Genomic DNA, 60,378 nt, shown 5'->3' on the forward strand with positions numbered 1-60,378 from the left:
ATCATTTTATGTTTTGTAGCTGATTATAAAAATCAATATTATCCTGTTCTCTTCCTTCTTCTGGGGCATATAAACTAATTATTGTTAAATAGCCTCTATTATTCTTTCATTCCATAATTTATGTTTTAACTGTTTTGAATCCAAATCATGACTCCTGCTTGTGCTCTTTGGTCTCTGAACTCCACTATATATATCACATTAAAATTTTCCTCATAGGTCCTTTCTTTTTTTGTTTCAGTGATTACTGCTATTTAAATTTTTTTTTTCATTTAATAGTTGGTCTAATTCTATTTCTTTATATGCTATTCCTCTTACATTCCAGTTTGCTATGTGTATTAGATTTTGTCGTTTCCATTTTTGTTTTACCTTTTCCATAGACTCAATCCAATTATCTTTTTCTGTCAATTTACAAGTAGAATTAAAATTCTAAGTTATTAGGACTAAATGAACTGCCTAAAACTGAGATATATCTTTTATAGTTATAAATTTTCACAATTGAATAAAAAATGAATTTTCTCCTTTACCCCACCCCCCACAAACTAGGGTTTATAAAAGTACAGTATGCACTATTTTTAACAAAAAAATTACTGCCTCCCCAGCCAAGAGTTGCCAAAGCTAGCCTAATTTTTTCTCAGAAGAAAAGGCTTGTTCATTTGCTTCCCTGACTTTGAAGGAATATCAATCACTACCATAAAATTTAGAACAGTACATATGAAGTCTGAAACCTGTCTGTGGCAAGAGCAAAATTAACTATTTTCATCCTTATGACTACACACATGACCATAAATGAGAGAATAATCTTATTTAATATATAAAGCTTACGTCTTATGCTGAATGGAGAGGATAATGCCTCTCCATCCAGCAAGAGGCACGTGTAGTGCACATGCCTCTCGCTGGATGGCAAGAATTTCTAGATACACTAATACTTAATAGTAAAATAAACAATTAAAAGTGAATTATAAAATTGAGCCAACTCTCAATCATTCTTAGGAATAGCTTGTTATAGTGGAAGACAATTTTTAGGAAGCATTTATATTAATGTGTATAATCAAGTAGTCCAAGAGGCATACCCCAAATGATTGTATGAGTCAAGAACTCTTCAACCACTTTCACATATAATTCTGTAACAGGATATTTCAGAATAATGATAGTATATTATAAATATAAGTTGGAATAAACAATATTTGATAAATTTCAAGCATCAGTGACTTGTGCTTGAAAAATAAATTAAGCTGGGATTTGTTGGCATGTATTGGTGAAAATACTAAAGGAGCCTAAAGAAATAGGTGTTAAATGTTTATTTCAATTCTGAAAAATACAAAAGTTATGATAGAGCACACCTTAAAACAACACTGTTTTTACTAAACAGCTTTTAAAACTTTACAGTAATGGAAATAAAAATTAACACAGGACCTACTGTCTGAAATCTCAATGAAGAAAATGAGCTACAATTAGTATTCTTATACCCAGTTCTATAATGTAAAAGTCTTGGCAGACAATTTTACCTGGAGTGGACAGACAAATCACAGTATCAGGAAACAATGCATAAGTGCAGCAAGTATACAGTCTCTTATCGATTACATGTCCTAGGTAGAATACCTGTACATGTAATAATACTACCAAATACCATTTGATGGTTGCACAGCAGTATCAAACAAGGTATTTAACTCTCCATCCCCCCACCCCCCTTAATAGCATAGAAGCTTTACACAAGTGCAGACACCAGGATGAAGACATGAATTACAGCTCCAACTACAAAGGCAATGAACAAAATGAGCAAGATGATTTTATGCAAGCTTTATAAAGTTCTCTTCTCTGAAACATACAGTGATCTATGTCCATAAAAGGCTGTACACCTTGTTATGTAATACAATACACACAATATTCAACAGACTGTACATCTTCCCTGAATAACATACATCACCTTCTCTAATGGCACATTACCCTAATTTTTGTAGAATATTGTACAATTAACTTTAAGCATAACATCAACATTACTGAAATACCTTTAGCCCACTTCTGATTAAATATAAAGTGTAATCAAAATAATAAGTGAACACAAAATCGTAAAATCCCCCAGAACAAAGTGCCACTAGCAAGGAGGTGATGATTTAAAAAGTGACATGTCTAAGTCTTTGAAGACCTAAAACACAAAGAGGCAACAATACTGACACCACTGCATGTTGCAGAAAAGTTGATACTGTCAAATATCGCACGTGACTAACACGTGTATTGCTACAATGCACATATGTCTAAGTACAAATAAACAGTATGTGATGAAAACCAATGAATGGATGAATTAATGAATGGATGGATGAGTGATTGAATGAACAATGACATGATGCACAGATAACATCCTACTCCAATAACCCCTACATGAAGAACTATAAACAGGGTTCTAAGACAGCAGGTAATTTAGAACGATTCCCTGTGTTTACAAACAGGTGAGCTGTTAACCATTACTCATCATCATCTTCTTCTTCCTCTTCCTCTTCATTATCCTCATTTTCCTCAACTTCTTCCTCCTCCTCCTCCTCTCCAGATTCTTCGTCTTCGGATTCATCCTTTTTCTTGGCTCCTCCAGCTTTAGATGGTGATGGTCCCTTAGCCTTTTTACCTTTATATGCCTTTACTTCCTATAACAAAATTTAATAGAAATATCGGTATAGTTTTACCATGTATAATACATAAACCTAAATATTTCAACATCCACTAACATACAATCAAACTGAAAAAGTCTCACAGCAGACATTTTTATAAAGGTAATATTTTACAGAAATCACATCATGACACGAAATTAAATTTCTGGTTTCTTTCCCATTTTAGTTCCAACAAGCATCTTCAAATTGCACTCAATTATTATAATCAGCATTTCCCAAACTTTTAGTCGCAAAACACTTACTCTTGTTGCTATTTGGAAGAAAAATTTAAAATTTAAGCCAAACTGAAATAAATGGGATTGGTGTTTGTGTCTTTGAATCACAAGTTCATTTAATATTATGCATGATGGAAAGCTTATAAAAATCATGACATGTTCCATCTCACAGAACACAGATTGGGAAATATTGTTGCATATAATGGTCATTTGTTTCCATGACTTGCAAGGTCTTATTAAAACTCATGCACTGATAAATCCAAACTAAAAACAATATACTACCACCCAGAAGCAGTCAAAGTTTTTAACTGCTCAATATTTTGTTATTTATTGCATAATATTTAACTATGCTCTGTGCAGAATTCAAGGGATGAAAAACCATATACTTAAAAAAAAAAAAAAAATACATGGAGAATTCTAAAAACAAAGATTAGCCACAGTACAGCCAAATGCAGTGAAATTACCCATGCCATAGGTCACAAAAGGAGAACAAGGACATGAAACTGAAGTGCAACTCCTATTGGGGTTTCACTTTACTGAAACAAGGGGCTAAATTAAATACAATGTTGTTTCCATCTGGCCTTTCAGTATATTCTATATTGGTCTCTCTGCACAATTCTTCTGAAAACAATGAAGTGGTCATAGTCCATCCAGGGTGACTGGAAAAGAGCTTGATTGCACCGATTTACACACACAAAAATTCTTATGTTGCTCCCACCCATAAGTTATTTGCAAACCTATAGTATATTTGGTATCATGGATGAGATATGGGTCATTTTTCTATTTTTTATCAATTATATATATTTGCATTTTAATCTATTTTTACATAACTCTGCTCTAGAGACCAAACATGGAACTTTTCATGACACTTCAGGTCTCCAATAAGCAGGGCAGTGGTCTTCACCGAGTCACGAAATCTGCTGTGGGCATGAATGTTTGTGATTGTCTTTAGGTGGAAGGTGTATTTTGTGACTTGGTGAAGACCACTGCCCTGCTTATTGGAGACCTGAAGTGTCATGAAAAGTTCCACACAGCCTATTTGGAGAGCAGATATGCTAACCACTTGCCCAACCAGACTGGCAAGTGAGCAAGCATTTGAAAAATGATTTAGATTAAAAAAATCTAGATGCTATTGGCAATGATTTAAATGCTAATTACCCATACAGAATAAGGTATTATATAATCAATAGTAAGAGGAATGCCCATTGACAGCCTCATAAGAAATAGTATTTTGTCACCTGAAGGAAGGCACTGTTGGACAATTTTTTTTTTTAGCCAGAGTAACAGTGCAAACTTACTATGGAAAATATCCAAACAGGAAGCTCTTAAGAGATTAACTAATCACTGGTTTATAAAACAAACAAATTTTGAAAAGGTATATGATAATATTAAGAAAAAAATACGACACGGATGGATGCATTTATAGAACAGTTGATTATATATACAATAATGTAAGCCCTCCAACAACTTAACAGTAATTTTATTTTTGTTCATGTTAGATCTCCGATTGCATTTTAAATGCAATGTTGTATAAAATCTGGAAAACAGATATACAAGTTAACCCAGAACAACACAATAAAGTAATATCTGCCAGAATGGCTAGGCTGGTGATTAACTATTATGAAAGTTTTAAGAGAAACAAAAGAAATCCTTATCTCTGCCCCCTTTCCATACTTTGTCATATTCCACTGCATTTCAAAATAAACACTATCAACTGTCCTGTTTAAAAAAAAAATAGGACAGTTTTAGACAACCTACCTAAAAATGTTATTTATTAAAACTTATTAACTGAACGATTCAAAAGAGAAAGCCATAAGTTTTCTTCTTAAGAGTAATTGAAAGAATTATATAAAAATCAAACAATTTGTCTGAGACTAATAAGTTTTATGCTCAGCTAGTCCTCCCCCGCACACAATACTCTTTCCATAAATCTGTCTAGAGTGAGTTCATGAATTGTACATTACACAGAGCAAGTTTGGCTAACAGACTGTTCAATCATCTTCCAACAGCAAATGATGTTGGCAGAGTTATTCACGAACAAGAAATACACTTAAACGGCTACCATTATTTCTAAAGCCACTTGCTTTAAACTGGATGGAGGACACGTAGACTTTTCAGGAAAGTGTTGTCTTGTTGGTGGCCTCATAAGTCTTGGAATACAGAGAATGTAAATAATCAGAAAACAGTATCCAAGCTTGACATGCGACAGGAAACTGATGACCAATGCAAGAAGCAATGAAGGATTGTAATTTCAACAGGTATCACTGTATAGCATATCTGAATGGACTGTTGTACCTGTACCAAATGAAACAACAGTAGAGAACTCTGTGTATACGACACATGTCAAACATGCCAGGTGTCATTCATGAACAAACGACTGTTTTATGGAGGTATCTAGAGTACTTTTTGTTAGTAATTCACTATGTAAAATAAAAACTGGAAATTGAGTCATTCATATTAATTAATAGGTGGTAGGGTTTATCCTGCTAGAAACTTAAGCATAACAAAGTACGCAAGTCAGCAAGACCACTAGCACTATGTGGATAGCATTAACCACATTTAGAGCATTAATTAGGTTTCAAAGAATCAGAGTTCCTTGATTATGAAAGGCAACTGAGCCTAACATGCAATCCAAAAATGGGAATGAACTGAATAGGCATTGATTACATCAATGGCAGATCAACTTCATGCAAAATTCAGAGAAAAAATCATGGACATCTTATGGTGTAGCTTTCTTTTTGAATGCTACCTCAAATACAATTCAAAGTATTGAGGAATCAAAATCACACCAAGAGTTCACTCAAAACATTAGCCAGTCATCCTCTTGGATTCCTCATATCACATTTATAAACTTAACATTCACAACCTGAACTTTCTGATAATATATTTCTGTATTGAACATTTTTATAATTCAACCAAGGTTTCAGCTTATGAGGTTAATATATATATAAGTAGCCAAAATGCATACTAATATAATCAATAAGAAAAATAGCTAAAAATTTACCTTTTCATATCGTGCTTTATCCTTAGCAGCCAATGCTTCATATTTTTGCTTTACATCATCTGATACTTCATTCCATCTTCTACCTAATTCTTTTGCAACATCTCCTACAGTAGCATCCTGCATTGTTTCTTTTACTTTAGGTCTCTCATCATTGCAAAACCAAAAGAAAGCAGATCTAGAATGAAAGCAAAATTAATATTTCACATACAAAACATTCAATGAAATCAACAGTGATAAGTGCCAAAGATTTATCAACAAATAAATACTACTGGAATATCATTAACTAACAGAAGAACAAGGCATTGGGTTTATCTAACCCAAATCGAGAGCAAAAAGTCAGAAAACCTACAATAAGAGGATTTACTCACGATGTACTGTAAAAATTGTACAGTCCGTGTCATGATCACGACACCTTAAAACATGAATCAGAACGTCTCACAGTTGTGCAATCTACTAAACCTCCATTATGTCGACAACCATCCAAAAATGAACTTCTTTTGCAATATGCCAAATGATGCTCCTCATTAATTTACATTATGAATTAAAAACAAAGTTGATATTTTTTAAAATAAATTATAAGTAAATCCTGTAACTGTAGCTGCTAAGATCCCCCACAAAACTATAATTTCATCAATCCCATTAATTGTAATTTACATTAAGGCAAGATAACTGGTAATGATTGAGTAAGTAATCAGCTTCACATAAAATTAATTTTGTGTGACATAATTTACCATATCCATACAGTCTGTCAAATGCATTTCCCAGCCAGTCTTCCTGTATTGCAGGATGAAAAATGGTGCCACTTGCATATGCAACTAATGCACCTCAGCTGTAAAGCTCTTGCAATGTATGATGGAGATGCAAAGTTCTCAGCAACACTTCATATTAGTGACAATTGTCAAAAAAACATTTTTATACAAAATAATTGAATTTGTTCAAAAACTATTTTTCAGCTCAATTTTAGCTTAGGACAAACCTTAACATTTACATTACAGTAGTTGAAGACCCACACACCTTTTACATATGATAATGCAATAAACTGTTCAGCATAAGTTATGCCATCAACTCCCACTACAGCAGCCCTATGGGGACTAGAGAGAATGTTTATAAGGGTGTTGATACCATACAGACTACAGTCCAAGTCATGGGAAAAAGAAACTGAGAGCTAAAAATACTAGTACAGAGTGGTCCATAAGAGGTTTAATTTAAAAACATTTAATAAAATACAGAACCTGGAGATTTTTTTTTTAATTTGTCATGAAAAACCACTTTTACCCCACCCCCTTGTGACTTATGGGTCACTCTGCATTTGCTATAGAGTACTGTAATAAAATAAAATATTTCCACATCACTTCAAGAATCAACTTACAATGCTCTCTTTGGTGCATTAGGATCCTTGCTGCGCTTTCGCTTCTTACCCTTTTCACCCTTGGCAGGTTTGTAGTTTGCCATTTCAGACTCGTACCTTTTTTTGTCCTTTTCTGCCATCTGATGAAAGCGTTGCTTTTCCTTGTCAGACATAGTCTATAAGAAATGAAATGTGGAAATCAAATGAGATGCAAGTTGGTGAAAGGTTAATTATAATATATTAAGCTTAATAATAAACAATCCATTATTCATAACTTCCAAGTCCGTTTTGCTCAATACTACTTCTCACTCCTGATACTATATAAATTTCAAATCCATCCAAGCTTAAGATAGTGTTTATAGATTTGGAGCTGTGAACCAAAATGCTACCCAGATGCTATTTGGGTTACTGTCAAGAGTAGGAGGTATGGCCGAAAAAAAGTGATCGTGAAGGACATTTCTAGTGTGAAATGTCATGGATTTTATATCTTGAATTTCTCTACGTTAAAATCACTACTGGCATATAACAAACTAAGAATCTGAAACCTCTGGTCTGTGATTTAATGACAATGAATCCCAATCATCTAATCAATGAAGTGGTTGCCAAGAGGCCCACCAGTTTGCATGGATAACATCAAGTAAGATAAATCATGATTGTCCTAAACCAAAGTTTTTTTTGAAGAGATTCTATGCCAGCTTAATAGAGATATGCTTACTTTCATGACTGATTCAATTACACTTTTTTTTATGGGAGTTCTGCAATTTTGTGAAGGTCCCTTGATACCATTACACAAAACTTAATTGAAGCAGAAAGAGAATGAAAATTCTAATGCTTAAGCATGCTCTAGAATTAATGCATAGCAGACAATTCTCTGTCAAAATATATTGGTAATTGACATGAAAGATGACATGTTGCTTAATCTTCCACCAAGTTTTGTAAAAGAAAATTATTTTTAAAGCATTTTTGAAGGTGATAAGTAGTTTCACAAAATGAGGAAAGTGACCCAAGGTTGTCAATATTTTTTTTCTCACGAAATTTGTTTCAAAGTAGATTTCTAAATGCATGCTTTGAAGAAGCAAATAAGGGCAAACTGTGTAGCTCCTCCAAAAATTCTCTTCCACACCTTGCCCACCCAAGGTTTTACAAATTTCATTGTACCTGTAACCTACTTACATAGGGGAAACAGGATGCACCACCCCAATTAGAAAAGATGAACACAAATACCTCCACTATGGTAAAACAGGCCTATCAGACCACGCACTCCAAACATGCCACAGAACTGACTGGAAAGGCACTAAGTTCCTACACCACACTCAAGCCTGGTTTGAAAGAAAATTCATGTTGAGAAAAAGGAAGTGATTACCATTTAGTTTTGAGCAAGAAATTCTGAAACATCATCCAAATCTGAACAAAAATGATGGATTAATTATTCCAAGAATGTGGAGGACTCTTCAACCCATATAACAACCAAAGCAACCAGACAGAAGAAAATCTCAATATGAAAGGACTTAAATTGTTTAATTAGTTCTGTTCCCTCCCTCTCCTCACCAGAGGTCAGACTAGAATAAATAATCAACAAACAAACATTTAGATTCAGTTTACTTTTGTATAGTGCAGCATCATGTTGTAGCTTGTATCTTGTATATATGTACAAGATAACCTCAATATAGAGATCGAAACATTAATTGTTATTTGCTTAATGTTAAGTAATTATTCTAACACTTGTGTTGTTTCCATAAATTCTTCACTATGGCTACGCAATATGAATTATGTCCTCTCCATCTGACTAAATACCACATTTCAGCACTGAAAAAGAAAACTTTGCCGTTCTTTGACACAGTGGTCATCCTAACCACTGAACAGATCCTTATCACTTCACATCCCAGGAGTATGGTGTTATCAAAACCTTCAGCAAATCTTGTAGAAACAGTTGTGCAAATATAAATCAGAGGCTATTTCTAAAATCTGTCACAGGATTATATTTGTGAAATCTGAATAAATTTGGCTTCACTTCAATAATCTGGGAGATGTTGAGAAAAAGTGATTACCATTTAGTTTTGAGCAAGATAAAACTGAATACTGTTTTGTGTACAAAAAAATCAAATTGTAGGTTCAAATACATGAATATTATTCAAGAAGAAAAATGAGTTTCAAAACAAGAACCAAACCTTGGAGACTCAGTGGCAGACGCTGAAGATTGAATCAGCCAGAAAAGTAGTGGCGAAAGGATTTGTCAAGATAGAAAAATTAGAAATCCATTGCAGCCAAAAACAACAAAGCACATCAAAAGTTCCTGGCAAGTCAGTCAGCATATGCTATGAAAGAATAAAAAAAAAAGTAAGAAAGCAAAGCAGTCTATAAAACTAGCTGAACAAAATTCATGGAAGACTTTGATAAGAACATAGAAAATATCAGGAAGGTGGCAAAATATTCTGGCAGTTATTGAAAAAGCTTAGAAATGGATATAAGTATACTGTAAAAAGGAATCTAAGAGGATAAAGGTAACACGAAGACTAAAAGATATTTTAGATGACTGAAATAATTACTTTGAATGACTGCTAAATGAAATGAGTAAATCAGGAGTACATAAATACTTAAGGTACTTATGTACTCCTGAAAAAAGCCATAAAAAATCTGAAATACAGAAAGGAGATTACATTTGACCAGAAATGCTCAAATGTGGTGGTATAGTTTGAGAGTGTCTGCATTGCATGATTCAGAAGGCTAGTCAGAGGATTGAATTCTAGAACAGTGGAAAATATCGCAAGTACTCATTTGTTAAAAAATAAATAAATAAAAACTGAATGTGAGAATTATAGAGTAATTTTCCTTGCATAAAATTCTTGGTAAGATTTTATGCAAGGATACTTGAGAAAAGGCCAAAAAAAAATTGTGAAAGGGAACCTTGAAGAACAAGCAGAGTTCTGGCCAATCATAGTTGGAAATCATGCAAGTTTTGTAAATCTAGAAAAGACAATCAATCTAAAGGCTACAATTATATGGTATAAATGGGACATTGTATTGAGTAATAAATAATCTATTAGAATTAGAACTGCTGGAGGTATACAGGAAGATGGTTTGATGTTAAATTGGGCCTTAGAAAATCTACAACATGAGATTACATCTAGACATAGATGCTAATCTTAAATGATATACGCTGCAATCCTTCTCTAAATTGAACAAGCGGCTTAACAGTAATCAGTGGTGTGTGTAAAGAGAAGAGATTTGTGGGATCCATAAACTTTACTGTAGCATTAAACTTGATATTAGAATCAGAGATATGAAATTTGGATCTGCAGATGATATACTCCAAAACAAAAATCCAGTAGTGTCAGATTCTTTAACTGGTGGTTGTGACAAATTTGGTATGAAAACCATCAGCAAAAAGACCAAACTATTAAAAATTGGTAGAGAGAAAATGAAGAACCTATAAAACGAAGAAAACATTTCATCTACCTAAATGCAAATTTTAATGAAGATTGCAAGCTCATTAGCTGAGTGGACCAGTCTTGTGGTCTGAGAAATCCCGTTATCAGTTGTACCAAGCTGACAGGAGTGTGGAGGTGAGCCGTTAACAGCATAAGCCGATGCCCCGTCATCTCAGTTAAAGGTGGTAGCAGCTCTGATGGTTTGGGGGCGGGGGGGGGGGGGGCTTCTCATGTGATAAATAGCGTCTGGAGGTGTCCTTAAATGGTAAAAGCTACCAGAATGTGTGCTGGTTGATCACTTTAATGGCCTTTGCACATCCTGAAGCCAATGGTCTGTTTCAGCAGGACACTGCTTGTCACCAGGGCCACCACCCAGTCATGCACCAGGAAACACTCATCTGAGTTTGAGACTATCCAGTAGCCCCCATCTTGAAGTACAAAACCTTTCTACTAAAAAAAAAACATGATATATCAACATATTGAATGCCATTTTGACAGCTGCAATCGCAGTCAGCCATCGAAATTCTCACAGTAGCTCAGTCTTGCCTTGTTTTCCTCTTTCATATCTACTAATATACTATACTCATTTCCTTTCATGATATTTCTTCCCAACCAATAAATCATGTCTTCCTGTATTCTGCCTACTTGCATATCTAAGGCTACTCAAGTATCTTTGTTTATGGAAATGCTTTTGCTCGTTACAGCATTTTTCATTCCATGTGGAATTTTCAGAAGCAGTAGTAATAATAGCTTTGCAGTCATTTGGTGTGTGAAGCACAAACATGATTAGGAATTTTAGATATTTAGTGGGATACAGGCTAGAAATACATAAGACAGATGAATCCAAAATGGTCAGTGTGAATTACTATGTGAATTTAGGGTCGCAATCCTTGGTGCAATTAAATGTACACATGTACTTGACAATGCACAGTGAGCATGTGTTATTCCTGTATTAGATCTTGGGGGCGGTTGATTTCCTGGGAGGTACCCCAATGGGTGTACAAAGCAATATGACAATAATAAGATTGAAATAAAATTAATCTGACAAAATGCACTATATACTTTATTTAATGTCCTTTAAGCAATGTATATTGTTAATATCAGTTCTGCCACTCCAAAAAAAAAAAAAAAAACTAGTTAGAAATACAGTCCAACAATACCTTATAAAAAGGTTCTCTGAAAATGCTAGATTTTATTATTCTTGAAATATATACATTGCAAGAATAATGCAAGCCAAATTGCTGGTTGAAAATATTTTGTATCTGTAATGCCACAATTTTGCATCATGCTTTCCTTTGAAAAGGTTAAACACAGGATGAAATAATACCTTTAGTAAAATCATTTGCATCATGAAATTATTATTATGAGACCTACAGGGAGTCAGGGATTCATTGAGGGAGGTCACATACTTGTTCTTGAATTCATTTACACTTCTTGTACACACAACACCATGCACCACTATCAGAGAAAAATCTGAATCTCACCCCATTCCTAGTGGCATTCATTCTCAGCTTCCAAGGATGCCCTCTGGTCCTTTCCCCACCCTCCATAAATTGAAAAATTCCATCAACTGAAATCCTGTATGACCCTTTCAGAAGTTTGTAAGTCTCAATCATATCACACCTCTTTCTCCTGTTTGCAGTCTACAAATTCTCAATTTGTCTTCATAATCAGTATTCCACAATTCTGATATCATTTTAACACTCTCCTTTGCACTCTCTCCAATACACCAGAATCACAACAGAAACCAGGATCTCAGATCTGCACATTAAGTGAAGTCTTATCAAGGCCTTGTAAAGAGGTGAAATGACATCCTTATCTTTACGAGTGAATCTTTGTTTCAGCATTGCAATTACTTTTGAATTGCATCTGCAATCCTTGCTACATGGGTGCTGAACTTCAACTTGCTATCTACTAACACTCCAAGATCCCTAGCATGACCAGTTTCTTCTAGCATAATCCCACCAATATAATACAACATTGGATATCTAATCATGCCAAAGTGAATGACTTTACTGACATTTTCCCATGCCCACAATTCCAGCCTATTCAAATCATTCTGCAAGTACTGCATATTAGCAGCATTCCTGATTACCTTATCTTTCCATCAGCAAATAGCTATAATATCAATATCATTTATGTACAGACTGAATAACAGCAGACCAAGGACTGATCATTGTTGTACACCACTGGTTACCTTAAATCTTGCATACCCATATACCACTTCTTGATGTCAGTCAGCATTCCTCTTATCCATGCAATATTTTATAATCCAAACCCATATTCTCCAATTTATGTAACAGTCTTCTATGCTGCATTCTGTCAAAAGCCTTAGCAAAATCCAAAAGTATTGTGTATCCATTCCTCTTGTCTAGTTTAATGATAATATTATAGAATGTTAGCAAGTTGCTAAAATATGACCTTCCCTTAATAAACCCATGTTGTTCATTACAAAGTAGATTCACTGTCAACCCATTTCTGAATGCAAGCGCAAAAATCTTAACCACCATTCCTGAGATACTGATTGGTCAATAGTTGGATACATCAGTCTTCACACTACCCTTGTGCAATGGGATTAGCATACATTCTTTCCATTCCTAGGACTGATCCTTGTGGTACACCACTAGTTACTGGAAATCTTGAAGACTCAAATCCCCCGTATACCACTTTTTAATATCTGTCAGTCAGCCATCCTCTTATCTACAAGGGGTGGGGGGGGGATATGATAAACAGATAGTTGGATACATCAGTCTTTGCACAACACTTTGTGCAATGGAATTATCATATTATTCTTTCCATTCCTGTGGAATCTTTCCTGTTCTGAGACTCATTAAACAGCCTAGTCAAAGGCTGTCAGTTCAGCTAAACACTTTGAGCACACGTGCTGATATCCCATCAGTTCCTATCGCTGAATTCTTATTCAGTTCGTGCAACAGCTCTACTACCTCGTACTCATACACCTGAGTTTCTTCATCCAGCGAAGAGGTAGCAGTGAGCTCAATGTCGCTTACACAAGGTTTATAGCTTTTAACAAAATGGGCACTCATTAGTTGAACCTCTTCTGCACCTGTAACCCTCATGTCACCTGCATTTAGAAGTTATTCTTTCATATTCATTCTTTCACTTGTAGTATATCGATAGAATTCTTGTGGGTTGTCTTTAGCATGCAAGGCCAGTTTCTTTTCATACTGTTGTTTGAAAAGAAACTGGCTTTGCTTTCACTACAACAGTGGACTATTCTAGACTGCTGCTTATAATTTTCATAACGGACATCATCTTTATGCACACAGTATTCCTTCCACATCATCTTTTTTTCGGAATCTCTTGCTTAATAGAGATTCCGAAAAAAGTATTTTTTTTTTTTTTGGAATCTTTGTTTTTTTCGGAATGGATGTTTGCGATGGTCTGTGGAAACACTAGTGGTAGTGGTCGGCAGTAGATGCCATTGGTGGATTGAGTGGCAGAGAGAGAGAGAGAGAGAGTTGTAGAGTAGGTGCCCTCCCTCGATTAGACTTGACTCCCTGGAGGTGTCGAATAATACCTTGGTTTATAGTTCAATATGCAATTTTTTTTTGAATGGAACATTCATAAACTCAGTCACTTCCCAAGTGAGTACCGCATGATCACTGTCACCAACCAGAGGCGTAAAAACAGTTACGTTTTTAACCGAAACACCCTCTGACACTATAATCAAATCTAACGTTTGGATCTCGAGTTCCTTCTGTCACATGCTGCTTGAGGAAGTTGTCCTGCAGCAGCTCAATAAATTCATTTTCATTACTCTCATGAGATTCTACTGCTACCTAACCAATATTTGGATAATTAAAGTCTCCCATTATGATTACTCTTTTTAAGCTCATCTTTTCTATTTGGTGGTGCATTTCTTCATCACTCCGAAATGATCCAAGAGGTCTCTAACAACATCCCACTATGTATTTGATCTTGTTAGGATTCCACTTCACACCAGATGGCTTCAAACTCACTTCCGCATGAAATACCGTTAGTAGTACTACAACCATAGGTCTCAACTCTAACTGGATTTGTCATCCGATATCATTAGCAGCACACCCTCTCCTCTCTTCTCTATCCTTCTTAAAAATAGTGTACCCATTACACTTTATACCAGTTAGTACGTCTGATTGTGTTAGCCAGGTCTCACTAATACCTACAATCTGAGATCCCAACATATAACTAAGGCAAGAAACTCTACCTCTATGTTTCTGATACTCCTAGCATTCATGTACAGACAATAATCTACATGCATGTTCTTTTCTATACTGTTGTCTGCATGACACAGTTGGACAACTTGCAGATTGTTCTCTAGTGCCTTATACATGTAGATATCTTTGCAACGACTCAAAGGACATGTCAAAAAGCTATCATACACCAAGGACAATGGCAGTTGTGCCTTCTGGTTACATGCACCTCTTGAGAAAATTTTGTCCACCTATGCTTGCTCACCCACATGGCAGTAATGCAACATCACCCAAAGATATAAAGTTGGCCTCCTGGCATCATTTTTCTCATTCAAATCCTGCATAAATGATTAAAGAAAATCATTTCCAATTTTTACTTTCACACAAAACAAACATCCAGCCAGAAAGCTGGCCAATCCAATTTCAGAAATCAGGGGACATACCAAGTGGGAGTTTACTTAACAGGCTTTTGTGCTAGGCCCAGTCAAAAGCCTTGGAGATACTCACCAAAATTAGCAGTGCAAGAATACAGGAGATTGTATCATTGCCCACAGAAAAAGCCTATCAGGATGTAATAATAGTAGAAGCATTTTACATAAAAAAAAATTATAGAAAAACTAAAATTAGTATTTTATATAAAGCAACATTAAGTAGAATCTAGGCCTGAAATTTGTAAGTGCCCATTTGGCAGCAGTGGTTTCAGATGAAATTTTAGTGATACATTTTCATTCACAACAAAATGCAATAAGCCCTACATTGTTTTTCTACTTTCTCAGTGAAGTCTCATTTTTGTATAAAAACAGGCTATTTACAGATTTGTTTAAACAGAATGAAATGAACATAATTCTGAAGAGGTGGGGGGGGGGGGGGGATCTAGCAAAGGTTCTAAATTTTCAATTTTTCCCTTTTCATGCACGCACACACAGCATCTTTAATCAGGAAACACTGCTTTGGATATATAACACATTTTAAGTATTTCAAAATTATTCATACCTTCCACCTTTCTGCACACTTCTTTGAAAATTCAGCAAATACCACATTCTGATTCGGATGTTTGTTCTTATGTTCCTCACGACATGTCTGGACAAAAAATGCATAAGCGGACATCCGTCCACGGGGTTTATTATCTCCTTTACCCATAATTCTCTACTTCTTGAGATCTTTTTATTCAAAATTTGTTCTATAAAAAAAGAAAATTTTGGTTAGTTATACCCTTTATAAGATACTTAGTAACTAGAATAGCCAATTACTTCTAAAATCATACAGGGGACATTTGACCCTATTCTCTCTCTCACACACACAAAAATGTAATCAATGCAGGTAAAGTTTAAAAACAGCAATGTAATTCTATTCTGAACAAGCAAAAAAAAAAAAAAAAAAAAAAGCACATATCACAAATTGAAGTAATAAAGTATTTATTAACGTAACAAAATTTTTAATCAAATGGCATAAATAAAATCGCTATTTGCATAGAAGTCAAATTTTCCTTTTTTTACTTAAAGTGATTGTGCAGAGAATTCCATATCCTTCAGCTAAAGAAAATTAATCCAAGTTTTTAAGATCAGTGGTGAACAGTAATAAGGACAAAAAAGTTGCATTCCGTAATAACATTTCTTGTATATTAACGCCATTTTCGATACAATTTAACCTAGATGTTTGAAGCATATGTAGTTATTTACGCTATTAAAATAATTTAAAATGAAATTAACAAATTTCATTAAATGCCATTAATTTAAAGTTCAAACCATTTTTGAAACTTAAAATTATAGAATGGTAATACTCAACCAATTTATCCATATAATCAATTATACGGATATCAATGATATCTTTCCAGATGCAGTATTTGAAAGTGTTCAGAGCTGATTTTCTGCAGTTCCTGAGAATTATCATATAGCCAACTTAAGTTACTGAGTTGGCTGAGTGGCAATAGTTCAGTAAAAATCCAACAAATGATCAAAATGACATTAGTGCACTAACATTTCAATAAGAAAACACTTGCTTCAACGTTAGACAAGTACATTATATTTCCTTCCTCCAAGTATTAATTGTGTAATACATCCAATTCACAGAATACAAACTCCCTTTTTACCTGTGGGCATAACATTAAGTCAGACTTAGAGGCACATATTACCTGCACCAGCCTTTGTACCTGAATTTTTGAAAAAATTCATTCACACTACTTGCACATGCAGACAGCAATGCATTCCAGTTACACACCACTATGAGAGAAAAATCTACATCTCACCTCTTCTTGATAGCATTCCATTCTCAACTTCAATGGATGCCCTCTCATCCTTTTCCCACCCTCCATATACTGAAAAATTCTATCTATTGGCATCTGGTATAAGTGTTTCAGAAGTCTCAATCATATCCCCTCTTTATCCAGTTTGATAGTGTTGCAGGATACAAATTTTCAATGTCTTCCACAATCCTGATGTCATTGTTAATGCTCCTTTGTATTCTCTCCACTTTATCAGAAGCACAGAAACCAGTAGACTAGACCTGCACACAGAAGTCCAAGCAAAGTCTTAAGAGATAAAATCACTTCCTTATCTTTAAAAGATGCATACGCTGCTTGCAAGAAACCAAAAGTCACTTGGTTTAAGTGTCTTGGTTCTTTAGTTAACCGTGGAAGGTTAACTAAAGAATTCTCTAATCAATATTAGAATTTCCTCTATATATTATCAGGTTAACCACAGTTGTAAAAGATGATTCGTAAAAAAAAAAATGTATCCAAGTAGGAGGTTCAATGTATACAAAAGGCAGTGAGAGAAGTAACATTTCCAACCTATTCACAATGCATGCATTGCTTTTAGAAATGGCCAGGTTGTTTTTTGAAGCATTATGAAGTCTCAAGGATTTTAACAGTTCATCATTGCAGTCTTCTTACTTTGCTGAAATGTGAGTTAAGCTAGTCTTATGAATAACCATACGGAACTGCCATAGACATTTGATTTTATCACCCGAAAGAATACTTGTATAGCATTATACACAATGGCTTCTTTTGTACTAAGGAATAAAGGTTCAATGGTACGTGGATAACTATGTCCATTATTATATAATAAAAAATTACTTATATGAAACTTTTAGCCTTGTATTACCAACATCTTCATATGAAAATAAAGGTGCAAGCATATGATAGGAATTAACAACGTACAAGGAAATCTTAAAGATGTAGTAATAGAAGTATTCAACAATGAACTGGCAACAAGCATTAAGCTACGCACATTCGAAGAATCTATCCACTTCCCCTTTTCAATGATAACTCATCACCATAGTAACATGATCAATGCAGTTTAATCAGTCTGGCTTTCCTTCATAACATAGCAATGAGCCATCACTGTCTGTGCCCCCACCCCCCAAATAACTTATGTACTGAACGTTCTATACCTCTATGGTAGTATTACTGAAAAATTTAAACATTAGTCAAAAAAGCTCAATTAAGTAGTAGTTCTGTAAAAATCCAATACAGAACTAGCAAAGTCTATTAATTTTTAGCTATTCGTTTGAAACAAGAATGAGACCAACATTTGAAATATTTAGAGATAAGAATGCAATGCAAATCCTACACATAAAAAACCTTAAGTTTGCAGCAGCTCTCAGCACCCCACTCTACTCCATACAACAAATCAGTTTATACTTACAAAAAAATCTGAACAAAACTTTGTATGCAAATCTTCAATCCATATTTTGGATATATTAAAAAAAAAAAAAAATTCACCTCATTTTACCAGTAAGAGTAGCATGCACTGTTGTATCTAGACATCAGTTTGATATGGATGCTTCGACAGCACCATTCACAGGAAAGTGTAAGGATAATAATCTGGATACAATATACAAATTAAGAAAATTTATCAATTATAGAGAAATTCAATCTATCTACATATATGACAGAACACAAGCTGTATTAAGACCTGGAATTGCAAAGAAGTGTAAATGCCATCCTACTTCAGTAGAATTAAGGACAACTTTCTTTAATGAAAAATCTGCATTAAATCACAATTGCTTTCACTATCACACTATGAATTCTGTGCTAACTCCTCAAAATCAGAAGACATATCTAACCAGATTGGAAGACCATTTTACTTAACAGTGAGACAATTTAAATTTTCATTATTTTAAGCTTTTATACACAACTAGTTGCAGTTCCTGAAATTAAGCATCTTTCATGTCAGCAAGTTTCCAAGTGTGGTGAATTAAAAGGAGCACAAGTCTGTTAACCCTGTAAAGTGAATGCAATATATCATGTTTTTTTTGGTAATGTGATGCAGAGAAATTCAAATCTGAAGAATGTTGTGTCAACATGTTCATATAATGGCCTATCAGACCATTTTGAGATCTTTAGTAATATTCCATCAATGCACCAATTAGGACAATAGAAGCCTACCTTTAACAACCAATGTTTGCTTTTTTTGCTGATGTGCATGTATATTTCTTTGTGCCCAATGTTAGTAACTTAAGTTTCTAGTTTCAGAATTATAGACAAAATGGCCTGAGAAACAAGTGTTCCTAAATAGAGAAATAGCTAATGAGGTTGCCAAATTTGAGTACCTGGGCTCTGTCAAGAATGTTAATTGCTGTTCAGAAAAACATCAAAACTAAGAATGGCTAGGACAAAGACTTTGTCAAAGTCTGGAAAGATACATCTATCATTACAAAGTTAAGCAACTGTAGATGCAGCTATTTTTTAGTTGCAACTTACGGATGTGATACTTGGAACATAAAGAAATTTCATAGAAAAAGGATAACAGCTTCTGAATGCAGTGTTAAAAGAGACATCTCTTACTAAAAAGGCAGAAAAAAATGGCTGCTAGAAAGAATGGAAGGACTCTTCCACCTTAAGAGCAACAGTGAGCTGAAATACTCTGAACATAAAGAACAAAAGAAAGGAGAGGAGAGTGCTATAGAGGGTAGAATATATTAAAAAAGGGTAAGTGGCAGACCCTGAATGAAATGTGAAGAGTGGCAAATCTTCAAAGCCCAGTGCAGTTTCACTTGTTGAAAAATTTGTATGGCATATAGCTGCAAATTCTGTTCAATCATCTGTAAATTTTTTCAAGTTTTTTCCCAAAAAGTGTCCATTTGTTTTGTAGCCATCAATTTTAAGTCTGAACTTACTGCAATTATTTGCTTACTCAAAAAAGGATGATTGTGCATTGACCCAGTTTTTACATTAAAAATCTTACAAATACAACATAAAAACATAGCATCTATAGATGACAAGAAATCCTTTGACAAATCCTTAAGGAACAAACTGTAGACTGTACTCCAGAATCTAAACATTACAAAATCAGTTGCTTGCTGCAATAACTAACATGTATCAGAACAACCATACAGATGTAAGAATCTATGAAAGTTACAGAATGGAAATCAATAAACAGGAGTCCGTCAAGATGTTCAATATCAACTCATTTTATATCTATGTAGATAAAATGTAAAGAAATGGAAGAAAAATATAAAACCAGTATTTAAACTGGATTGTGGAACTATACTTAATTATCCTTTTGTTTGCAGATGACAAGATAATCATAGTAAGAAGTGAAGATGAATTCCAACAATCAATATACACTGTAAAAATAAGTGGAAAAAAATTCAGAATGCAATCAAGACAAGACAAAATTCATGAATTTTTAAGGACCATCTCCAGTCAGAAGTAAAATCATGATTGAAATTAAATTTCAGAAGAAATTAACTGCTTAAAATATCTTGGATGTGTTGTATCATATACAAAAGAAGCTGACACTGATATCAAAATTTCAAAAGATAACAGAAATGATTAATAATATTTTTGAACTTAACAAAATTCAAAAACATATGCCAATAAGAGTTTGCAAAGTTTTAGCAAGACCTCTACTGTATGGCAATGAATTATAGACTATCAAGACTAGAAGGAAAAAAAAAAACTGGAGAAATGAAATTTCTGCAGACAGCAGGCTTATACTCTGGGGCAGAAAAAAAAAGCACAGAAATATGTAAAGAACTAAAAATAGACTCAGTATTGGACATACGTATATGAATACTGAAAGAATGGACAGTTCAAGAAACTGACTAAGCAATTTTTCAACTTTTCTTGGTCACCATCCATACTGGTTTGTTTTAATGTATAGTTATATAAGTAAAAAAATTTGTGTGAACATGTTGCTCTCTAGCTTAATTTAATTTTTTTACCTAATAGATAATAACATAACAGGACTCTAGCTTTGATGTAGTCAGGTTTCCCACCAGGTCAGGCCACTAATTTTTAACAGTTGACTAAATCAATGCAACTTCAGCATGCAATGTACATTGTAGTGCAGCTTGTTTCTTTATGTGTATACAATAGATGACCATAATGCGAAGATCAAAATGTTGCGTGATTAGTTTGGTTTTTATTAAACTGAAGTTTTACTCTAACACGGTAGTGGTTTCCATAAGTTTTGAAGATGTAGAATCATGATACTTCGTCTAGTAAAGCAGAAGTGCCCATTAAAAATACCCACATTAATTATACAATTAATTGCAAAAGTGGCTAAATCAGCTCATCAAATCACTTGGTTGCTGAAAAATACTTGAACAAGCAGAGACAAACAAGTTATTGTTTCTCTATATCGAGCCTTGATAAGATCCCATCTAGATTACTGTGCCCAGATATGGGTGCCAGGGTTTCTTCTTGATGGGGAGGAGTGGAGAGGATCCAGAGACGAGTGACCAAGATGATAGCAGGTCTGTAGAATGAACTTTATGAGAACAGGTTGAAGATTTGTGGGTTGCAAAAATTGGTTGATAGGTGGAAAAGGGGTGATATGATTGAGACATTCAAATTACTGAAGGGTTTCTATAGGATTAATCCAGAAGATAAATTTGAGAATAGGACTGGTGGTGGGAGGACTAGGTGCCATACATGGAAGCAGGGCAAAAATGTGGTTAGCAGGGGTGTTAGAGCTAGGTTTTTCATTTGGAGAGTGATGAATGAGTGGAATAAGCTGCCAGAGTCTGTTGTGGGTACTATGACCGTGAATGAGTTCAAGGCAAGGTATGATAGATACTGTGTGAATGTCGAATAATTGTTCTTGACATGTTAGGCCTCCCTCAATGAGTCTGTTGACTCCTTGGAGTTGCCCAAGATAATAATAATAATACATATAATCAAAGTTGCTTTGAGTCATGAGTGCTATTGTTAGGTCTTGCAACTAGATTCTCTGTAATAAATTTTGTAACTAAGTTTCCAAATTATTACTATACAGTCATACCCCGACTTATGCAAATCCAGAGTTACATGGTTTCATATATGTACGTATTTCTGTCCCACTTCACACCTCACCATTAGTCATATCTTTCCAGCGCCGGCTGCATTCGCCAGTGTCGCACATAATGTGAACAAGCACTGACGTGTTTCGTGCAGTCTCCATTCATACACGATTTTTATAGTTTACAAACCTTGCGATTGTTTAATGTTATGTTCTTGATAAAAAAATTTATCACATAAAAAATAATGTCATCCAAAGGAAGCAAGTCCAATTCTTCTACAGCTAGCAAGAAAAGAAAAACTGACTTTGGAAACAAAACTCAACATTATTAAGGATTTTAAAGGCAGAATGAAAATATGTGAGCTAGCAAAAAAGTTTGATCCACAGATTTTGGAAGACAGATTCTAACGAGGAATGAATTGTAGCCACAAGGTAAGGAATAAAAAATCATTAGCTTGCTATGAAGAAATTTTGCATGACAAGAAAAACACATTATGCCATCAGACGAATGTATTAGATTTTATGAAACCATTGACATCGAAATTAAAAAAAAAAAAAAAAAGTTATGTATGAAAAACTACAATTATGATTATATTTCTTAAAAAATATAGGCGTTTTTGTAAACCTTTGGTCCCAATTAATGTTTGTATGCAAAATTATACCCAAATTACGGGAATTCGACTAACACGCTTTTTTGTTGGTCCCACCTACCACACAACTTCGGGGTATGACTGTATTTCAAATGCAAACTCAACATCAATGGACTTCAAGAATGGCACCATCAACTTAACAAGCATCCATAGAAAGAAATGCAACTATCAGAAGAATTGTATATAACAGGCTGCCAAATTACACCAACGGGTAAACAACAAGATGTTATTTTCTCAAGGGCATATTTTGAGAACAACGATGCATATAATGCCAATATTGACTAGGAAACAATTACATCCAGTCCGATGCAGTCTTTTAGCTATGGCAGCCAGCTGTTATAGTGGAAAGTGAATTTTCATACACCAGTTGCAATAGAAGTATGATGTTAAGAATGATACTAGCATGAAAGGAAGCATGAAGGGCACAAGAAGTGCCAATAGCCTCAGGAGTCAAGAAGAAATGATACAATTATTTGAGTTTAGCTATTTTAAAATCTTGACTAATTAATCCAATATTAAGAGATGTGGGCTATACTCTGATTTGACTACAAAAGTGAGGTCTCTGACTAGAGACCTTTAAGAAATGGTGAAATTTTATCTTGAATTGCTTTGGCATATGGAGAACCATAACTTAGACTGTAGTTGGAAAATGAAGGTTTCCACAAAGGATTATTTCAGTTATTTGTTTAGAGCAAGTGTATGGATAAACATGAATAACATTGTGGCCCGAGGAAGATAACATTTATAGTATTATTTCGAAGAATATCTATCTAGTATACTAGTAGATGACAGGAATGAATTTTGGTAGTAACATCTTGCTAGTTAGGTTCACGTTGTCCTAGTCCTGTTGGAGTATAGCAAATTTCGATATTTATAATATCATTTACAGAAGAACTTTAAGCATGTCATTTAAGCCAGTGGTCGCCAATCCTTTCGACCTCACAGACCACTTAACTCACAATTTTGAATCCCAGGAACCACTAACATGAATTTTTTTAAAAAAAAAAAGGTACAAACATGTATAAAATAATGATCATAAAAGTTGCATTTTATTAATATGAAATGGACTTTTAATTTTAATTTTTAAGTTTAATTATAACAAAATTATTAGTTGATATATGTTGCTCCTCGTTTGAAACAGCCAGATGAAAGATGTCACTGCAACGCAGAGAGCCGTTTCTATTTCAAGCCAAATGGCAGTACTTGTTTTTAATTGCCATAACAGATGAGAATGTCTTTTCACACAAATAGGTTGTTGCAAATGGAATCAAAATTTTGATGGCTTTTTTCTGCTCAACACTGGGTATTCACTTTTTATGGAGAGCTAAAAATGTCTTGATGAAGACGGGTGGAATTTAGCTTTGAGACTGTCATCGGATGATAGATCGATTAGGCTTTCTTTTTCTTTCATGCTCAAATTGCTATATTAAATTTTCACTGAAAATGGATCCATTAATCCATATATTGCCATTTCTGGGGCCCTCTTCCTTTGGGTAATAATGGCCCAAAAAGATTCTGTGAGCAACTGTAAGTGCTGTCGAACAATGGTCATTACCTGTCAGTTGACATTCTCTTCTTTCATATACCCATCAAGATTCAGGAACATTTACAGATCTTCAGCCAACCACGTTTGCCAAAGTGATATTTTCTTTTGGAATGCATCCATTTTACCTCGCAGTGTGAACACGTCAATAAGCTGTCCTTGCAAGGATGTGTTTAGCTTGTTTAACAGTGAAAAAATATCTATCAGGTATGCAAGCTTGGCTAGCCAATCTTCGCCAGACAAGAGATCCAGGAATCTATTTTGTTGCTGGAATAAATGACTTGACTTCTTGGTGTAAGTCAAACAATCAGGTTGGTATTTTGCCTCTCGACAGCCAATTCACCTCAGCGTGAAGGAGATGAGTATATTGAGAGCCCATTTCTTAAAGTGCCACAAATATTCAAGAATTGAGTGCTTTGTGCAGTCAATTTTTACAATTTTAATTAGAATACTTCGTGCAGTTCTGAAAACATTCTTTTCGTTGCAAGTTGCTCACAATATAAAATACAATGAGTAAACAAGATGTCCAACATATTTCACTTTTGTAACAACTCCTAAAAGATGCCAGGTCATGCTTGCGGCACCATCTGTGGATATCCCATCACATTTCTTCCATTCAATACCGTGTCTCAGTAAATAACCATTAAGTGCATCGAAAATCTCAGAGTCGATTGTTCTACGTGGCAAGTTGAGCAAACAGAGGAGTTCTTCCTTTAGCTCTCCATGACACTCAAACCTTACAAAACAAAAGAAGAACTACTTTTTAGTTATGCCTGTTGATTCATTGAGTTGAATAAAACATTGAATTTTTCACATTTTCTATTGCTTGATTTTCAATATCTTCAGTTCTGCACTTAACAGTATTAGCGGACATAGGAATTACTTTCAGTCTCTGGACAGCCTGTTTCCCCAAAACCTCTTAGACTTAATTCTTCGAATCATATACGGCTTTTTACTTTTCGTGATTTGAAGTGCTATCAAATAAGAAGCTTTTCCTAGGGACTTATCTTCAGTCATTTTTGCTAATGAACTTATTTGCTTTTGCATACTCTCAAGCATCCTTTGAAAATATTCAACTGGCTTCTTAGCTAAATCTGAGTGTTTTGACTAAGTTTTGAAGGTTTCATGGCATCATTGCATAAACTCAGAACACACACACAACACAAAGCGGTTCCTTGAATAAACCCAAACTTCAAGTCCCATCATATTCTCTTAAAAGCTTGAACTTTTTCATCTCTCCACCTCTAGTTGTAATGTCCTTCCTGATAGTGCCTGGCAGGGGCTGTGGAGGATCGGATTCATTGATCAACTAATTGGTTACGTATTACCAAAGAAATGCGAAATGCTTGGTTGCTTTTCACTCATTGTGGGTTGATTTTATTCGAATCTTAAACCAAACAAGAAATGACAGTTATCAAACACTTCGATGCCATTAAATATTCACTGTGCACAGTTAAAATAAAAACATCTTCTGGTCGCTTACCTAAGAAGAGTATCCTGAGGAATAAACACCAATATAGAGACGACAATTCGCTTCATAATTCAACAACAAAATTAAACAATTGGACGAGAATCGATATTCCTAGAGGGGGTTCTTCTACAGATGTTTTAGGAATGTGAGAAGGCATTGATTATTTAATTTACTATATCTAACAACTAATTTACTTATTTCCAATATTTTGAAAAAAAATTAACTTAGCATATTCATGGGATTAATACAATTGTATCAACACATGCATGCAGGCAGACTTCAGGTAGAAGTTAATGAACAGAGAAATACAGGGAGTCCTGAAGTGCTAAAACTATGCCACATACTGCATTGGATGATTGTTCTTGGCAGTTGGGCTGATTTCCCCAATAAAAGGCAATTTTGGGCAAACCACATTTGTTCAAGTTGGGACAGTTTGTGAGGACAAAGATTTGAGGAAATGTTTCAAATTTTGCTTTGATGTGTAAGGTGGCTTTTTCCCCCGCATTATATTTTGCGATGTGCATCCAGACATTGTCTGCCAAACATGAATGACTACAGTGGTGGTAAAAAATACTCTTGGTGTTGATATTCTAATGTTAGCTGTAGTATGAATGGTTTCAACCGGTCTTCAGGAGATCATATAAGGGATGCTAACTTTCTATATAGTTTGTAAGTACTCATGAAATTGCGATTTTAATTATATTGGTACTTAATATTAGCATTTCATTAATCATGTCTAAGCAGATATCTACTATTAGTCCTACAATTTTCTACAAATGTTCCCAAAACATTTCATGTAGGCAATCTAAATCTTGAAATAAGCAGATTTTCCTTTATGCCAGTCAGCTTACTCTGCTAATAATTTAAAAACCATAGAACACATTGCGAAGCGTTGTGTAAGACCCATTTCTTATCAGAAGCCTGAGATGATAAAGAACTATGTAGAATAACTAAATCTGTCAAGCCCAATATTAACATGACATTTAATTTTTCACAAACTCATTAAAAATAAAATTGAGAATGACTATGCCAATTAAGATCAACCTCTTACAAGAATTCAACACTGAATAATATGCATAAACTCTAAACTGCATATGTTCCTGTCTGTTGGTTTGCTCATTTTATAGAATAAAATCCACTGATACCAGCTAAGCAAGCATACTTGAAAAGAGATTGAGGAAAATTGTGTTCAGACCAAATAAAGGATATCAAGATCACATTATGAACAAATAGCTGAGAAATCATGGGAATATGACGAAGTGCCCAAAGAGAAAAAGTTTTGAAGAGATTAAGTTATATTGGATAAATGAAACACAGTATACATAACAATACACAGACTATATGTATTGTTATGTTCAGTCAGCATTTAGAACTGTAGGAAATACAAGATGGTTTGATAAAATCAGGGGTACTTATCTCCACTCTTATTCATCATTTACATTGATAATATTATGAATGCAAGTGATATTAAGCAAGATATGAAAATCTGAGATCAAACTTGTTAGCTCTTAAATGCATCTACTACAAATCTCCAGGATTCTCTAATTAAATTGCATAACAGCTGAAACAAATTTGGTATGAAAATCAATAAAAATAGGCAGGAACATAGAAAACAATAGCTGTTAATGGAGAACCTATTCTATTATATTCATGTGTCATCGCCTATCTAGGAGGTGGACTGCCATGAAGTGACCCATGGCTGACTACAGGCATAACAACATGTGGTTAGGACCCTATCTCTTCAACATATTGTCGTAAGTTTATGGAAATTTTCCACTTGGCTATGTTACTAATTATATATTGGGTATTATCCTTTATCCAAGTGTTAGCAAACAAAGTTTGCACCTGAAGTACTTTCAGGACTGGAGCAACTCGTGGTAAAGGTGGTATAAGTCTCATCGCATGCCTTAGTATCTCCCATAATACAACGCATTAAAGGAAGGGCCACTACCCAGAGGTGGTGATACTAAGGTGGAAGTAATGGAGAAGTCATATTTACCTATACGAGTTGCCAAAGGGTGTGACTTTGTGACTACAAAAAACAAACTTTGTTTGCTAACACCTGGATAAAACCTATATAATTAGTTAACATAGCCAAGTTAAAAAACTTCCATAAACTTATCTCTAATCCAGAGAATTTTATAATAGGGTGTGACACCCTTTGGCAACTTGTATAGGTAAATGATTTCTCCATTACTTCCACTTTAGTATCACCACCTCTGGGTCTGGCTCCCACTGATGAGTCCTCAATAAAGGTTGAAACCAGTCTGGGTAATGGCCCTTCCTTTAAGGCATAGCATTATACATGTCTGCAAGATGTGCTTTGCATTATGGGAGATACTAAGCCAAGTGATGAGAACTCATACCACCTTTACCACAAGTTAACCCTATCCTGAAGTAATCCAGGAGCAAACTTTGCTAACACTTGGATAAAGGATAAAACTCAATATATAATTGTCATAAGTATTCATGGCTGTAAATCTGTGCATGTTCATGGGGCTAGTTTGTCTGTTCTGAGAGACAAAACCAGTCTCCAGTTGAAAAAACCCTCTATCTCCATATGACATCATCTAACTCATGTAATGAAATGAGTTCCCAAAATTAGGATAAACAAGGCTTTCTCCAATAAATCTTATGTGTGATGAACAGAAAGAGCATGTGGTGGATCATGGTGTAAGGTGATATTCATCTGCAAAATTAATACACTTTTCTTTGAGATCAATCCAATAAATTATTTATGAAGCTAATTTCACTATGAAATATGTAGCAAATGCAATGCCAGGTGGTGTCATCATGAAGCACTAAAGAATATAGTACTATTCTTTCATCTTATACTATAGCTTTATCCTTGTCAACTTAAAAAAAAATTACTTATAGAAGATAAGACAAGTTCAAAAGGTATAAGGAGCACTGGCGCACCCAGAGGGGGGGGGGGCCAAAGGGCCCAGGCACCCCCCAAAGAAAGGGAAAAAACATTAGAAAAATTTCCAAAAATCTTTTCCTAATTAAAATAATTTTTTTTTATTTATGTTGTGTGCTACTTATGAATTAGCGATTACTGCAGATGCTCAGTTATAGGTCATATGCGATGTGTAGTGTGTATTCGCAAAACGTCTACTCAACTCGCCACCCCCCAAAGGTTAAATCCTGAGCGCTCGGCCCCCTCCAAGATTAAATCCTGAGTGCACCACTGATAAGGAGCAAGCATAGATTTTGAATACAAGACACCTGAATCTTGTTAGCAGTATCTGCTAGTAATCAGCAATCCTTTACCATAAATGGAAATATTTTGGGAAAACAGCAGTCATGACATACCAGAACACTGCAACACAAGGCTGATGTCTTGGCTTCAATCCTATCTTCAGTACCGTCATCAGGGTGTAGCATAGAGGCAACCTGACTCGGCACGGCTTAATAAGGGCACTTGTTCAGCCATATTGCTGTATGCGGCGTCACTGTGCTAACAATTCCTGTTAGCAGAAGTTTTTCCAAGCTTAAACTTTTTTAAAATTATTTGCAAACAGCAATTATTACGGGCAACTCCAGGGAGTCAGACTCATCAGCAATGACCCAAGAAAGATTGGTTGGTCTAGCAACTATATCGATAGAGGCAGACATAGCTTATAAAATGTTTTATTGTGCAATATCCCCATAGAGCAAACCTTTAATTATTATGTAATTGTTTTGCATTAGTTTCTCTTGTGATAAAAGCAAAATAGTAATTGGAGATTCTTATATTTTTGTCGTATAACTCATCATGGGCGATTAATTGTTTACCTCAAAGTGACATCTAATCTGCAAATGGCCCTGCCTATCTTTGACAGATGACTGTGACAAATTACCTCCTTTATCTCAAACATTACATCTCATGCATCCTGTGACCTGTCAGAAAGACAATCAGAAGAAAATGGCACCACATAGACAGCCAGTTCTGATGGAATCTTGTTATTGATCTCTAAAGATATGCTCCTGAAAAAGTGATAAGTGTCTACCATTCAGGTTATCTCAACCTATTACCATCACCAATTTTGCCCAAGGGCAAAATTGGCAATGGTAATAGGTTGAGATAACCTTGGCTGCAATGCTTCTAAGGCATTGAAGCTTGGCTGCCATCTAATTAGTGACCATGACTACCAATATGGATTTCTCCAGTCTAGATCCAAAGCGGATCGGGCCTACATCACATAATCAATGGAAAGGTTCGAAGAACCCCATGCTTTTGCACTTGACGCCTGCAAGGCTTTTGACAGGGTGTCATTAACAGCTCCTAAAGAAATTACCATCATACATATTGCCAGTTTTCTCTCCAATTGATCTTAATGTTGATGGTGTTTTCTCTCCTCAGATTTTCCTGTTAATGTAGGACTATAATCTCATCTACCCTCTTCGTGATTTATATAAATTACCTGCTCTCATTGACAGCAAATCCTATTCATAGTTTGCTATGAAATAAGTCATTCAATACTCAAACATCAAGATCACTGGCATAATTACTAGCAACTATATCGATAGAGGCAGACATAGCTTATAAACTGTTTTATTGTGCAATATCCCCGTAGAACAAACATTTAATTACTTCTATAGCATGATCAGCTTTCAAAAAAAACTTGACATCCTTTTCCAGTGAATACAGCATATATCCAACAACCTTGGAATACTGCCCTCATTTGTGGTGCACCTTAAAAATTCTTGAGACAGTTCAGTTTATTAACAACATCGTACTCTTCGGACACTTTCTCACAGAAGGCCAGTTTCTGCATTGTGCTTCTACAGATATTTCCATGGTTGTTCACCAGAACAAATATCCATTATGCTTCCCATTTCTGTGAGAGCTACAGGAATTCAAGCATCAGCTGCTCAACATCCCTTCCTGCTACACCCATCTTTCAGTAGTTTTAGAAGGATAACAGATAGATTATCCTGCTCCTGACCCCAGTCCACACATGGCATTTATTTGCTTTAGGCCATGCTGCCTCCTGTGTGGGAGTATTATATAAATTCCTACATCTGAGATGATGTTCCTAAGAGCTACCTAAACATTCTTAACACAGAGAAATTACAGTGAACAACAGTTGATCACTAGTTCATTAACTTGCTATTGTTGTTACTTACATTTCTAGATATTTCCATGAGAAATGGTATCAGTAAATTTCTCCACTCTCCTCTATATACATTAAAGCATACTGCACTTACATCTCTTCACAGCTCATCTGTCCTTATAAAAAGGTATGAAATAAATATAAATAATGGACCAACTTCTCTTGCATATTTCCTGAATAATACTGCAAGTTTCTGAATCCAATGTTAAGTTTTTTCCCTCTTAATTTTCAGCCCAAATATACATTTATGTACTGCAAGTCAAGTAATTTCAACTATAATATTACAAAAAATTGTCTGCAATTCAATACAGTGTAATGCAGAAAGCCATTTTATCCTTTCCAATATTCTTAACTATAATCTGAACTAACTATCCAGCACACAAACATGTGTTATTTAATTCTATTACACATTAACTGTACTAGTCAATTAAACTGCTTGAGAACTAAATAATAAACAATGATTCAGTTTTGTATCATCACTTTGTTAGCATTTTCAGTATATCAGAAGCACTATGAAAATACATTCAATTAAAATAAACCTGTTAATGCCTTTTATTCCCTATATATATAAATAATGACCCATCATTTTATTCCCTAATAGCCTTGCCTACTCTAGGGAGCAGGCAAGACTATTTTAGTACTAACTTTAGGAGACTGATGGTGTAGTTGAACATCCACCAGTAGCCAATCAGAGATAGCTGGCTCAAAACTCACTATTTATGTTATCCGATGAAGAGAAGCAGACAAGTGCTGCCATCTTGTTGTCTCTAATCCTGACAAAGTAATAATAAAACAATTAGTTTATTTTTTTTTACAACAGAATCAATCAGATATATCATTTCCAGTTCATGTATGAGATTCAATCAACTGTTAAATGAATTTTGCTAAGATAGTGTAATCCTTTACTCAGTTTGTCATGTTCGTTTGGGGGGGGGGGAATTATTCAAATAAGCATAACTTAAGTAGCTGCACTGTAAAAGATGGCATTTCATTCAGATACCTTCAAACTACACTTCAAAATAGCTGTTTGAAAATGTTCAAGCATGTTTGACATTAGCCTGAAATGTTAGTCTGAATTCCTTCTTAAAATTCCAGAAGTATATACAGGCCAATTTAATGAAAAGTAAAGAATTAAGAAAAGTTAGAACCAAAAGTATGGTTAAGATTTTCACATCTGCAATTCCCATATGAAACTAAATTCAATGTAAAATAAGGGCAACTTATGGAACAGTGCTAATGAGTTTCTCCATTAGGAATATGCTTTATCTCATCTTCCTCTTTTGACTTGCAGTGTCGAAGGTTTACTAATCATTGGACCTCAAACCATTCATAGGATAAGGCGGTCAAGCCTATGCCTTGTAGTGGTGAATTCTCAAGGCTGGTGTTTGCCTGCTTTGTGGGATGAAAAACCCTACTGTCCATGCCCAAGATCAGCTAACTTGGCTATGACTGGAGATCCTTCAGCTTCTCACGTCACCGATGGGAACTGAACCTAACACTCCCTTCCCCAGGAATACGGTTGCGACGAGCACAGCCACTAGGCTAAATGAGCAGCCGAATATGCTTTATTAATAAAATAAAATATGATCAAAAAAGGAATAGGCTTTTATCTCAAATCAAAGTTAAAGATGAAAACTGACAAAATGAGGAAACTACATAAAATTGATCTAAAGTAATAAGATGCTTATATTTCCCTTAGTTTTATTTGTAATGTTTTGGTTGTGACGTTTTATTATACAATGTTGCATATACCATAAAACAGTATGTTGCATGAAACATGCAGGAGTACATTTCAGTAACACATCCCCCCCCCCCCAAAAAAAAGAGAAAGGAGATAAAGATAAACACTAGAAAATTTTCCAAAAATCTTTTCCTAATTAAAATTCTTTTTTTTTAAATATTTATGTTGTCTTCTATTTCTATACTACTTGTTATAGTATTGGCAATCACCTGCAGATGCTCAGTCATTGCGTAGTGTGTATTCGTAAATAGTCTACTCAACTAGGTCCCCACCCCAAGATTAAATCCTGCGTGCACCACCAGTCAGATTAACTTAGTTTATCTGGATGGAATGAAAGACAATGAAACTATTGTTTCATTAAAACTATGGATCATAAAATCTAGCAAAAACAATTTTAAAATAGCAGAAAAGCAACCAGACAAACAGGATCTTAGGCCTGAAACCCAACAACCACTGTTCTCCTCAGATACCAGAGTACGCAAAAGCTTGAATTCCCCACCTCCATCCACATTTTCATCTATTTTATCTTAAAATTTCATTACCAAACAAATTCATCTGCTGTCTCCATTGCTTTCCAAATTGAAAGGACTGCTAACCTCTGATTATGTATCCCTATTCCTACAGTCAAAATACCCGGCAATGGGGGCAATCTCTTTTGGGGTTTTCCACAATCAGAACTCTCTAGCATACCAGTAGCACAGGCAATTACATGCTGCAAGGGGGTGAGAATGCCATTTACAGAAGTGTGGAACATATCCTGGATTGATGTAATCTGGGTTTGAAAGATGCAAATAGCATCTTTCAAATTTGCTAAGGAAGACTGGCTGCTCAGGTATACTCAGGACTTTAAATAGCCTCACAACCAAAAATCTATTGGTGTTAAGTCCAGTGACCAAAGAAGCCACGTGGAGTTGCAATTCCAGATGAGATGTTCTTGACCAAACTGCTTCATGGGAGATATGATATGAGGTGGTGTTCTGTCCAACACGAAGAACAATTTTTCCCACAAGCATGGTACCACATTTTCATGTAGCAGTTGCAAGTTATTCTATTCCCTCAGCCAAACAGCTGTTAGGGATAGCTATGCTGCCATACTAGGGAAATAGCTATGAGCAAGTTGGTTTTCGATTACCTTCCTTGTCATACTATATCCTATGGCTGTATTCTATAACTTGGCTATGGCTGAGAAGCTCTGCATTTACTGAGTAAGTCTTCCAGTGCCTTGTTGCACATGACTCTTCAAAGAAAAAGGGATCCACAATGATGGATCACATGAAGCTGTACCAAACAGCGAGTTATGGTGAATACAATTGCCCCAGTGTAGGAATGTGGATTTTCCTGCACCCAAATTCAACAGTTATATGAACTGTCCCATGCAATGGAAAATGCGCTTCATCTGTCCAAAACATACTGTCCAGCCACTGTGACTTCTGTAAAAGTGAATATTTCGAATTCATCCCACATAGCGGTATCACTTGATAACAGCTGGTGAAGAGATTGCAGTTTGTATGGATACAAGTTTTATACAACATGAAGAATGCAGAATATGAATGTTTTCACTATGCCACTGATTCTTGCAGCTTCCCATGCACTGCATATGCTTGTTTATTCTGCCACTAGGGCATTCATTTGCAATACCACAGCACTAACACCTGCCAGTGTGAGGGCAATCTGACAAACTTTCAGTTTCCTCAAAAAACATTGTATTAGAGACTGTAGTCCAGCACAAGCGATAGGACCTTGAAACTGTCTTAAGGCTTCAGCTGACGATTTCCCACTTACGTAAAACAACTTCACTAACAATACGTTGTCCACCAATGCCAGCATCACAGCAACAAACCTTCCTGTTCACACCAAAGACTGGGAGTTGCGAATGGCACGGTACACCCTGCATTTTATAAGACTCGTTTGCAGGTATTTCACAAACAAGGCATGTCATACAACCCCCTCCATCGCTGAAAATTTCAAATAAAATTTTTTTTCCTGCCAAAAAAATCCCTCCCTATCTTACTATTCAATTTAATGCAACTGCACTCTAATATACCATTTTTATGATTTTTAGGAATTATTGAAATATATACCAATTTACAGGACACCCTGAATAAAAATTCACGCTTCAATACTGCTAAAAACTGTCCCGTCTAATTTCTTGCAAAAAAAAACATTTGAATTCAATCCCCTTTCATCAGCTAAATCAGGGTTTCCCAAACTGTGTTCCACGAGAAGCATAATATTTGTGAATGTCGAAAAGCTCAGACCTAGAACACGCCTAATAACATCTGTGTAGTTAATGTTAGTGACCAAGCCATGTATTTTTAAACGTGGAAGTATTCACGAATTATCGTTAATTTTCACACATCGAAACATTTCACCATTTCGGAAAGGGTTTATGACCGATCATAAAAATTGCCTGCAAGCCAATTACAGCAATGGGCAGCGTATCATCTGTTCTCAAAACCATAAGAAATAACATGTGTTGCAAATGTTAGTGACCAATCAGCAAGGAAGTATATAAAGAAAATTTTTCAACTAAAATTGAAGATCAAGGTAGTCTGTATCTGGTTCTCAAATCTAGTAATACTAAATATTTTCTTCGCAAGTTCGTATTGTAGGGTGAAAGTTTCGAAAGCGTAGTGCCGTGATTTTTTAAAAGTAATAGGCCTGTAAATTCAAATTTTAATATGAATAAGAGACAATGGACTGTTTAATTTTGGTATTAAGAAATCTCTTATTGAAGATGTTTGTGATGGAACAGATAGAGGGTCATCCACCAGCTCACAGGAGAAAGTCTGCATCGACTCTTAAGTACTTATAAATTTTTGATCAGAATGGGATGTCAAATGAAAATCAGCACACATTAATTTAATGATGTTGATGTTTAATTAATAAAAATCAGCTAAATTAACAATTAATACATTACTAAATAACCAAAATATTCTGTGAAAATTTCAGGATTTGTGAAGTGCTCCATCGTCGGAAAAGTTTGGGAAAGGCTGAGTTAAACTATACCTCCAAGTGTTTACAGACACAAACAGCTCAGTTATAAGTTCTGCAGTTGCCAAAAAAAAACTAATTTTCTGATCAAGTTTCTTACATGTACATTGGGGTTGTGCACCAAATCCCTCTCCAAGATTGCATGATACTATTCAGAAGAATAATGTGGCTAAATGATGATTCTCTCATTTGTGCAGTTTCTACACTATGCCCACTCCACATGTACTTTCATAATCATTGCTCTGCTAAACTGGTCAATATCATCCTTCCAATACTGGGGAAAAAAAAAAAAAGCAGCAGCAAGTCAGCACCCATTTACAGAAACCACTTCTTTCTCTTTCATTGCACCACTTTTTGTTCTCTGGACCAGCATCTCACTGTCTTAGCACTGATGTGCTGTCTTGCAATGTTTCATTTGTGGTCAGATATCTGATTTCTAAATTTAAAATATTGCAGTTGCCACCCCAACAAAAAAAAATAAATTTACAAATCCAGACATCCAAAGACTACTTGGAAAGAAAAACAGTTACTGTTGTGATTTTATGCTGAAAATTATGAACCAAGAAGTACAATGACAAATGATATGTAATTCAAAGTATGATGTGTTAATAGAAGTCCAAGAATCATATCTTTTCTAGTCAAGCAATTCACTGAAAAATCACGAGGATTAAATGCAGACATCTCCAGCATACTGTAAATTCATAATTTCCAGCAAATTAGTCGATTGGTAGAGCCTCTGCTATTAATGGCTCACAAAAAGTTAAGCAAGTTTGAGCACGGTTAGTAGTTGGAAGGGATTCAATCGTTTGATGTTGTTGGCACCCTCAATGAGTCTTTGGACTCCCTGGAAGTACCAAATAATAATAAAAAAATAGCAAGTATCGTAGATGTTTTAGATTTCCTTTATGTAAGAAATAAAATAAAAAAAATGTAACAATCAATGTCACAAAACACCACGAAAAACTACACAAGTAGATATGCTCATCACCATGTGACTAAGTCATTATTTCATGTTTTGCACGTTTTTATTTATTTTTGCTATATTTTCATTCCATTACAACTCTTGAGTACCATAACTCTTATATGCAAACATTGATATCTCTCAAACTCATCTCTACGGTAATTTGTTTGCAAGATTCAGTCATACTTAACAGACTTCTACGTATGTTGTAAGTAGATGGTATAAAAGTCTTACAGATGCTGCACTGCATAGTTCAGAATGCCTGGAGAGAGGGACGAATTCCCAATCATTGGAGTAGAGCTCTCATAGTACCCATATATAAAAAGGGAAATAAAACTGAATGTGAGAATTACAGAGGTATATCCCTACCGAGTGTTCCTGGTAAGATATATGCAAGTATACTTGAGGAAAGGTTGAGAATTGTGAAAGAAAAGCTAGGTGAAGAACAAGCTGGATTCAGGTCAAATAGAGGCTGTGAGGATCAGATCTTCACTTGACAACAAATAGTGAAGAAATCATGGGAATATAACAGATCTGTATTTAAGTTTTGTTGATTTGGAAAAGGGACAAGGTGCCAAGAGAGAAGCTATTCAATATGCTACAGTTATATGACATCAATGGGACATTATATCAAGTAATACTTATTTGAGTTGTAAGTCAGCAGTCAGAATTGAAGTGCAGCAAGATGGTTTAATATTGAATCTGATGTAAGACAAGGATGTACGTTATCCCCTCTATTATTCATTATCTATATGGATCACATTATGAATGAAAATGGTATTAAACATTATATCAGAATTGGAGATGTTAGTGTCAGCTCTTTGCTTTATGCAGATGTTATACTTCTAAATAAATCTGCTACAAGTTTGCAAGATTTCCTGACTAAATTGAATAACTGTTGTAATAGATATGGTATGAAGGTCAGCAATAAAAAGACAAAGACAATGAAAATAGGCAGAATCACTGAAAATGTCAACTGTGTTGTGAATGGGGAACCACCTGTGGAACAAGTAAAACATTTCAGCTACTTAGACACGATTTTTACTGAAGATGGTAAATTAAATATAGAAATAGACAACAGAATCAACAAAACTGGTATGGTAGGAAGTCAATTGAATAAATTCATAGGAATAAGAGAAATTAGTTGTATACAAGACAGTGTTTAAACCAGTTTTAACTTATGGATCAGAGTCAGAAATAAAACACGTTACCAAAGACTAGAGACCGCAGATATGAGATTCTGAGAAAGATTATAGGTGTGAACAGATGGCATCACTAGCAATATCACATTAAAAATGAGATATTAGGAAAGAACTTGAATTGTCAGCATCCAGGAATGCATTAATAGAGCTAATCTCAGGTGGTATAGTCAACAGAATGGGCAAGGAAAGATGAGCAAAACAAGTGTTCTCTGTCAGGTTGGCAGGAAAACGACCCAGAGGAAGACCAATATTTATAGGTGGATTGATATAGTACAAAGTGCTTTTGGAGTCTTGACAAGTAACAGACTGATTTGGAGGAAAATTGTAGATAGGAAGTTAGTAATAATGTAAATTTTTCATGTAGTACTATCATATCCTGTACACCCCTTGAGGGTATATGGCAGGAATTTGATGAGAACAATGAACAAGTGGCGGGGGGGAAAGGTTATCCGAGGTAATATAAAGCAATAGAAAAATTAACATGTGATCAGGGTGTAATGCACTTATATAAGTTGTTAAACTGTAAATCAAAAAACTTCCCATAAAAACCAATTAATCAAAAAATTAAAGTAACAAAACCCAACAAAAAAGTTAATACTTGTTAAAAAAAAAAACTTCCTTATCGACTTGAACATACATGACCTTAACATATAAACCATGTGCATGTCACAATCATTCAAACCAGGCATAATATTCCTAATAGTACCTCAGCTGACAGCCTCAAGTAACCTCTTGCATGATTCCTTCAGTCACATTAGGACATGTGCATTCATAACCAACATTCCATCCCATAACGAACCTTGGATCCCTCCTAAGTGATCTATCTGGATCAGAATTTCCTTACCAAACTTTTGTTGCAATTTGCAATGTATGAACTTTAAGTCCATCAGTAATGGGCAATATGTAGGTTCATGTCTAACCAATGTTCCTACTTGCCTCTCCCCCCATAATGCAACTGAACCATTACCCAAAGACAACATTCATCTCCCACTCCTGCACTGATGACCAAGGCAAAGAAACTCCCTTTATCAAAAAATGCTCAGATATCTCCCCATCTTTTTATCAAAAAGAAATCAATAGAATTCTGACAACTTAGAACACCCATAAGTCATTTGGTCTACTCAGAATCTCTCCTACTGTGCTGCTCCAGAATTAACACCTATACCAATTTTCTTCACAACAAATCCAATAAGTCTGGATTGGTGCAAAATGGGATAGAGATGAGATGTCACTATAAATTCGAACGCCTAAGGAGTGCTGGGGCCTTACTTCAACGCCTTAACTTGAATCAAAATGATTGCTTATCCTTGTCAAAATATGGGAAAGTTTAATCTGGATAACACTTTTTTTTTCATTTGAGACCTAATTCTTACATTAGTCTAATGTTATCTTTAATTGAATTTATAAAAAATATAGATTGTTGTATGAGATTGTGAATTGATACCTATAATTTATTCATCACTCTGAAATTTACCATTCAGCTCATTCTACTTTTGAATGATCAATTGTTTGTATTCCACCTTGCCATTTGAGTAGCATCGACCCCTATAGCATGGAAATAAGCCTATATTCAGCCTATTTCAAGCAAAGATGTCAAGTCAGCTTCACTTCACTACTCAGTTCGTAAGATCATAAGGTAATCTTATTCTTGAGACACTTTGTGACATGAAATTAAGAATTATCAACATGTCAGCACAAGAATATTTTAATCTGAAATTAACAGACTATCATCAGTGGCTTGATAGGAACAGTTTTGCAAGGTGGAATACAAACAATTGATCATTCAAAAGTAGAATGAGCTGAATGGTAAATTTCAGAGTGATGAATAAATTATAGGTATCAATTCACAATTTCATACAACAATCTTAATTTATAAATTCAATTAAAGATAACATTAGACTAATGTAAGAATTAGGTCTCAAATGAAAAAAAAAAGTGTTATCCAGATTAAACTTTCCCATATTTTGACAAGGATAGGCAATCATTGATTCAAGTTAAGGCGTTGAAGTAAGGCCTCAGCACTCTTTAAATAGGCGTTCAAATTTATAGTGACATCTCGTCTCTATCCCATTTTGCACCAATCCAGACTTATTGGATTTGTTGTGAAGAATGTATGATGTTCTTGTATTCTTTTTTCTATAGAACATCTGGTTTATCCAAAGTACAACAGATTGCAGTCACAAGAACTTGAAATGCACCAGGCAGCAATATAGTTTATCTTGAGAAGAGGGGAAATAGGTGGATATTTTATTAATAGGAATATAAGTGACTGTTAAATAATTTCTTTAGAATCCTTGAAATTGGTTCTGAAAATCCAGAATTGGAACTTGATTCCTTGTTGTTCTGCACTGGAATGTAGGAATTGAACAGATGTGTAGTCTTTTCGGAGAAGCCATTTAATTTCATGTAATGTTCTTTCTGCAATTCGTGGGGAGTTGAGCAATTAGTTCTAGCTCATCGAATTAAACATTTTACGATTCCTGTTTTTTGATAAGGATGATGAGCCGATTGTTTGAGAATGTAATGTCCAATAAAAGTGGGTTCTCTGTAAACTGTTGTTTTCAGAATACCTGAAGGTGAGCAGATGTCTACATCTTCCCACAAGATGTCATAAAATTATTTGATTTCGTGACGCATTCTGGATATTTCTTGTGTCAAAACAAATTCTACAACCAAGTAAAAGGAATAGCCATAGCAAGTCCACTTTAATTATTTGCTCTAGCCAACTTTTATTTGGAGCATCTAGATGACGTCCTTTTTTCATTATACACACACACACACACCCTTGACCTTCCTTTTGGGTTAGATATATAGAAGACATTTTGTTCAGTGTGGCCTTGCAACAGATCCCTTGCCATTCTTTTTAGCCAAAATCAAATTCTTTACACCCTCATATCAAGTTTGCAATGGAGATTGAAAAAGACAAGTTATCCTTTTTAGACATCCTTCTCATCCACTCACCTTCAGGTATTCTGACAAGTTTACAGAAAGCCCACTTTTGCTGGACATTACATTCTCAAACAATGCTCATCATCCTTATCAAAAAAACAGGAATCATAAAATGTTTAATTAAAACTAGAACTAATTGCTCAACTCCCCATGATCAAACATTACATGAAATTAAACGGCTTCTCTGAAAAGACTACACATCTGTTCGATTCATACAATCTCCATCCAGAACAACAAAGAATCAATATGTAGAGTTTCAATTCCACATATTTCCAGAATTCTGAAGAAATACGATTTCTTCAGAATTCTGAAGAAATATTTGGCAAATATTAAAATATTCTTGTGTTAACGTGTTGATAATTCTTAATGAGGTAATCTGCTAGCTTTTTCACCACCTGGAGGCCCACATAAGTGGCCAGCAATTCAGATGCTACCACTCTGATGTAGAGTCAATCTCCTGGCCATTGTCACCACCTATAATAAGAAACATGCCATGGGAAATGTTGGGAGAAAACCACGTGATCAGTTGCTCAACATTTCCAATGCAATTTGATCATGTTTGGCAAAGACAGCTGGTGAGGAAACTATCTTATGGTAGCCTTATATCTTTGCATGTAGATCACTAGCTTCTTGTCTGGTCATTTGCTGTGTGTGTGTGGTGGTTGATGGTTTTCTCTCACCAATTTCCCTACCAGCAAAGCTTCTGGGATTTGAATTATTTCGGTCTTCTTTCTGTACAGAAATAAACTTTCTTATTATACTTTTGAGTACAAAATGTCCATGCATAAGATGACACTACATCCCAATTCCACCTTGCCAAACACGGTACACAATCAGAAACTTCAAAATCATCCACAATCAATGCCTTAAATTCAGAACTTGTTATCCTCCAGTGGGGAAAGGATGTTTCATGTTTCTTATAAAGGAACACTTCACTTCCTTTACTAGTGACAATATCCCATTTCCAAACAGGAAATCTCTTCTTGGGGCAACTTACACTTCTAGCTTCTCCTGACATTTGACTTCATCCTGACTTCTCCCATATAAGCCTGTAAGTCACCCTGCACCACCTTCATTTACCATTGCTCGTCACCATCAAACAGCTGAATATTTCTTATCAAATCATGTCCTATATCATTGATATACAAAGTGAACAAGAATTAAGTATCAAGTCTTGTGGTACCCACACTGATCATGTTCCTTCTCCTGAACTCAACTTCTCCATAAACCATTCTTTGATATCTGTCCATTAGCCACCCTCTAATGCAAATCACCAGATTCATATCCATCCCAATTTGTAACAATTTAGCAATAGTTCTATTTTGAATCTTGTCAAATGTTTTTGCAAAGTCTAGTAATATCATCGAGTAGCCATTTCCATTATCCAATTCCACTGTCAATTATAAAAAGTAAGCAAATTACTAAAGGCAAGACCTACTCTTCACAAAACCATGTTATTCTTATAGTTTCATTCCTATCAACCCAATCCTGAGTACTGTCTTTCACCAATTTCTACAATACCTTAACTACTAATCCTGAATGGTTTATAATTTGTAGCTTGTCTTAGAGCCTCCATTGTGGAATGAGACTATTTTGCATCTTTCTACTCCACTGGCACCATCCCACTACTGAGACTTAAACTGAACAGCGTGGTCAGTTGATAATTCCCTTGCACATTCTCATAATATACAGGCCAATATGCCATCTAATCTCATGGCTGTTTTCATATTGAGGTTCTGAAATATTTAAGCATCTCCATTTCTTCAAAATCTCCTATTGGTTAATGTCACCACCTAGATGGTACATCCCTGCAAAATGCTCACTCAGTAATTAAACTATTTGGTTTAGTTGTTACTTCACTGCCATCAGCACTTTTCATTTAAAATCATCCTCCTTTTATTTGCCACATAGCAAAAGAACTCTTTAGCGTTTCTTGATCTCACCAGCTAGCTTTTAATTAGTTTTAGCCTTCCTTAACATACTGGTCAACTTCTTGCCTGCACCTTGTACTGCTCTTAGGCATGTTGATACCTTTTCTTTATAATCCCTCCACAACCATTTCTTTGTGAGCAACTCCTGATTAAAAAAGCTATTTGTTCATCTAACTCCTACGTGATTTATCCTTCTGACTAGGTATACATTCAGATACCACTTACTTCAAATACCGTTTGACCACCTTACATACATCAACACCATCGCCCTGCCCCTCCAAATTCTTATGCTATGGCTCTGCTGAAAGTTGACCCCTCTGCAGCTTATTATAACCACCTGTATTGCAATTCCACATATAACCCTTCTTAATAGAAAATTATGAATATCTGACAATCTCCAAGGTCAAGACTACACACAATCACCTTCTCCAAGCAGTTGATACCCTTTGAGGATACACGAGTCTCCAAACCTGTCACTAATGAATGGAAAGGCTTCCCAGTCAACGGGCACAATCCCACTGCTACATACTTTGACATGGCAGGTTGTGTCGAGAGAGAGAAGTGTCATATGGGAGATACTCAAGGTTACTTTATGGTAAAAAGACTGGTTTGCTGTGTGTGTCATGTCAAAGAATATCTTCCATCACTGCAGTGTCCACTATCTTCATACATATCCATGCTAATTCCCACAAAATAAAATAAAACTCAATTTCAAATACACTTTACTAATATCCATGACAAACACAAACAAAATGACATTCACAATCACCTTCAGTCATCCAGACCACACAACCTACTCACAAACTGAAAATAAAGCCAGAACTGCTGTCCACCTTCAATATGCAAATTCCATATTTCATGATTCCTCTTGCCTCTAGGGTGGCACATGTACCTTTTTTAATGTCTGAAATTGCATGCCACAGAATGGCTAATTTAGGATTCCTATTTTGATTTTCTTGTTGTTGTGTCTTGACGTTGGAGTCTTGACAAGTAACAGACTGATTTGGAGGAAAATTGTAGATAGGAAGTTAGTAATGATGTAATTTTTTCATGTAGTACTGTCATATCCTGTACACCCCTTGAGGGTACATGGCAGGAATTTGATGATGATTAAACCAGTGACATCATCTCCCTCTTCAAGAAGCTAGACCATCTGCAATCCAACTATATAGTAAGTTTATCTTCCTAGGTGACCCTCTCCTTATATGCCTCCTGTGCCCCCCCCTCCCCCAAGCAAGAAGACATGAGAATACTAAATAACTCAGCTACCAGTCCTGTGGTCCTGGTGTACACAAACGTTTTGGTCCAGAGTTAACACCTGCCCTGTATTGTCTCTACAATCTTCTATACTTTGTTTCAAGCTAGCTATCATACATTCAGGATATAGAAGGTCTATAGTCAAATTACTGACCAGCTGTCATCATTACAATCCTATCCAAAATAAGAGAAAGTCATCAATAGTTAATTTCACCACTACCTAGAGACTCGGTAATTAAGTAACCATCATGACAGTATGGATTCTCACATAAAACCCAGAGCTGGTCTCTTGGCTAGCATCACCTACCCACTGGACACATGCCATGGAAAACTTTAGAGAAACATGCTTTCACTCTTGATAATTCTAGAGCTTTTTGTCTCACCTAGCATCAACTACTACTTGAAATCATAGTTTCTATTAAGCTTTGCCACCAATGCAAGAATACCTTAGGGCTGTTCTATCACATACTCACTTTCTCCTATGCATGAATGACCTACTCTCAAATCCACTAACCCTATTCACAACTTCTCTGATAAGTGCTCTATTCATCCTACTAATTTCATAAACCATGTGGTGCTCAAGCATCCCAAAACTTCAAAATCATTAACCATTGCCAAACATTTGAAGATGGTATCTCCATACCATCCAAGCACCAAATGAAACCAGAAAACAAACTGCTTTCCTCCTTTTGGAACAGCCTCCAATATTACACTACTGAAAGAACATCTTTCTAAATTAGATTCTTGTTAATCTCAAGCCCACATACACAGCATTAATGTATTATAGGTTTTGTAACCTTTCATGGGTAGATTTGATTAAAAAAATATATATATACATATATCAGAATATGCAAAAGCTGACCTAGTTATTTTTAATCTGCATTAGAAAACCTAGAAACTATGCTCTAATAAACCAAACAATGAACCTCAGTCACTTCATGCCTGCATTAAATAGGATGGTGGCTTGACACCTGACAATGAAATGTCTATCACAAGATGCTTACAATTATATTCCAATTGCAGGCCTGGTTGGCTAAGTAGTTAGCATATCTGTTCTCCAGCCAAAAGATTGCAGTTTCAAATCCTGCAATGGGCATGGATGTTTGTGATTGTCTGTGGAAATACTAGTGGAGGTAGTGATGGGCAGTAGTTGCTGGGAGAGAGTTGTAGAGTAGTGCCCTTCCTCAAAGAGTCTTTCGACTCCCTGGAGGTGTCACGTAATAATTTTAATAATAAATCAATGGTTGCAATATCAGTAGTTGTTGTCAAAGTATTAAAAAGACTGGTTGGGACCGAATTCATACATGGTAATATGCTTGGACTTCGTATGTGAAAAATTGCAGCACAGCAAGTTAACAGACAAGATGGAGGAAATTAACTGATGAATGGCTGCCAATAATATCAGCAATTTGGAAAGAATGGACAGTGATCCAGAAAAGAAAGGCAACCAGTGATATGCTACAGGGTTTGTTATCGAGTTTTATTTTCATTTTATTCATTAATGTTATTTCAGGAACTGAAAAAAGGCATATATATTCAATTCACAATGAAAAATATGGATAAAGAGGCAGTGGCATCACTGTTAGGAAAGGAAGACATTCACACACACAGTTCAGAACCAAGCAACTGACTGGGCCTGAACTATGCAGAGAGCAGCCCAAGACAGAAATAGGCAGATCCATATAGCCAACCTCCTGATTGGAGACAACATTTAATAAGACATGCAGCAATGTACAAGGCCTTGATCAGACCACACATGCAATATTGTTATCTCCACTATGATGAGGATTCTGGAGAGAGTCCAGAGATAAAATAACTATGGCAAACATCAAGACTCTAGAATGTAGATTATGGGGAAAAGTTGAAGAAATATAAATAATGAAGTTCAAAAGATAGAAAAGAAATATAACAGCCATTTAATATCTTCAGTGAATAGATTTTATAGGAATAATATAGAAATGATTACTAGAACATCCCTGGAAGTTCAGTAAAGTGTGGTGAATTAGTGAGTACTTTCTCTATAATAAACATTCTGATAAATAAGCAAGACCACTTGCAATGAGTGACTCCATAATAATGAAGCATTCTGTACAGAATTAATATACAGGATAATCTTTTGCAAACAAACATCAAAATATTTATCAGAAAATGAAAAGATACAGATCAATTTTTAAGCAGCTACATGCACCATATACAGAGGGTCGAGTATGCATAGTAACTATATTCATGAACATTTATATTGGACAGACTTCTAGAAGTCTTGAAATAAGACAGGAAGAACACGTGGGGGATGTCAATCACAACAGAATCATTACATCAGGTTTAGCGCATCATTTTTCAACTTCCAACCATGTTACAGACTGGAAAAACAGCTCTATGCCTTACATTGAAGATGACTATAGACACCGAACTTTCAAAGAAGCAGCAGTAGTACTATGCACAGGCAATAATTTAAATAGAAATCAGGGTATTATCCTTAAAGATATATGGAAAAACTTCATCTCTTCTCTCAGCTCAACAGAACTACAATTAACGAATAAACATGCGACACGTAGTCATGTACTTGATACTGACTGAAGCATCCGAACGCATGCATGCTACACATGAAATATCAAATGGAGCTGCTTGATGGTTACTAATGTTTCTGTATTCATTCAATTTTTTGCATTTGTATTAGCACAATTACAGCCTTGAGAAAGCTAGTCAAAAACTAGTTGGCTATTGTATGATCTTTATTAAAAAACTTATGGTCTCGTTAAAATAAAGTTATTAGTGATAATATATTTAGACCAAATATGAACAATTTATATTCATGAAGTTAAAAACAAAACCCATGAAAAACTGGATGCTATAGCAATTGAAAAGCAGAAAAAAGTTATTCAGGAACTCTGATCAAGATTACAATGCACAGATCTTGTTACCTGATTTTTTGCCATCAAGAGAAAAAAAATATTGGGTTGACATACTCCCTATCGCAAATAACATTAAGGGAAAGCAGAGAGAAGAAAGGATATAATAAGCTCGTAAGATATTGATTTCATTTACATTTTTGTTTAAATATATAATGAAGAAATATATTAACTGTTCACATTTTATAGTGACAAATTCATTTAGATAAAATGTGAACATTTAATATATTTCAGATAAAGTTGACAAAGTCCAAAGATAATTGAAAATGTTGGGCCCACACTATGTACATAATGCCTTCAAGTTACATATCGGCATATTGCATAACTGCTTTTTTTTAATTTACTCATTAATTATGAAACACAAAAAACTGCAATGATACTGCAAATAAAAACTCCCACAAAACACATCATTCATATTAATATTCATGGCCTAAATACAAATAGTATGTGTACCATTATTTACAGACATCAAGACCAGACTTAGTATTTCTAACCAAACCAACTGATAACAGCCACTGTATGTATTACCTAAACTGATCATCACTGCATAATTTTGATGGATCATTCTTCAATCCCTGAGAGAAAATGCTTATCACCTAACACCCAAACCAGGAAGAGTTTGATACATGCTTCCTTTTGTTCCTCAAAGGCAAATCTTGTATACCAACAAGTCTTTAAGGTTCTGAAAAATCCCTAATTATATTCAATTCTGGTGATCCAGAAGATGGCTCGTGGATAAAGCTAGTAAGCGGATCACAGATCAGAAACCTGCTCTCACCAAATCATTTAAATTTTTGCTGAAATGAATATCTTAATTCCTCGTACCATACACAGCTGAAGAAATGTGTTGAGACAGTTCAATCTACTAGCCAACATTCTCCACAAGCCATGAAAAGGTTTGGAGAAAATTCATGTAGCCATTCCAAGGCATTTGATGAAGTATGGCAGTTACCCATGTTTTATATCTTTAACCCTTCTAGGTAAGTAGCCACTGTTTCCTCCAATTATGTCATATTGGATAGTTTCCTCTGTTCAGATTTCAGATGAGAGTACACTCTGTTACTCTTTTATTTAAGAATTTTGTAGTTCTCACATTCCCAAGCATCAAGTTCATCCATAACTAATGCAATATATCTGACTGCTATTCTCCACTCATGGTGACAATCTTAACTTCAAATGCTACTAAAATACAGTCATATCATTATAACCAGTCTCGGGTATTGTTTTTGGCTTTTCTAGACATTTTAATAGGCATTCCACTGACCTGGCACCCATTATCTTCACTTTTCTTAATGCATTTTTAAAACATTTGCATTTGTTAGCAGTAGCTATCATCCATAAAATAAAACATACCAACTTCTTATCCTCTTTCATTCCATCTGTATCGATTTTCCGGAACAGCCTTCCTTGCATAATGTTTACCAAAGACTAAAACTTTTTGAATTCAAGAAGAGTGGATTCCTACTTCTGAACCACTTGCTCACATATAGCATCAAGCATACAGTACAGTAAAACTGTTTTGCAGTCTTTCACATGTGGGGTTATTATAAAATAAAAACCATTAATGTTTCAAACCCAAATAGGAGTCCCCTTGTAATTTCATAACTGTTTTCTAAATGAAAATGTCAAAAATATTGTAGTTCATTTGGTTGCTAGGTAACACTTTCTATAACTATCTCTGATCAAGAATATCTTAATAATAATGGGACATCTTTTTACCACATATATGGAAAATATGACTTTTGCATTAACTCGACATTATTACTGAATCTGGCAACCACTTGATAGGATCTCAATTAAAGGTCAATACCTTTATGCATTACAGGAAGGATGGACAGGGTTTGATTTCATGTGCAAACTAGCCTTGGATTAACTGTTTTGTTCATCATCAAAGAATATACACCTATGAAAAGAACACTGACAAGATGAGAGAAAAAGAACAATACTAGGGCAACACTGAATGTGGTACAAAAGCTGGGAGGGCAGAGAACAAAAGAGTAATGCATCCAAGAGGTACAAAATATACATCGATGAATAAATACAAGACAGTATATTACATGACTTGTAATAATGATAAATAGAGATCCTGGTCAATTTCTTGAGACCAATGCTTCTTACAAATACCTCTTCTGAAATTTTAAATGTTTGCTTACCAAACACTATGGTTCGAGTATGAAACACATAAATCATTTGTTTTGCCACTTGATAGGTCAAGTTCATATCCCAACATGGCATGGATGCTTATAAAATTCTCTTCAGCCATGAAAATATTTCAGAATTGCAAAAATTTGACAGTAGATGACTTATCACTCAATATAATACCACAGCTTGTTTCTTTTTCAACAAGAAAATGAAGGAATGATGAGCTGCCAGGTCCACAAAAGCCTGTAAAAAAGACATCAGTGAAGAATCATTTATCACAAATACTTGGCCTCTGAACAGCATAGGAACTTTTGGAAGTTTTTATAGCTGGATCATTGGAAAGTAGCATTCTGAGCAGAATTTTTTCTGAGGATGAGGAAGCTAATGTGATCAGTTTATTGGAATCTAATTCATTGGAATTTTAATTTTCTCTGTATTACTGAAAGTGATTGAGATTATTATATAAAAAACAAAGCAAGACTGGACTGTAATGAAAATTAAGTTGACTGGTTATCATCCTAGCCTCACTGAAAAATGGTATAGAGATCAGTGCTTTAGGCACATGTAGCACAATACCAAACAGTACACTGCTGAAAAGAAAAGCACTGCAATGGGTCCATAGAGCATTTTAAGCCATTCCATGAACATTACACCCTTTGCAGCCAAAGAAGGCAAGAACAGATCCTCTGGCTGTCATATCTGAAGTTTGGTGGCAGTTGTAATGGTCTGGAGCTTTCTCCCAGTATGGAGTTCACACTTCCAGATTACATATAATGTCCATCTGGGTAGTTTTCATTATTAAAATATTATGGATACAACTACCATGTTAGAGTAAAACTTCAGTTTAATATAATCAAAATATTTTGGTTTATATTAAACTGAAGTTTTACTCTAACATGTTAACAATTTCCATAATGTCTTAATAATGAACCAGTCACCATGTATGAAGAAAAGGAATCTCAGTAGTTTTACAGAATGGACCCATGTCTATCATACAATGAACATGTTGGGGATGGGAGCAGTGTTAACTAACAATAGGAAGAAAAAAATACTGTGAGAGTAAATGTGATATCACCAGTATATTAAGGGAATGTGAAAAGGGGCAAGCTGGCAGTGCCATAACTTGGGTGTTAAACAAGTCTGACAAACAGTTCCAGAAGAGTGGAAACTCTTATGGGCAAAAATAGTACCACTGCACTAGGAAGAATACAAATCAATGTTGTTCAACTATAGACTACTACGTATATCAAGTATAGCATGGGTTTGTTAATGGGAGGTCCTGCTTCAGTAACCTGGTTACCTTTTATTTTGGATGACAAGTGGGATTTTGCTAAAGCATGCAATGAAATACTGACAAATACTTCGGAAATTTAGCAGGATATGAATGTATATTCAGGTGTTAGCATGGCTATAGATAATCTGATGGGAACCAGTAAGTTGTGCATGGGGATGACTGTTCCCAAAAGACGAGGTGACAAGTGGAATACCTGTAGGGCGACAGTCATTTAATTTATATATTGATTTAGTTCAAATTTAGCAAGATATTCAACTATTTGCTGATGATGCTACATTAGAAGCATAACGTGTGAGGAAGCACTGATATGCTACAAGAGCATTTGAATAGGATGGTACTTTGGGCCAACAAACGATGTCACTTCAACACCGAGAGTATCAACGTTTATAAGATGCAATGAGATGTTATACTGGAGGAAGTTTGCTCCAAGTGGAGCAAGCAGAGGTCTGGCATCTTGGATCACTGTAAAAGTTTAAAGATTACACACAAAACTGCTGATATTAATTTGAAGGCCCCTGAAAGCAGGGATAAGTGACATGTCTAATGTATCAGCCCACATTTAAATTTCTGTGCAGATACTCAATAAAACCAGGACATGGTTAATGAGGAAAACAAGGAAACACTGACTGAAATGTTGAGTATGAGGATAGATTAAGAGGATGTAATCTGCAGAATTTGGTAGCAGAAGAGATGATATGATTAAAGACAAATCGGTGAAGAATCTACAATATTGAAACAGGATAACAGATGGTTGGAGAATTAGGTCACACCTAGAAAGTGTCTGAATTTGTCAGATCACGAGTAAGAAAGTGAAAAGATTTTCTGCAAAAGGAAAAGTGAATGAAGAATGCATTTTCAAAGTGAAATGCTCGGTTTTTCAAGGCAAGGTATATTATAATATACAAGTTTGGTTTCCTGCAAATGAGTCTTCTGATTCCATGGAGGCAAAAAATAATACTATATCAAAATATATGCTAATGCACCATGTGGAAAATATAATAAAACTCGACTGGCTTGCAGTGTTGATCCAATCACGAGAAGAAAACACCTGTTATATCTGCCAATGGGAAAGAATATACTTACAAAGGAGATTGAGTGACTAAAGTAGAACTTATGTAACACTGGAGGTGTATGCAATTTAATTTTTCTGAAAGTGCATGTTAACATTACACTTAGCAGCAGAGCTCAAGAAATTCTCACCACTCACCTGTGGTGGTGAGATTTTGCCAGCTAGCAAGCTTCAGATTGGACAAAACAGTATTGTTATTACATGACATCTCCAGGGAGTACAATGACTCATCAAGGGAGGGCACTTACTCTACAACTTTCTGCCTCCACCACTCAATTCACCGCAACTACAATCATCATCTACACCAATATTTTCACGATCACCAACATACATGCCCACGGCAGGATTCAAACCCACAGCTTTATGGCTGGAGAGTGGACACACTAACCACTCAGCCAACCCAGTCCAGCAAGGCTTAGAAAAGTTTCCTCCAATCACAGACTAGATTTGAAACCACGTCTTCCTTCGTGCAGCAAGTGTCGTGGTGTGCAAACACCATATCCACTGAGCTTACACAGGCTCTCATGTATGTTTATTTCATAAAAAAATAACTTGAAACAAAATCTTTAACTTCAAGAAAACAGAAGAATATTCTCAACAACAAAAAAAAACTACTCCAGTAACAATTATATTAAAAAAAATAATTCAGTTCTTCCTATTTAGTGACTTCTTGGAATGGTTTCTACACACAGGAAATGTTCTCAAAACAATGATATAGTACCACCAATGACTTTATGGAACTTCTTAGTGGGTCATTAAAAGTGTGTGTGTGGGAGGGGGAAGAAGAATGCAATATTGTGAGTGGTTTCAACACATGGTAGATGAGAATGAGTTTGTGAGGAAGATGCCTGATGAAGCACAATCTAAGCTTAATAGAACAGTGAATCAGCATATTTGTGTTTACTGGGTTCAAGAAAATCCAGACGTTTATGTGGATAAAGCAGTACCTTTACCAGGACTCAATGCCAGGTGTGGATTGGTCAAGTGTACCTAGACATGCTACACACATCCATTTTACCTGCAATTCATGCACTTTATAGGAATGATTAAATTTCTCTTCCAACAAGATGGGGCACCACCACGCTACTACCAAGACGCGAGATGAGAGCTTACCTCGGTGAGTTTGCAGGGACAATGGATAGGACGAAGAGGTACAGTTGAGTTTCCCCCCCCCCCATTCTCCTGATTTAAATCCCTTGGACTTCTACCTATGAGGGACTCTAAAGCAGCACTTCCCAAACTGTGGGCAGTGAAATATAATGAAAATAAATTTAAAATGTTTTAAGACTAAGTGTGCCATGTCAAATGTGTTTGTAAGATGCTAAAAATGTAATATTTGCATTTGATTTTTGCGATATTCGCTGTGTATGTTTTGTATTGAATATAAATACAATAAATATAATATGTCTGTATTATGATTTTTTTCCCAATGGGGGATGTGAAATATTTTAATTTTTTCAAGGGGGGGGTCTTTACATCCATAAGTTTGAGAAGCACTGCTCTAAAGGATATAGTGTATTGTAGAAAACAAGCTACACTGGTGGCCCTTCAAAAAGAAATTGAAACAGCATGTGCAGCAACCCCGGACATTTTTGCCAACGTTGCCCAAGCAGTTCACTGCAATAATAAGTGTCTAGAGACTAATGGTAACCACTTTGAGCACCTCATGTAATTGTAGAAGTCAAAAGGTAACTTGTATTCATACCTTGATGTGTGTATACATTTTTCTGACACTGTACAAAAAATAAAGGCACTTGTCTTAAGTAACCGCTTCTGATCAATTCCACAAATATATATTTTGTTATTTGCACTCACAAAAAGTGGTAACTTATAGCACACAGTCCTGTGAATAGGTTAAAAAGGGATAATGAAATGATCCAATTACTGTGAGAAGAGAAATTGATCTTTAAAAATGGTTTTCTATATTAACATAAACATGTAAAAAAATTAGTTAAAACACAATGAAAATTTAATACTAAAACATTTAATAACAGATGTACCATTCAGTGATACATCATGTGACAAATGCTAGCCTAATTGGCCAAGTTGCATCTCTACTCTCCAATCTACATGCTCTGGATCAAAGAGCACTGTTCTATGTTCTTGAAGCAATAAATGCTTTTATCACTGTATACTGAATGATCAATGCCATATGTTGGATGCCTTGAAACACAATTGTGCTATCAATTAAAAATTTTTCCTCATGAATTTCACATTTTAAGAAAAAAAATAATTTCAGCTGTGCAATGCATGGTAGTTTAGTTTAATTATTGCATTAAACAATTGTCTCAGAAAAAAGAAAATTATGGCATTCAGTCCAATAAAAAACAATTTCATACAATTTAAGTAAACAAAGTTATCACTACAATGATATAATCTTAGTGTTCTAGAATTCTAATGTTGGCAGAACATTGTTTCTCCATAATAAACATTACAGGATTACAATCACTATACCCTCCCTGAGAAACATGGCTTGACAGAAATAAATTCCTAATACTAGATATATGAATGTATAAAGCTTTAACCATCCTAATCTCAAATCTAACGGTGGAATGTTTCTCTGAATTATTGGAAACATTTTTCTTAAACAACTTATTGCATCTTTTGGAGTAAGTGATTTATTTTCTTGAGCACAAAACTTATTTCCCACTAAAAGTTACTGCCTTCAACACATTTTTAAAACTTAATCAGTAACGCTGGTGATATAGTGAGAACCACTGCAAAATATTTCTATCTTCAATAACTTAAATTAATTTATTATTTTTTGGTCTATTTTGCCTTCTTTTGTTTAGGAGTGCCCCCTTTTTTAATGTCATTGGCTTTTTACTCAAGAATTGCAGATGTATTTTAGAGACAAATATATGCAGCATAGTAGAAGAAAATTCACACATACCTTTTCTTGGATGTTGCCTGTCTTCTTTCTGCAGTGTGCATACCTCTGCTGTTTTGGTGTCGAAAGGGGAGTGTGTGTGGGGGGGTAGGCAATGTGGGGGAATTAATTTGAAAAAAACCTGGGCGTTTTTATACAATATATACATATTTTAAGGGTGGGCAGAGATTTTTTTGTAGGTGAGAAAAGACGAAAAAGGGAGCTGTAAATAGACTTTTTTTTAGAGGGAGAGGAAGGGTTTGAGAACAGGGGAAAATTAATTTTATAGTGGTTATTCACATACAATACTGGAATCCGATTAACTAATCCTATCCATGCTATTCCAAAAATGGTGATAGAAGTCTACCGTCAAACTACCAACCAATTGCCACTACCTGTACTCTCCTCCAAAATAATGAAAAAAAAAATCAATACTCAGCTTCTGCACTAGTTAGAGACTGACTAATTAATCTACAACCACTAGTACAGATTCTACCATTCAAGATCCACAGCTGACCTTGTAGCATATACCACACACCATTGAACACATACCATGAAAAGATTGTGCTGTCACTGTTGACATTTCAAAAGCTTTCAACCATGTGGCACCAAGGTCTACTAAACAAACTGCCAGCCTTCAGTCATCCTGCAACCCTCTGTACTTGAGTAGCCAGCTTTTTCTCTTGTCCTTTGCAAGTCATGGTAGATGGCTCCCTCCAGTTTCACCACTAATGCTAGAGTGCATCAAGACTGTCCTGGCACCTGCTCTTTCTGACAATAATCCTGTCCACAGCTTTACAGACTATAGTACTCTTTACTCATTTGACAAATCATGCAGTACCCTGACATCCTAAACAACAAGATCTACAACTAGTGCATTGATTTACATACTATCCTACAATGGGACGAGGACAACCTTGTCGGGTTCAATGCCCTCAAAACAGTCTCGTCTTTTCTCTCACAAAAATAGATCCCAGCACACCTACCCTTACCATACACAAAATCACATCTCCTTCCTTGGATTAATGTTTATCTCCAATCTTTCCTGGCATAAACCTCACATTAATAGCATCGAAGTAACTTGGCATTCTTTCATTCAAGAAATTTTACACTAACAAGTATGAACTATATATAAATCTCAAATCCATCTGTTTAAGGTGTTTCCACCTAAAACTTGTACTTCCATGGTCATCTCCAGTGAACTGGCAACCACCATTTCCTCCACTTTGGTGCACCTGTTAATAGAAGACCAGCAGCTGCCGAGCATACATTTACTGTGCAATGCACACAACAAACCTGCTTCTAGCCTTCCTCTTTTATTCTATCCTCCCCCTTGTCCTCTGGAATAGCCTTCATTAAGTATTCTCAAATTACAAATCTTAAAAACTTATCTCAGTCCCCATCTGCACCCCACTGATATGCTTATAGATCACTCTCTTATATATGGTATCAATGAAAAAAAAAAATAAATAAATAAAAAAAATAGATGATGGCCTATACAACCAAGTGAATGGATGGTCCTGTGCAGTCACTCAATGATTACCTGTCATATGCTAGAATGTACATTCCTAAAGATTTCATATCCCATTACATTCTGTGGCTTAAACAGCAAGTTAGAATATTCTCACACCAAATTGCCACTTCCATTATTTCCTTTTGGGTATCCTCTTGACATGACCTATTATTAGCAAATTCCCACTTCCACATTTCTTAAAATATACCTACCATATTCTAATCCATTAGGAATTCATTTGCTGTTTCAAAATACTGAAACTGAATCAAAGCTGAGAACATCATGATTGCAATATTATAATATGGAATATTATAAAAAAAATTACACTATTTTTAAAAAATAAAAATTTAATTTGGAAAACTACAATAATCCCAAAAGATCTTATGTTGCAAATGAAATTAACTATGCCGTCTTTATCCTATTACATGATAAAGTGGTTTCAGCATATTTACAAGAGAGAAAGCACTAGCGATGTCATCACCTTAATGCTGCAAGTCCTGATTTGTGACTTACCTAAAGAAATAATTTTATTTATTCAACGAATCATTACAAAATAATAATGAAACATGTTTCTTGAACTGACTATGGATGACATGCATCCAGGTTTCCATGGAAACAGGTTCTGCTTGCACAGAGGTGGTAGAGTAGGCACTATTCTTCCTTGGCAACAGATTCTGATTGTGTATACCAAGTGGCTGATGTTATTAAAATAGGTATTTCACACATTATATAGCCATAGCTCATACCTAGATAAGACAATTACCCAAACAAGGTAACTTGGAATATAAAATTGATAACAAAAGATGAAATGGGCTATTTACAATTTATACATAAAATCATGCCTATAAAAAAATTTAAAAAAATACTACAGCACATCACATGTTACAGGTCTGACATCATTACCAATTAACCCCATGAAGGGTACCTTACAATGTCATTTTCATTATTATAATTTTATATTATAACATAATGTTTAACTACTAATTTTTATAGCTGGTTAGTCTACCTTCCAATAAATACTTAGCTGCACTAAATTGCACTATAGAGAATATAGTTGTATCTTACCTGAAGAAATATTTTTTATTTATTCAACAAATCATAACAAAATATAAAACTCATTTCTTGAACTGATCAAGATGGATGACATTTATCCAGGTTACCATGGAAACAGGTTCTGCTTGCACATAGCAAGTGGTAGGGTAGGCCACTCTGCTATTCACAATAATGAAGTAAAAAGGAAACCTTCGCATTTTACACTCTATGACTGAATAATGAACTTGAATATACTTAATAATAGACAGCAAAAACTTTTCTGTAAATTATTTTTTATTAACAGATCTTCATAAAGTGTTAGACTCAAATTACTTGCTATCACACAAATGCTCAAACCATAATTCATGACTTTTGACTCTCAGCCACCCACCATGGGAAAAAAAAAACCATTAGCTCTCTTCCTTACCTCCTTATACGTGACTGTTCTAATTACTGTCACCAACTGGAACTTGAGACTATAATTTGTGAATTTTTATCAACAGATCTTTATAAAGTATTACTCATCACAGGCTATTTGCTATCATATGGAATGCTTACACCATAACTCATGACTTCCTACTCTCAGCAACCCACCATGCAAAAACACAGGTAACTCTTACCTCAGAAGTTTCTAATAATTCACCAATTGTACCAACTCCACTGGATCCAACACACAAAAGGCACTAGAGTAAAATGGTAATTTTTTTTTTTTAATTTCAGCTGGATCCAACACACACAAAAAGGCACTCAAGTAAAATAGTAATTTTTTTTTTAAACTTCAGAAATTTTCACTTCTGAAACGTGCTATACTAATGAGCCCAATGGAAACAGAACAGGAGAATATGTATAACAGTATTAAGTAATTCAAATAAAAAAAAAGCAACATAGGGGCAATGAACTATCATTCAATTTCAGGGAAAATATAAACATGTGAATTATACTGATTACAGTAACAGCCAAAATTATATTTTTTTAAGGGTAAAATCAAACTTAAATGTTTAAACATCCATTTCTTCCACCCCACCCCCCTTTTACCACGGAGAAAATGTCCCAGTCAAGAAAATATTCGGCTTGTGTGTCAAGTGTGTTCTTAGGTTGGTTCGATCAGCAGGGGAAAAATCTTGCTACATCCGCCTGTGAACGGATTAAAAGTATTTGTTGAAATAGGCTAAAAAATGTTTACTGAAGTCTGGCTATCAAATTTAAAAAACATGCAAGGTCCCTAACTATGCCAAAACGCCGCAGTTTTGCCGTTGTATAAAAAAAAATATCCTGTTTATGCATAAAAAGTGGCTAATGTACTTAATAGCTTTATTTTTACCGGCAATATTTAAAACTACCATTGCTACAGAAATTTGAAATATATATTTCAAGTAATTAAGCGTACCCAATAAGCTATGTTAGGGAAACGATTGACCTTATCATAAATAGTTAATTTTTAGCATATAAAATAATTTTATTAAAAACGAGATTTAAAAATTTAATTTTTTTTGATTTAGAAAAATTTGAATCCTTCAATTTATCCAAAATGATTTATCTTATAAATAAGATCAGTTTTGAGATTTTATATTTTTATAACTGTAATTTAATTTAATAAATTACTATTAACATGCCTTGTTCATCATTAATTTACATCTGAAATACTGCCTTCCAACTAAATTATTATATATTACACAAAGCTTTACTTACCAAAATTGCATATAGTCGACTTAATAATAAAACACCATAGGCAGACTATCTCGACCGCCAACTCACAAAGTCCTCACCAACCTGAACAAAGAACAAAAAAAACCTCTCAAGCCAGGAGGCAGACCTCGTTTTCATGAATGAAACCCCCGTCGAATTTTGTCCTTGAGCACAATCATGGCTTCCATTTACTTTTAAGAACCAACAAAAGTTGGAAACGATCAACCAAAATTACCGACCTCCTACATGCTTTTCCTATGTACAAACTGCTATAGGGACCTATGCCATAGACTACCACAGCTAACGTTATAGCTATCGTAGTGTATGTTAGGTTCCACATAGCCCAATGCGAGAAGCTTGTCTGTATATGGCCGTGCAAACGGCCTCCCATTACTTCACCTTCTCTCAGTAACAAAGCCATAGAGAAGGCTGCCATCAGCCGACATCGCTATTTTTCAAATAAGTTTTTTAATTAACACTATCAAAACAAAGCATACTGTAAGGAAAAAAACAAAATATAAACTCTCAACTATCATCTAGTCTAGTCTTAAAACTTTAAACAATCGGTATAATTTAAAAACTTATTTTTAAAATCAACATTCTACATCTCTATCCATTACAACACTATGGCGCCCATAGCCTTCTTTGTGCAACATAGAGAACGCTAACGGAACGTCCATTGCCAGCCACATAGACTACCAAGGCAAGCGTATGGAGATAGGTTTTATGAGAAGTTCGATACAAGAAAACAGCACAATGACAGCAAAATTTACAACGAACAACTAAAAGACTTATTTAATATATATCTCATAACCCATAGATTAAATTTTAAATATATTTACTTTCAGAAAATTTCAAGACAAAACATCATTAACTTACCACAGCAATACAAGTGCTACAGACAACTAGCTATACAGCGTTGGCAGACGAGACCTCACGCCGCTAAGCATAGTGCGGTTCGAAGGGACAGCTATGTCTAAATTCCTATTGGTTAGATTTGCAGAAACCGCACTAATTTATCCAATCACAGCCACAGTGGTGATCATCTGAGTGCTTCGGTGTTTTCAAGCGAACCAATAATATTTAAGTATTCATACGAACTCTTACACGCGGGAAGTACAGTTTAGAAAAACTTTGGCAGTATCACTATGCTAGGCTACTGAATGCACTATCTAGCGGCTATAATAATAATATTCATATCACATAATCGTAAAGCAATAATCGCCATATAGTTTAAAGGTGGAAAATACCTTTATTCGGTATATATTTAATTTTACTTTCATAAACAAATATCAACATAGTACGTAAACTGCCGGCCAGGAATAAAAATACGGGTCAATGGCAGCGGTCAGAGTTACTTTTTGATAATTATTGCTTTAGATAATTATCAATTAATAAGCAGTTATGAAAACTGAAAAATTCGAATTTTGGCATATAAAGAAATGTGAATATTTTGAGGACATTGTCCTTAAAGCAGAAGACAAGTGTCTAGAAAATGATATGATAAAAAATGGTTTTCTCAGCTTGTGTTATGTGTGTGTGTGTGATTTGCATTTCACAAAAATAATTTCTGAGTCTTGCTGAAGAAAATTGATAAATATAAGCAGATTTATTGTTTAAAAGAAGTCAAAGTGCAGATAAAATATTTTAAATTTTGACGCAATTAGTATAAATTACATACTATTTATAGGGAAGTTAGTTTTCTTATAACAAGGAGAGACGAGGTCTAAAAACATGTTACATGACAGATTACAGGGCCAGATTTATTCATATGCTAGATAAGCTACAGCTAAGGACCACGCACATTACAAAGGGCTTTACCTCAGTATAAGTAAACTAAAATTTGGTCAGTAGTGAGGCATCTTAAAAATTTTAGCTTAGAGGCCTATAACAACCTTAAATCTGGCCCTTCCAGATTATTGGCAGTAATGTCTCGAAATTTCGCACTCAGTGCGCGATGGTGAGAGGTAAAAACTGCTTAAAAACGTT

At 35.1% G+C, this 60,378-nt stretch overlaps 1 protein-coding gene across 2 annotated transcripts; it reads right to left on the reverse strand.

The window, feature by feature from the left end:
* Positions 1-1,283: 1,283 nt before the first annotated feature.
* Positions 1,284-59,329, reverse strand: Dsp1 (Dorsal switch protein 1). Of its 2 annotated transcripts, none has more exons than XM_090405957.1 (5): positions 59,269-59,329; positions 15,845-16,031; positions 7,249-7,403; positions 5,880-6,054; positions 1,284-2,636 (listed from the first exon to the last, which is right to left on the reverse strand). In XM_090405957.1, the coding sequence occupies exons 2-5, from the start codon at positions 15,989-15,991 to the stop codon at positions 2,460-2,462; spliced, it is 654 nt and encodes a 217-aa protein (XP_090262083.1). In that variant the 5' UTR covers positions 15,992-16,031; positions 59,269-59,329; the 3' UTR covers positions 1,284-2,459. The 2 variants fall into 2 exon arrangements, with proteins under 2 accessions (XP_090262083.1, XP_090262084.1); XM_090405958.1 differs by lacking the exon at positions 59,269-59,329 and adding an exon at positions 58,393-58,522.
* Positions 59,330-60,378: the final 1,049 nt, after the last annotated feature.

The sequence above is a fragment of the Typopeltis vanoorti genome, chromosome 16 (genome assembly GCF_054136105.1).
Source record: "Typopeltis vanoorti isolate ZY-2024b chromosome 16, IOZ_Tvanoo_1.0, whole genome shotgun sequence".
In the NCBI taxonomy this organism is placed as follows: Eukaryota; Metazoa; Arthropoda; class Arachnida; order Uropygi; family Thelyphonidae; genus Typopeltis; species Typopeltis vanoorti.

What these genes read in the sequence shown, in the direction of transcription:
- Dsp1 (XM_090405957.1), bottom strand. Translation starts at nt 15,991, where the DNA reads ATGGGTAAAGGAGATAATAAACCCCGTGGACGGATGTCCGCTTATGCA. An exon ending in AGTGTGCAGAAAGGTGGAAG is followed by an intron (nt 7,404 to 15,844) that starts GTATGAATAATT and finishes CATTTCTTATAG; the next exon opens with ACTATGTCTGACAAGGAAAA. An exon ending in AATGCACCAAAGAGAGCATT is followed by an intron (nt 6,055 to 7,248) that starts GTAAGTTGATTC and finishes CTTTCATTCTAG; the next exon opens with ATCTGCTTTCTTTTGGTTTT.